This window comes from Marmota monax, unplaced genomic scaffold (genome assembly GCF_021218885.2).
Source record: "Marmota monax isolate L192 unplaced genomic scaffold, Marmota_monax_Labrador192_F-V1.1 WCK01_AAM20220418_F8-fsc00123, whole genome shotgun sequence".
Lineage (NCBI taxonomy): Eukaryota > Metazoa > Chordata > Mammalia > Rodentia > Sciuridae > Marmota > Marmota monax.
The window spans coordinates 3,575,879-3,647,967 of NW_026692159.1; positions in this window are offsets into that span (position 1 = coordinate 3,575,879).

Genomic DNA, 72,089 nt, shown 5'->3' on the forward strand with positions numbered 1-72,089 from the left:
CACTCCTGCTGTATCAATCTACACAAGTTGCTCCTCACCCCCCCCCCCCCGTTAGTTTGCTGCAGCCAGACTGTGGCGTGCAAACACACACACACACACACACACACACAAACACTTATTCAACATTGTACCCTACCAGTTAATTTAATGCCACATAATTACATGGAGTGTGTACTGCTACTTAGGATGATTTCAAAAATAAGGAAATTGAATAACTAAAATCTTAAATAATTTACTTAAGGCCATACTGGCAGAAAGTGGAATAGCAAGGATTTGAAACCATGTTTAACTAAGTCATAACTTCTATATTATTATTCACTATAGAGGTATAAAATATGGTACCTCTCTCTACATAGCTCACAATCTAGTTGGAAGAGACTAAAGCAACATGTTAAGTATGAGAGTAGAAAGAGATATACAGGATAAGGAACAATTACTTTTCACATATGACCAGGCGTTTACCAAGCACATAGGGACTCAATGGACTCAATGGACATGTCAGAAGAGAAAATACCACAACATTTGCACCACAGCTTCTCTTACAAATAGTGCAGGCAGGATCTCCAAGTGTCTCAGGCTTCTCCAAGCCTTTGGTGCTGTTGATAATTAGGTACAGATCAATTTAAATTTTGTTGGAAAAAAACAGAGTTTAAATATTATGGATAATTTTCCATGTTTTTTTTCAAAGATTTGCTTTTGGTGTGTTATAGAACATGTTTACCATGTACTGTGTTCTCCCATGAGAGAGAACAAGAAAAATCAATCTAGATTTTCCTAATTCTGCCTATGTCCCCACTTATATATGTTCTCAATATTCATTTTCTTTTGAATCATTAATCTAAAGTCTTGGTTAGCCAGCCAAGGATGTGGATAGGATCCAATGGCTATACTAGATGCAAGCACAGTATTCTTCCTCTGGTAGCCACGTTTTGGCTCTAGAAAGTTTCCTGGACCAAAAATTTTAATATCTCCCAGTCTTTTACATTTTCATATGAGGATTAAGATTATAATTATTTATTGTTATTTTCCCTAATTATCAAGATGATTTTTCTTAAAGTGTTTCATTTTTTCTTGTTTATTGGGTATATACCTAGGCATTATTTATCACATGCTATCTCTATGTTTAACCTTTTGGGGAATGGTCATACTGTTTTTACAGCCAACTATACCACTTACTATTCCTACCAGCTATGAATGAAGGGTCTAATTTCCCCCCATCCTGGCTAACACTTGTTATTTTCTTTTTAAATTTATAGCCCATGGCTATGAAGTAGAGTCCCCTTGTGGATCTGCTAATTACTAATGATGCCAACTATCTTTTCATGTGTTTACAGGTCATTTTTATATTTTCTTTGGAAAACTATCTAAAACAATATGCCAATTTTAATTGGGATGTTTGCTATGATTGGTTTATAAGTGTTCTTTATATTCTGGATATTAATTGTCATCAGATACATGATTTGAAAAATTTATGTCAACCTCCAAGTTGTCTTTTCACTTTCTTGATAGTTTTCTGGAAAATATAATTTTTAAATATTTATGACGTTGAAGGCATATGTATATGCATGCATGTGTGATTGTGTGTGTGTATTAGTTGCATGAACATTAGTTCTCATATCTATGGCACTTATGCCTAACACAAAATCATGGATACATATGCATAGGTTGTCTTACAGTTTTAGCTATTACACTTAGGTCCTTGATCCATTTGGAATTAATTTTATATATATATATTCTGTGAGATAGAGGTCCAAGTACAATTTTTTACAGCTTTTTTACAACATTTTTTTTACAGTTATACTAGCACTGTTTATTGAAAAGACAATTCTTTCCCCCTTGAATTGTCTTGGAACCCTAGTAGAAAAATCAATTGGTTATAGATATGTTGTTTAAAATCTGTATCCTAATTTGTATTTGTTTGATCTATAGATCTCCCTTTATGCCAGTACAACACTGTTTTGTTTCCTGTGGATAAGAAATAAATTTTAAAATTGAGAAGTGTAACTCCTCTAAATTTGTTCTTTTTCAAAACTCTTGGCTATTTGGGCACTGTTGAAATTCTATGTAAATTTTAACATTGGTATGTCAATTTTTTTTCCTTTTTTTAAATTTTGATGAACCTTTATTTTGTTCATTTATTTATAAGCAATGCTGAGAATCAAACCCCGTGCCTCACACATGCTAGGCAAGTGCTCTACCACTGAGCCATAACCCCAGTCTTCTGGTATGTCAATTTTTGAAAAAAAAATATGGAGTTAGGGTTTTGATAAGTACTGCAGTGAATCTGCAGATCAGTTCGGGGAACATTTTCATTATAACAATATTAAATATTCACTATATGAATATGGGATATCTTCCCATTTGTCTTTATCAAAGATGTTTTATACTTTCTGTATACAAGATTTGCACTTCTTTTGTTAAATTTGTTGCTATACATTTTTGATAATTTTGTATTTAGCATTCTTCTTGATGATTTCAAACTATCCAATTTTTTTTTGCTTTTTTTTTTCTTAGTTGTAGACAGACACAATACCCTTATTTTAGTTATGGTTATATGGTGCCAGGGATTGAACCCAGTGCCTCACACATGCTAAGCAAGTGATCTACCACTGAGCCACAACCCCAGCCCCCCAAACTATCCATTCTTAACAGAGAAATTCACTTAGTTTTTGTATGTTGATCTTGTATGCTGAAATCTTTTTGAACTTATAAGTGCTAATACCTTCTAATGTGTTGAAACCTTAGGATTTTTTTATATACAATATCATAATACTTGCACATACAGATATTGTTTCTTCTTTTTTTTCAATCTGGATGCTTCTTTTTTAGACCTAACTGTCCCAGCTAGAACCTCTAGTAAAATGTTAGGGTCTGTAAACAAGTCAGGATGGCGCCTGGCATTTTGCCAGAGGGAGTGGTTTGTGAAGTAACACCAGCGAGCCATTAAGTGTGGAGGTTCCTTATTGGTTAACTGCTGTATCTAGTTAATGTTAATTAAGATAAGCTGTGTGGAATGTATATATACCCCTCCTGTCCTACAATGAACGGCTCCCACACCTGCTGTATCAATGTACACAAGTTGCTCATCACCCCCAGGTTATTCTGCTGCAGCCAGACTGCAGATGTTACATATGTTGGAATGTTACATATTTTTTGGATACATATGCCAATATGTAACATTCCAACACATTGAAAAAAGCATCCTGGTTAATCACTGTCCCAGATGTAAGAATAGCCAAGCTGTAGCTCTGGATATCAGCTGTTATGGATTTGAGTCAAATCATCTTCTTTTTGGTCTGTAGAAATCGCTTTGGTTAGTCTCTCTGGAATCCAAATCGGCTGCTGTTCTCCCTGTGGAAACACACAACAGAACCCCGACTCCAGACAATCACTGGGTCAGGACCTTTCCATTGTCCTGTTAGGCTTATGTACATTTTTTGGATACATATGCCTTTCCGCAGCACTAAGCCCTGATGAATCCAGATTTTAAAAGTTTAGAGTAAAAAGGGTAATTTTAAGTTTATCTTTGGGGGATATATACCCCTTTCCAATTCCCTCTTTTTGTTTTAATAAGTACATTTTAATAGTTTGATGAGCTCTTTCAACTATGCCTTGTCCCTGTGGATTATATGGGATTTTTGTTATGTGAGTAATGCCAAATGATGAGCAAAATTGTTTAAAAGAGGTAGAGGTATAGCCAGGACCATTATCTGTTTTTAACTGTTTTGGAACGCCCACAGTGGCAAAATTTGTAAGCAATGAGCTATAATGTCTTTAGTTTTTTCTCCAGCACGAAGGGAGCCTATCAAAAATCCGGAAGAAGTATCAACTGTAACATGCAAATATTTTAATTTTCCAAATTTTGACAAGTGTGTGACGTCCATCTGCCAAATATGGTTATTTATCAGTCCTCTAGGATTGACTCCAAGATTAACTTGTGGTAAAGAGGTCACACAATTTTGACATTCTTTTATTATTTGTCTAGTTAGTTATTTTAAAAAGCTTTTGTAAAGTACTAGCATTGACATGGAACCTTTTATGAAAATTTATAGCTTCTTCTATTGTGGAGAAAATATGTATGTCATGTGTAGATTTATCTGCTAAATCATTGCCCAAACTAAGGGCTCCAGGCAATCCTGTATGTGCCCTGATATGTCCTATAAAGAATGGATCTTTTCTGTCCCAGATTAGACTTTGTATAGTGGAAAACAAAGAGAAAACAGTAGAGGAAGGAGAAATCCTACCAGCATCTTCAAGGGATACTATAGCATTAACTATATACTGACTATCAGAAAATAAATTAAATACAGAATCTTTAAACATCACAAAACCTTGTAAAACTGCATTAAGCTCTACCTTTTGAGCTGATTGTTTGGGTACTAAAAATGTAAAAGTTTGATCAGGGGTAACTACTGCTGCTGTACCATTATTTGACCCATCAGTGAATATATTTGGAGCATTCATGATAGGTGTTTTTCTTGTCATTTTTGGAAAAACTACAGGATGCCAGGACCAAAAAGACAACAAAGGATTATATGGTAAGTGATTATCAAATGAAACATTGGATTTACACATGATTATTGCCCAAGTATTTAACTCATTAGCTAAATCATCAATTTGATCCATAGTATATGGAGTAATAATTTTATTGGGAGAAATTCCAAATACTCCCTTTCCTGATTTTATTTCTTTGAGTATTAATTGTCCCACAGCCTCAGGATACCTAGTAAGAATAGTGTTGGGAGAATAAGATAAACGTATCCACAATAATGGATCTTCTTGCCAAAATACTCCTGTAGGAATGTGTTTTGTTGGTAGTACAATAAATAATAAAGGTAAACTTATATCAATTCTATCCAATTGCACATTTTCCATATATGTTTCAATAATTTTTAATGCCTTTCTTGCTTCAGGCGTTAACATGCGGGGTGAATTTGGATCTGATGGACCTTTTAGGACATCAAATAAAGGTCCTAGCTCTCCTGTTGGTATGCCTAGATAAGGCCTTATCCAATTTATGTCTCCCAATAACTTTTGAAAGTCGTTAAGTGATTTGAGTTGATCTACTCGTATTTGAATTTTTGGTGGACGGACCATGGTTGAGGATAATAGAACTCCTAAATAATTACTTGGAAAATTCAATTGTACTTTATCTATTGCTATCTCTAGATTATAATCTTTTAATAAGTTTGTAAGTGTGGCATAACATTCCAGCAATGTGTTTTTATGTGCTAATAATACATCATCCATATAGTGAAATATCTGTAGTTCAGGATTTTGATTTCTAAGTAGCTGGATTGCTTTGTTAACATAAATTTGACACATAGTTGGGCTGTTAGCCATCCCTTGAGGGGGTACTTTCCATTCATATCTCTGATCAGGACCTTCATGATTCAGTACAGGGATAGTAAATGCAAAACGTGGACTATACTCAGGATGAATTGGAATTGAAAAAAAAAAACAATCTTTAATATCTATAGCTAAAACATACCAGGTTTTTGGCAAAGCAGACAATTGAGGAATCCCTGATTGAGCAGGTCCCATAACAAACATCGCATTATTAATGGTTCTTAAATCTTGCAATAATCTCCATTTACCAGATTTCTTTTTGATGACAAAAATGGGAGTATTATGGGGAGATACAAAAGGTTGTATATGTCCCTCCGCTAATTGTTGTTTGACCAGGTCATGGGCTACTTGTATCATTTCTTTAGTCAGGGGCCATTGAGGAACCACACTGGTCTTTCTGATTTCCAAGTAATTTTTATTGTCTCAGTGGCCCTTTCTGAAAACCCAATCCATGTCTATTTATTCCTGGATCTATTTGAATTGGTGCTGCTATACCTTGTTCTTGTTCTCCTAATCTTTTTTCTTTCCTGAAACCTTGTCTAGCCCTAATAGTGGGCACATTTGTATTGATGTTATTTGTTAATGTCAAACGTAATTGATCTAGGACATCTCATCCCCATAAATTTATAGGAAGATGATCCAATACATATGGCTATATAGTTCCTTCACATACTTCAGGATCCTTCCAATCTAATACCATTGCACTTCTATGGGGATTAGTCACCATTCCTAGGCCTTGAAGTGTTTGAGTGGCTTGTTGTTATGGCCAATGTTTTGGCCATTCTTGACGAGATATGATGCTAAGGTCTGCACCTGTATCCATTAGCCCATTAAATTCATGTCCTTGAATATTTAGTTTTAGCATGGGGCGAGAATCTAAATTTAAAGAAAGCATAGCCCAATCCACACCTGTGGAGCCTAATCCCCTGGAACCTCTTTCTATAGTACTACTGGAAAATTTATCATGTAGGCTGGGTATTATTAATAACTGTGCTATTCTACCTCCTGGTGAAATTATTGATATACCTCTTGGAGAACTAGCTATAATTTTTATTTCACCTACATAATCAGGATCAATTACCCCAGGACTTATCATAAGTCCTTTTAGTGTAGAAGAACTGTGCCCCAATAATAAGCCTACTGTTCCTTGGGGAAGAGGTCCTTTTACTCCTGTGGGAATGATTTGAACTCCCATCTCTGGAGTTAGTACTGCTCTGGCAGAGGTGCAGATGACCAACCCTGCGCTCCCTCTGGTTTGTCTGATGAGGGATCTGATGGACAATGTGTCCTGGGCACTACCCTGATGGTGTTGCTGGGTTCCTCCAGTGCGCCGTATATTTGTGGTTGTGGGCCCCGGAGCATTAGGCCCCCCAGTCCGTTTTTTGGTAATGGAGCCCGATGCTTTTCTCCACGATATCATGGGTAAACACCTGGTCCTTGTCTGTTTTTTGATAATGGAGTACCCTCTATGGTGGTTTGAGAATGGCATTCATTAGCCCAATGTCTCCCTTTACGGCATCATGGGCAAATACCTGGTATTCTACTCCTTTGATACCTAGCTTTGTTAAACCCTCCTCCTATGGGGCAATTCCTTTTAAAATGTCCTGTTTGTTCACAACTGTAGCATGTTTTTGGCCTGGCATCTAAAGCCTGTTGTACTGTGCCACAGTCTGGCTGGGCACAAAATCACGAGCCACTCAAGCAGGAACAAACTTTATTTTTTTGAAACTGCTGCCAATGTTCTGTCTGCCCCCAGGAAGATCCGATCCACACACGCGGCGTTCTCCTGGAACCACCAGAGAGAGTTCCTCCCCCGGAACTCCCTCCTACTGTACTTCCCCAACCAATGGGAACTCTCCAGTAGTCCCTAGCAGGCCGAGGTGAACAGCAGGAGTCCAATATCCATATGAATGCAAATCTTAACATAATCATATCATCTCAATGGCTAGCTGGCGTCACCTTTCAACCAAAAATGCCATGCATCATATACTTGGCTCTTAGCATCTCCCCCCTTCTGTTTAAGCAACAAGCAATGTGGCTTAGGGACCGTGCCTGTTAGGTCTGTCCAATTCAACATATGGTTCTTACCCATCATCGGAAAACTGACCTTTAGGCCTCAGCCTCCTGTCTTAGGTTGATACCACTGCAATTGGATCATACCCGTCACTGACTACTGGTCCAGCATATAGCCATACTTGTGGATAGGCCTATGCACCAGTGGGGGGTGAGGTTCTTTGCCTCACCTCTGTTGGCCCCCAAAATTAGACCATCACTAGTAGAAGGGAGGAGGATACAGAAATGCCACGGCACCAAGTCAATTGACGGCTCCTAGGAAAGATTGCATCACTGGTGACACATCAGCAAAGATACGCTAGCACTACCATAATTCGCTGCATCAACAGATAGATCACAATGCATACAAGTGATACATAATCCAGGCAAGTTCTGTAAGCAGTTCAAAGTAGAGGAATCTATCAATATGTCCATATCCTCCCAAAATAAATCGACTCATTAATTGAGCATTACTTGTTGAGTTATTAATCATTGATGTATCAGTTTATACAGTCTGTTGTGATAACTCTCGAGGAAGTTGTAGTTTGGTTTCATCTTTGTCTTCACCGGCACTGGGATGAAAATAGGAATTCTGACAATGATGCTAAAAAAAAATATGTAACATTTCAACAGGTACTAAGAAAACAATTTTTAGAACAATTTACATTATCCTGAACAGAATTATTAAATATAATGAAAAGGAAAGGTGAAAGTAAACAAACAGATCTGTTAACCTCCTATTTGTTCATATATTAAAACAATCCTCAACAGCTGTTTACCCAAATAAATTAAACTATTAAAATCACATGAATAATAAAAAAAATTCAGATCCATAATCATGAGCGTTCCTCATATATGATATATGGACATACGCACATACAGACATACAACACAAAACAGAAGTGTGCACACGTAACATACAGGAGTACTGCAGCTGCCAAGACTTGCCCTTGTTCATTAATGTCTCTACATAATTTATTATATGTGTTTAAATCTTCATGTTTCCATGGTCTAATGACCTCTCTGCAGCAAGGATTTGCTTGCTCATAAGCCAGTTGATTTATTAATGGCATTGCTTGTTCTGTATCCCCCCAAACTCTGGCAGCTGTTTGAATAAGCCTATCTACAAATTCAGCATAAGGTTCATTAGCTCCCTGTATTACCTTAGATAATTGACCTTGTAAATCTCCATGTCCTTGTAAAGTCTTCCATGCCCTAACTGCATCTGCAGCAATTTGTGCATATATAGCAGGATCATATTCAATTTGTTGCCATTGACCCTCATAAGGTCCTTTTCCTAACAACATATCTAGATTTCTTTGAGGGTAACCAGCTGCTGCATTTTGCCTAGCTGTCTCCGTGCAAAATTCCTCATTGGCAACCTTCCATAACAAATATTGTCCTCCATTTAGCACAGATTTATACATGCTAGCCCAATCTGCTGGCATCATGTCCAAGTTGGTAATGGATTCGACCATGCTTACAGTGAAGGGTGCTTGGGGACCATAGGTTGTTACAGCCTCCTTTAACTGCTTCACTGTTTTGAAATCTAGAGCACGGTGAATTCGCTGTCCTCCTACCTGCTCAAGTACAGGGCATGCTAATCTTTGAGGTCCTGTCTCAGGATCCCATCTATCAACTACCGGGGTTGGGGGCCCCATAGGATATGTTGTCTCTATAGGTGGAGCTGTTGGTTGGACACTTACGCCCTCTGGTGATAGAAAAGTGTTAGTAGCAGCTTCCTGTTGTAACTCTTTTCCTGATAGTTCTTCCTCCTTTAAATTTTCTTCCTCTGTCTCACTAGCTTGAGAGACCTTCTCTTTTACTTGATCTAAAATGTCTTTCTCCATGGTCTGAACCTCTAACAATTTACGTAACACTGTTTCAATTTGTTTTTTACTAATTTCTAATCTACTATAAAGATAACGCTGAGAGCCATAGCCAAGTAGGAATGATGCATGGCATTTTTGGTTGAAAGGTGATGCCAGCAAGCCACTGAGATGATAATGATTATGTTAAGATGTGCATTCAATTGGAGATTAGACCCCTGCTGTCCGCCTCCCACTCCTGCTGTATCAATGTACACAAGTTGCTCCTCACCCCCAGGTTATTTTGCTGCAGTCGGACTGTGGCAGAAATGATTAATAGAAATAGTGAGGATAGCAGCTTGATCTTAGGGCAAAAATCTTTTAACCTTTCACATTTGTGTATGATGTAACTGAGCATTTTCCACAAATGCAACTTATCAGGTAGATGACGTCCCATTTTCTTCCTAAAATGTTGAATATTTAAGTACAAAAAGTTGTTGAATTTTCTCAATGTTTTTTCTGTATTAATTTAGATGATCATGTGATTGATTTTCACGTATTAAAACAAAATGCATTTCTGTGATAAATTCTGTTTGTTTATGAATAATCTGTTTTATATGTTTGTGGTATTTATATTCCTAATACTGTTTAAGGTCTTTAAGTCTTCATTGAAAAGGGACACTGAGAAGATTTTCTTTTTAAGGATGAGTAGTATTCCATTGTGTATACATAGCACATTGTCTCTCTTCATGTATCCATTGAAGAACACTTCAGTTGATTCCATATATGGGCTGTTGTGAATAGTGCTACAAAAATCTGGGCATTCAGGCATTTTTGCATATACTGATTTCATTTTCCTTATGTGTATGCCAAGAAATAGGATTTCTGGATCATGTGGTAGTTGTATCTATAATTTTTTGAGAATCCTCCATACTGTTTTCTATGACAGCCATACTAATTTACATACTAATTTACTGTACAAACGTTTTGTTTTCTCCACATGATTACCAGCAATTGGTATTTTTTCATTTTTAAATAACTCTTTGTAGTTGTAGATGGAGAGCATGCTTTTATTTTATTTGTCTTTTTTTTTTAATGTGATACTAATGATCGAATATGTGCTTGCCTCACATGTGCTAGCCTCACATGTGCTAGGCAAGTGTTCTGCCATTGAGCTATAGCCCCAGCCCACGTTTTTTTTTTTTTTTTTTTTTTTTTTTATAATAGTCATTCTAACAAGTATAAAGTGATATTTCTTTGTAGTTTTGAGTTGCATTTTTTCTGATTACTGGTGACTTTGAGTGTTATTTTTATATGCTCATGCACCAAATTTCGTGTTTTGAGAAATCTCCCAATAAGATTACTGAAGCCAGAGTTGCTAACCAGATGGGTAACAGACCTATAAATGGAATCAAGATGTTTTACATTATAATTCATCTGTTTAATAAAGCTAGAATAGTTATAATGAAATGTTTCCTAAAACCCCACAAGTATTTTAAAGCTTGATAATAGAACAAATGTAAGTTATCTTAGAGAATTCAATAACACACAAGTACACACTTCAATTTTGATACAAGAATTAATTTCAAGATTAACTGTAGAAAAAGCACTCTACTATTAATTTAACAGTGGAAAATCAATAGCTTCTATGATAAGAGTAGAAATATATGGGGCCAAGATGAAAAGCAGAAGGTCTTTTGACCTTAGGTAAGTCAAAAAAAACTTTAAAACAGGATATCTTGTGAAATAGACCTCCAATAATCTTTTCCCTCTGGTCATTATTTTTACAGAGCCACATGAATTTCAAATTAACATTTGAAGAATTAATACCTATCTTCAAACTACAATGTGGCAGCAAGTTTCTACAACTGTACCTAGCATTGTTCCTGTCTCTATGACCAATCTTGCTATATTAAATAAGTGCTTGATTTATACCATCCAAAACTTGGCCATATCACAAAGAGCACTGAACATTTCAAATTGGTTCCATTTAAATGGAGTCTTCAAGAAACTTAAGTCAGCCTGGTTCTATAGTCAACCCTGTACTGCAAATGACACTGGAACCACTGGACACATTCTGTTTAATGAATTGGGGACCACAGTGCTGGCAGAAATGCTTGTCTCAGTGGGGCAGAAGGCCAGCATGAACCTGGGCTGTGTGCCTGGAAGACTGAGCAATAAAGGCTGAACAAAGTTATTGATTCATTTTATTTTTAGACACATTTAAAAACTCACTATAGTTAATGAAGATTAATTAATAAAGATGTTATAATTAGCAAAAACTACAGTCCAATGTTTTCTTTCAGGTGTACATAGAATTTATGTAACCAAGGAGAATTAGAACCTCAGTTATAAAAATAACTTTTTAAACTGCAAAATATTTTCTAGTGGAAGTCTATCTGTAGGCTACCACTACTACTCTGATGATGTATATAATCATTAAATTATTATAATCGTACATAACATATTTCATCATTGTTACTTAGATTTCAATTTATCTACAATAAAATGTGTATTTAAAATATCAGTGTTCAGCAAAGTTTCATTTATATCTTGATTATAACACAAAATATACAAACACTATACTAACAAATACATCAACATATATAATAGGAAAACAAAGTAAGGTTGAAGACCAATCAGTGTTAAACAGATACAAAAAGGTGAGAAATATGAAATAGTCTCATTTGTTAAAGATGAATATGCCTAAAAGATTAATGTCAAAAACCTAAATTTATCCCCACAGACCACTTTTCTACATAGCTCTACTGACAGTCTTCAAAGAGCTAAATGGATCAAACAGAATATGACTAAAAGGAAATGGAATTCATTAGTTTGTTCAAAGGAAATGCAGAATAAACAATACTAAAGGCGAACATATGCATGATCAGTTTGAAAATAAAGTATCATCCAGTTATGCTGTTCAATATATGAAGGGAGACACGAGGGGAAAAACACTGTTGTGATCTGCAGCTGCTTTTCAACCACTTCCATCCTGATAATGCAGAGAAGCAGTACAGGTATTTACTAGATTCCTCAGTAATTTAGCCAGCAGCACCTTTTCCATCCCACAACTCCACATAAACTCATACACTTGACAATAAAGTACAATGAATAGAAGCATCAAGTGCTACAATGGAGGAACATAAATGGAGGTACAGAAGGCAACTATTGCACACTAGACAGCAAAATGTCCTTAGAATCCTCTTAAAGATTGCAAGAATATTTGTAAATTATTTATGGTAACATTCAAATTTTGACTGGACAAGCTGATGTACATCTTGGGGTTTGGGCCTCAGGTCTTCATTTTTTAAAAATTCAGGCCAATTCAATTAATGTCAGTGGAACTGCTCCCTCATATACACCTGCTTTGATGACAGCAAATAGGTTGGAGCTTTACTTGCAGTGATGAGCATGGTGATAAACTATCTCTGAAGGAACATAGATGAAATTGTTAATCATGTGAGTATCCAGAAGCCACCATGGCACTTTTTCAAGGGTTTCTAGTCAAGACTCCAGTGTGATGAAGGAAACAACGTAGAGATTTGCTTAGTTCCTCCTCTGTAGGTCTCAAATAGAAAAAGTTCTGTGAATGGTTATTCATATATCATTATTACTATTATCATATAATTCATTCCTTACAACCACACTAAAAGCAAATAGGTTAGCATATTTATTATTCATTCTTTATAGATAGATAAATTAATGTGGTTCAAAGAATTTAAGTCATATGTACAAAACAGTGCAGCTCTAAACAGCAAACTCTGGACCTCAGTGACCTTAAACCTCTCATTAGGGTCAACTACTTAAACTTTCCTCCATTTTCCAGTGGTGTCAAGGTAGGCCATAAACCTTCAACAATTTTTTTTAAATATTTTTTTAGTTGTTGATGTACCTTTATTTTATTTATTTGTATGTGGTGCTGAGAATCAAACCCAGTGCCTCACACATGCTAGGCAAGCGCGCTACCACTGAGCCATAACCCAATCACCTCAACAATTTCTTAATGGTTTATTTTGACTAATGGGTAGTTTTAAATTTGGTTAGGTCTTACTTATTTGTTATTCTTCTGTCATTATGGCTTATGGTAATTCAACAAATATTTTGTTGCCCAAAGTGGCAAAGAGATCTGGTAGACATTGTGAGGTATGTCCCATGTAAGACAATGCAAGCTCACACGTAAGACAATGCAAGAAGGTTCAGAGGAGAAATAATTGGGTTGTGAAAAATTTAACCCAATCAGTGATTTAATCCTCTGATAGGGATTAACTGAATGGTAATAGACATGGTAAGGTATGGATGGAGAAGGTGGAAATTAGAGCAAAGCTTTGGTATATATATATTTTCTTCCTATTGAAATGCCTTGGTGATTTGCCATTTATATTTATAGTAGCACTATCCTTAATAGCTAATAAAAGGAATCATTGATGGATAAAGAAAGTGTGGTAATATACAAGGTAATATTTCTATGTCACAATGGAGAATTAAGTATTGTCATTTGCAATAAAATGGATGGAACTGGAGTATATTATGTTAAATAAAATAAGGAAGACAAACGAAGAAAAGTAACCCATATTCTCTTTCATATGTTCAAGTTAAAAATGTCTACTTGAATGTAGAATAATGACTACTAGAGATTGGGAAGTATATAGAGGGGAAAGGGAGAAAAGGGAAGGAAGAATGGATTTGATCAGTACACACTATATGCTTGTGTTAATATATCACACTGAACCCAATTAATATGTGCAATAAATGTTAATAAAATAAATATTTAAAGAAATATAACAAGAAATAAGATAACATAATCTAATTATTAAAGAATGAAATAACTATGAAGATTAAGAATACCAGAAATGGCAAGCAATCTTTTGTTTACTAGCACTTCTCAGTGCTAGCTACTGGCCAATTTACTCAATTTGCTGAAAGAATACTAGCATTAGGTTCTCAAATTTGAACATGACATATGAAATTCATTTGGAAAAATAAGAAACCCAGAGTAGTTAAAGCAATCCTTAGCAAGGAAAGTAAAGCAGGAGGCATCACAATACCAGACCTTAAATTGTACTACAGAGCTATAGTAACAAAAACACCATGGTATTGGCACCAAAACAGACATGAAGATTAATGGAACAAAATAGAAGATGCAGAGAAAAACTCATAAAAATACCGTTATCCATTTTAACAAGTTTCATAAACATACATTGGAGAAAAGATAGCATCTTCAACAAACGGTGCTGGGAAAACTGAAAATACATACATAGTAGAATAAAATTTAACCCCTATCTCTCACCTGCATGGAATTCAACTTAAAGTAGATCAAGGACCTAGGCATTAGACCAGAGACCCTGTGTCTACTAGAAGAAAAAGTAGGCCTAACTCTCCAGCATGTTGGCTTAGGAACCGATTTCCTCACTAAGACTCCTAAAGTACAAGAAGTGAAATAAAAAAAAAAAATCAATAAGTGGGAAGGTATCAAACTAAAAAGCTGCTTCACAGCAAAGGAAACAATCAAGAACGTGAAGAGAGACCCTACAGAGTGGGAGGAATCTTTGCCACCTGCACCTCAGATAGAGCATCAATCTCCAGGATATGTAAACTTCTCAAAAAAACTTAAAATAAAAAACAAATAACACAGTCAACAAATAGGCATAGGGACTAAGCAGGTACTTCACAGAGAAATATTAATTTATGAAAAATGTTCAATATCTCTAGCAACTAGAGAAATGCAAATTAAAAATACACTGAAATTCCATCTCACTCTCATCAGAAAGGCAATTATCAAGAATATAGGTAACAATACATGTTGGCAAGGATGTGGGAAAAGTGGTACACTCATATTTTGCTAATGGGAATGCAAATTGGTGAAACCACTCTGGACAGTATTTTAGAGATTCCTTAGAAAGCTTGGAATGAAACTACCATTTGACCCAGTTATCCCACTCCTTGGCATATACCCCAAAGACTTAAAATCAGCATAGTATAGTGACACAGCCACATCAAATTTTATAGCAGCTCATTTCACATTAGAAACGCTATGGAACTAACCTAGGTGCCCTTCAACAGATGAATGGATTAAGAAAATGTGGTATTTATGCAAAATGGAATATTACTCAGCCATACAGAAAGAAATTATGACATTAGCGAATATATTGAACTTATGGCTATCATGCTAAGTGAAATACACCAGCCCCAAAAACCAAAGGCCAAATATTCTCTCTGACATGTGCATACTAACACACAATAGGATGGGTGGGGGAGACTTGAAGTTTATTGGTTAAGACAAAGGGGAATGGAGGAGAAGGGTAGAGGATGGGAATAGGTAAGGCAGTAGAATGAATTGAACATAACTTTCCTGTGTTTATATATTAATACATGACCAGTGAAACATCACATCATGTGTAACCACAAAAATGGGGTTCTACTTAGAATAATTTATATTCCATGTATGTATAATATACTCAAAATATACTCAACTGTCATGTATATCTAAAAAAGAACAAAGAAAATGCACATGACACAATACATGACATTAGAGGCTAATATTCTGTTATCAAGTTTTATTAAGCCTACAATTAGTACTAACAGAGATATGGTATAAAAAATGACATTTGAAATTGTTAGTAGGTTAGACATATAACTATATGACACATAATCAGATGGCCCCTTGTTTTTATGCAACTTGATTAAATTATATCCCTGCCTTAACTTGTGAAGGACCCAAAAGCTTTCTCTTAATGATTACAGCACCATGAGAAATCAACATGGGTGTAGCAACTACAGACAACCACAGATTTCGAAGTTTAGGAGAAGTTCATTTCATGCTTTAGTATTTGTTTTCTGAATTTTGATTTTTCAAGATATTGGCACAATGTTATCCCAAATATAATTCTCAAAATTGTACTATCAAAATAAAGAACAATTAGAAAAAGTTGTTCTTCATATCCTAATATCCTTTATAGGCAGAATAGACTGTTAGTCTATGAATAGTTAACTTGCACACAAACATAAGAATAACATGTACATGAGTTTTTATTTCATACTGGCATTTTCACAAAAATCTTGTCTCTAGATGGTATTTTACATCCTTTGTGACACCAATATAACAAATAAGTACTGTTTGAAAAACGTCTATATTGAAATAGCAGACATAACTTCCATTCACATTCCTTTGGCCACTTCAACTCATATGAGAATTCCCATGTTCAATCAGATGGGAAAGTGTAAACTTTGCATTAGGAAAGACCCCAGATTATTGTGAACAGAGACTACCACACTGACTTTTTACAATATTTAATCAAATTCAGTGTACTCTATGCTGCACAATTATTACAGCAATTCAGTATTAGGAGATTGTGTAGGATAAGTATTAAGGCTCTGGAGAATATCTGCTCAGTGTGAAATCCAGGATTTTTTAATAGGTAGGTGGTTGATTTTTGCCTAATTATCCTTTATGTACATCCAAACTGTGATTTTGCAAGGAAAGGATGACAAAAAGAGTATATACCATGTATAACTATTGTGAGGTTTTAGAGTGTGTGTCTGATAAATTTAGAAATAAATATGTCAAAGATATAGTAAATGCATAATTTATTACTATTATTGTTTTGTTATTATTACATGCAAGATTTTGGTACAACATATCTCATTTAATCCCCATGAATACTAATTTTTTGAAAGAGATATTTATTTCCTAATTACAGTTACAGTTGAAGTGGCAAATATTCAAGCCAATAAACTGATGTATATAAAGTAGTATGGCTTATGTTATGGCTTAGATGTAGTGTCCGCCAAAAGCTCATGTGTGAAACAATGCAAGAAGGTTCAGAGAAGAAATGATTGGGTTGAGACATTTAACCCAATCAGTGATTTAATCCTCTTATAAGGATTAAATGAGTGGTAACTGAAGTGATAGGGTGTGGTTGGAGGAGGTGGGGATTAGTTGCTTTGGTGTATATATTTGTATCTGAAGAGTGAAGTCTCTCTCTGCTTCCTGCTCACTGTGATGTGAGCTGCTTATCTCTGCCATACTCTTCTATCATGATGTTCAGCCTCACTTTAAGCCTTGTGGAATAGAGCCTACCTTCTATGGAGTAAGACCTCTGAAACTGAGCCCTCAAATAAACCTTTCTTCCTCTACAATTTTTCTGGTCAGATTCTTTAGTCACAGAAGTGAAGAAGATTAATAAAACAGCTTACATTTGACAAAGCTGCAATGTGAATATGGACCTACCTGACTACAAACCTTTTCCTTGTTTCCATAGCCATTTCCATTTACTGATACTCTGCTGTTTAATAATTATGTGTGGAATGTATTTTAATTTAATATTGATGATTTCCTTAGCTATAATATAGGATCTATCAAGTTATAAAAAATATGCTTAATTGCCAATATGTATAAGCCCTCCATTTCATAGTTGTCATTTGCAAAGTTTGGTCATAAGCACACAGGACAGATTTTCTTGCCTCCAAAGAATGCTAGAGCTCTGATCCTGCAGGGATGGTACCTGAAAAAATTTCTCTCCATCTCTTCATAATTTTTCCCCTGGTGTTCCAACAGCTTAAATGTCTGTTTAATTTTATTTTTCTAAAATGATGTCTTATATTCAATAAAATCCATGTTAATAAAGGCCTCCTTTGTGGAGAAGTAAGGATTTATGAACATTTATTTCCCCTGCTTATATCACCAATATTCAGTCTTATACAAAGCATATATTATATTTCAAATATGGCATATATATATATATATATATCACATATAAATGTTATACATCACAAATAACATATCGATTTCAAAATCAACTTAAATTCACTGTTGTTTTGATTGTTGTCATGTAGTAGTTATTAATATCATTCATAAATTTATTCATTCAACAAATAAAATACCTATTCTGACCTTTTTCTTTTAATGTGGTACTGAGGACTAAACCCAAGGGCACACATATATATGGAATCTACATATTACAAAGATCCCTCAAGTGATGTTTGTATGGAATAAAATGAAAAACCTATGGGTTTTTGTCCAATTTGCAAGATATTAGAGCATTTCTTTTAGTCCCCTTTTTAGCTGCTGTGACCAAAAGAGCTGATGAGAACAATTTTAGAAGAGAAAAAGTTTATTTTGTAACTCACAGTTTCAGATATTGTGGTACATAAAGAGCCGACTCCATTCATCAGGCCTACAGGTGAAGCTGAATATCATAGTGGAAGAGTGGGGTGGAAGAGAGCAGCTCAAGACATGATAAGGAAGCAGAAAGAGAAAATCTACTTTCTAAAATATATACCCCAAAGGCATGCCATGAAGGCCCCCGCTCCTCCAGCTACATCAGTTTACCACTCAATCACTCTCAAGGGATTAATTTATTGATTGTGTTATGAGAGCCTTAACAGAACCATTCCATCTTTAAATCTTCATGCATTTTCTTACACATGATTTTTTTAGGGGACAACTAATATTTAAAACATAATCTTCCACCTCTGGTTCCCAAAAGCTCATGCTCATCTAACAATGCAAAAGACATTTTAGACCATTTACAAGAGTCCCCACAGTCTCAACAGTTCAAAAATTTCCCAAAACTTCAAGTCTAGTCTCCCTTGAGACTCAAGTATAATTTACATCATGAGCTCCTATAAAATTCCAGCAAGTATTCAATATATAAATATACATAGTAAACATTTCTATTCAGAAAAACGGGGGCATAGAAAGAAAGGATGGGAACAAAGCAAGATCAAAATCCAGCTGGGCAAACAAGTCCTGTAGTTCTGTGACCAGAATCTGGAGTACATGGCATCATAATGATCTCTGTAAAAGGCTTGTGCAGCTCCACCACTGTGACTTTGCTAGTTGTATCCCACATGGCCACTCTGTTGGCTTGTTTGTGTTCAACTCCAGGAGCTTTTCTCAGCAGATGTTCTACAGTACTGGCATTTCTTAATATTGGGAGTCTCTACTGCAGCTTCAGCTTCTCTACACATCTCAATATTTTGCCTTCTGAAGGCCTGCGCACAGGAACTCTGACCTGGTTTCCAAGGCCTTCCTTTGAAATCTTGGTGGAAGTCTCTATGATCACCTAACTCCAGCATCCTGCATTTCTGCAGAACCAGAACCACATGGTTGTTAGCAGTGGCTTCCACCATTTAGGCAGTAAGTAAGCCTATAGGGACACTGGCTGCAGCAACCTTTGAGTGCCTGGATGTCTGAGCATGGTAAAACCATTTCCTAGGATGCCCTGTGCAAACAGAGTGCCCCACTGGTCTCTTCTCAAAAGTATTTTTACTTTTATTTCCTTGAGTTGGAGATGGGTATGGTCTTGCCAATTCCTCAAGCTATTTTTTTCTAATGTCTCTGAAGAAAACCTTTAGCATTTCTTGAGTGCCTGTAATGTATTTACAGCTGCAAATTCCTTGGCCTCAGTTTTACTTCCATCTTTGTAGTCCAAGTTTTTCAAATATTTCTGCCCTGCTTTCTGCTCCTGAATATCATAATAAACTTAGTTAAAAGCTGCCAGCAATATCGAAGCCACTTCCTGAATGCTGTGCTGCCTAGATTAAGAAGTCTATCACCTTTCAATTTAGGCTCTTAGAAAGTCTCAGGACATGGGCAAAATGTAGTCAACTTCTTACCCAGAAAATAACACATATTGCCTTCAGTTCAAGATCCAATACAGTCCTCCTTCCCCTCTGAAACCTCTTGAGCACCGTCTTTTCTGTCCACAGTCCTATGAGCTGCATTCTGACTTCTAAGCTTCCATCAGATTTGCCCACTAAATTCTACTTACAACAATCAAAGGCTTTTCCATTATTAAACTTTTCAAAATTCCCCCTATATATTCCAAAATGCTCCAAAATTTCTGAATCACCGTTTCTTGATACTAATTTCTTTTTTAGTTAGTTTTTTAGCTTTTATGACAAAAAGACCTGACAAGAACAATTTTAGAGGAGAAAAAAGTTATCTGGGGGTTCACAGTTTCAGAGGTCTCAGTCCATAGACACCTGACTCCATTACTTAGGGCTCAAGGTGTGGCTGACCATCATGGAGGAAGAGTGTGGTGGAGGGAAGCAGCTCTCACACGACAATCAGGAAGCAGAAAGACTCCACTTGCCAGATCCACAATATATGCCCAAATGTTTGCCCCTTGAAAATGCCCTCTTCCAGCCACACCCTACTGGCCTGCAGTTGCCAATAAGTTAATCCCTGTTAGATAGATGATTAATTTACTGATTATGTTAAGTCTCTCATAACCCACTCATTTTGTCTCTAAACTTTCTTGCATTTTCTCACACATGAAATTTTGGTGGATATCTAATAACTATAGCAGCATATATAAAGTTATATTTGCATTCGTCTAGTATATCATTTGACTTCATTTTTCACTTTATAAAGCTGTCCTGTGAAAATCCTATAGGCATATCTATCATTGAAAACTGATATTCTCATCATCTTAGTTTGGTTAATATAATTTATTATCCAACATTGTACAATTGTTAGAAGAAAAGTTGAACAATTATCAATAATTACAATAGGACAACCTGAAAATTTTCTGGGCAAATAAAGTCCTGGAGTCAACTTACCTGTTCCCATCATCACCATGAAGTGTAACCTACTATGATATATTTTCCATTTTTTAAGAATTAATTTCATATTTCCATGCATAATGACTTACAAATCCAACCATTGGAATCTCCTGTCCACTAGAACTCAGGGGAAACATTTTCTCCTCAAACAAAGGAAATATGTGTTTTTTACCTTTTCCTTTTACATTAGGGGTCCATAGTAGAGTACAGGTGTTAAAATGTAGGGTTACAGATATATCATGTGCCAGATGTATGATCACAGCAAAACTTCTTAATCTTTTTCTATCCCAGTTTCCTCACTTGCAAAATGAATGATCTGAGTGTTGAATTTATACAATTAAAGTGATCAGAAGGCTGTGCAGTGCATGGAATTCATGTAGATGTGGTCATTATTGTTGAAACTAATATAACTTGCCATAGTGATCTTTTGTAAACCATTTTGGACAGTAGATATATGTAGGAAGACTAATTAGACCATCAGGTACTTTAGAAAAAAGGCTGTTTTTTGTACCTATTCAGTGGTTGGAAACAGGCCAATCAAAATTTGAATTATTATTCAGCTAACAATTACCTATATATCTTTGGCAAGTAATTCACAGTTCTAAAACCTCACTTCTCTCTATAAAATAAGAATAATACTAATAATTGCATTATAGTCACATTGTGATGTTTAAAATCAACACAAGTAATTTCCACATAAACTTAAAAAGCAGGAACCCAATAAATATGAGATCCCATTATTACTTATATTGTTTTTATTAGTAGAAATCATCAATTTTATGATTTTATTAGCTTAAAACAGAAAGGAAATTGAAAAGACATATGTTTGTTAAATACCCTTGTATCAAAACTCAACTCAGGGTGCACACCTGTAATAACAGTGGCTTGAGAGGTTTAGACAAGAGAATCATTAACTCAAAGCCAGCCTCAGAAACTACAAGGCCCTAAGCAACTCAGTGAAACCCTGTCTCTAAATAAGATACAAAATAGTGCTGGGGATGTGGCTCAGTGGTTGATTGCCCCTGTATTTAAACTCTCATACCAAAGAAACCCCACTCCCCCAAAAAAAGACCAAAAAAAAAAAAAAAAAAAAACTCAGACTGACAGATTTTATAGCCCATAGTTTTTTGTACTGCTATATTTTTATAAATATAACTTTAAACTTTCCCATTTCAATGATTTTTTTTTCCTCACAAAATTTGAGATTAGAATGGTGGATACAAGAAGCTTGGAAGAGTACTGGGGAAAAAGTAATTGGGTAAATGTGATTAATAGGTACTAAGTTATAGATAGATAAAAGAAAGAAGTGCCATTGTGCTATTCCACAGTACAGTAACTGTAGATAATGAAATTTTGCTGGGTAATTTTTTTAAATGCTAGAAAATGGATTTGGATGTTTTACCATAAGAAATAATAAGTGTTTCAGAAGTTAGATATGTTTACTCTTATTTGAACATTTCACAATGTATATATGTATTGAATCATTATGTGGCCCCCATTAATATGTACAAGTTTATAAATCATTTAAATTTTAAAAATTAAAAATAGTTAAGTAAGTGAAATTAGACAAGTACAAAAGTTTAGTCTTTATAGTAAAATTACTCAAAATAAGATAAACAACCAAATATTTACTCTCATATGAGCAATGATGCATCGTTCTCTTCTTTTTAAAGTTGATCCATAATGTAAAATTATTTTTAGAAATATAAATATTAATGTATGTTACTCTGAAAACCACTAATCTTTTTATAACACAGGATATCAGAATAGTTCATTTGCACCCAAATATCTACCCTCTGAATAGTTTAGCAACACTATCAAGATAATAAGATCTTAACTTGGAATTATAAATTTTTGAATGGTGCATTTAAAAAATTTTAACTACAACTCAACATCAATGAATAAGATCATTAACAAAGTCTTATTACTTTTCAGTGACCTCTAATAGTGTTCATTTTAAGTTTGCCTTTGGGGATTTTAATTGTTCTTATGAATATCTTATATGTCATCATAAACATTAAAAAATCATTTAGAGGAATATTTAAACAGTGACATTAAAATAAGACCTAACCTTCAAATGTTATATCACACATTTGAGTACCTTGGAATTGCATATTGCTTGCAATAGAGGGTATTCTTATATGCAGGTATATATGAAGGCAAGTGTGTGTCCAATTTCATACTATATGTAAAATAAATTTTTAGTTTGAATATTGAAAAAGCAGATATATTTTTATAAGTATATTAATAATTATCAGCTTTCTATAAGAAAAATCATCGCTTATATATTTTAGTAATATATGGGCTCAGAGTTGCTTCTCCAACCATGTAGAAGAGCTTGCGCTATCTAATCCAGTGGTTCTGCTAGGAAGAAAATATTTTTGCAAGATATCTGGCTTAGAATAGAAGTCCTGACCATTTACTAGGCCAATGTAAGGTTAAATGCCCCATATGAAAATTTAATCAACCATCATATTTAAACCCAGGTTTTAGTCTTCATTAGTCATAATTCTTACAGATAATATTATAACATTTTTGAATAATACTATGTTTTGGGATTCATTATGAGTATCTCTTTCCTATACTTTTATTCCTAAGTTTAGGTATTAATTAAATTATAATCATTAATAATCAGATCCCATATATTGGTATTACCTTAATGATTATTTCAATATTTTAAGCAAACTTATAACAATATCAAGTTTAAATATTGGATAAATTACTTTCTTAAAAAGTATCCAAATTTTTATGCCATTTTAACCAAGGAAATACATGCTCTAGTCATGCTATATAAGAATTGCAAGTCCTTGTCATGATTGCTTTGCTTAGAAAGACACTAGAGATATTGATGAATATTTCATTGTTGCTCAGAATCTTAGAATTTCTAATTGCAAACATAATCACCTGAAAGTAAAAGTACAAAAGTGATACATTAGAGGTATAGGGCCTAAAAGGTTGCTACAGAAAATAGGTGCTATTAATGTCTTATAGCCTTGGACTATAAATAGGAGTAAATAAGATTTCCATTCATTCAAATAATTCTTTAAAATCCATTGTTTTAGTCAGAGTTTCTGATGCTGGGATTGAATGACCTGACAGAAACAATTTTAGAGGAGGGAAAATTTATTTGGGGGCTCACAATTTCAGAGGTCTCAGTCCATAGACAGCTAACTTCATTCCTCGAGGCTCAAAGTGAGTCAGAATATCACAGTGGAAAAGTGTGGTTGAGTGAAGAGGCTCAGGATATGTCACCAAGAAGCAAAGAGAGACTCCACTCTCTAGGGACAAAATATATATCCCAAAGGCACACCCACAGGAACCCTCCTCTTCTAGCCACACCCTACCTGTCTCAAGTTATCACCCAGTAAATTCCATCAGGGCATCAATTCACTGATTAGTTTAAGACTCTTACAACCCAATAATTTCACTTCTAAACCTTCTTGTATTGTCTTACACATGAGCTTTAGAGGGATGCTTCATACCTAAACCAAAACATAATATATGCCAGATAGTATTCTAGGGATGAGGACAGAAGGAGAAATCAGACATAAGCACAACTTTTGAAACTAGAATAAGAATACCATAGTTTATATTTCATCATTTTAAATTATTTTATGTCTCTTATTGTAAACAATCTTTATCAAATCATGTGATTATTCAATAGTTATACTTTGTCTCTATTGGGGATAAAATTTTTCCTTAAATGTTAGATAAATTACTCCCAAGGCAATGAATCTGTAACCATATGGCAAATTTTTTTTCAATAGTTAAGTTTTAGAAATAGATGAATTCAAAATTGCATTTCTTCAACTGGCTCTTGTTCTATGTTCTTATATCTTGCCCTTATTGCAAAAAGTGTCTGGTTCTACTCTTTCCCTTACCAATAATAATGCAAGCCTGGCCCGCAGCCAAATAGTTTTGGCATATTTCACTTGTTCTTTAGAGTAACAATTTGACCAAAGTTTTTCTTAGCTTGTCTTTTGGACTCTGGGATAGAATTTAATCCAGACCTTACACTAAGTGTTTCACCCAGAAAAATGTGCTAATGCCCAACTCAAAGTGCTGCAAAGTGAGAAAGAGAAGGGACACAAAAATATATTGGTAAATTCCCTCCTTCTGTTGCAAAACTTATTTTGTTCTTTAATTTGTGTGGAATAATTAAAATATTAATGTTATATTAAGTGCTTAATACATTTCATTATAGTCTCATAGATCTATAGATATTAGAAACTACTAAATAGGTTATGATAAATATCAAGATATATAAAAGTTATAATGTCAATCACATTTAAAGTCTGCCTATATTTATCAAAACAAATATTATAAATATTTAAACATGTGAAGAAAAATAAAATAAATGTAATGACAACACAGAATGTATTTAGTTGCTAAAAATATTTGGTCTAGAAAATAATGCCTGCCTTATAAGCAGTGGCATTTATTGCAGAAAGATTATTATAAGCATATACCAAAGAGGGGGAAGACCTGTACACTGAAAACTATAAAGCATTGACAAAAGAAACAAAAAGACACAAATAAATTGGAAGACACACTGTGTTCATAGATGGGAAGAATATTGTTAAAATTTCCATAGTACCCAAATGATTTCTACATTAAATGTAATTTCTATCTACATTCCAAAGACATTGTCATAGAAACAGAAATAAAGAACAATGCTAAAATTCATATGAAATTTCAAAAGACCCTGGATAGTCAAAGCAATCTTGAGCAAAACGAGCAAAGCTAGATGCAACACATTATCTGAATTCAAAATATACCACAAAGATATTATAATAAAGACAGCATAGTAGTGTCATAAAAACAGACACACAGATAAACAGGACAAAACAGAAAGCTCACATATCCGAGTTAGAGGGAATGAGATTGGGGGAATGTAGATCAAAGGATACAAAATCCCCATTGGATAAAAGGAATAAGATAAGGAGACCTATTTTTCAATATGGTAACTATACTTAATAATATGGCACTGTATTCTTGAATATTGATAAAATTAGGTTTAACTATTTTACTAGAAAAGTTCACAAGATAATGCACATATTTAGCAACTGAGTCTAACCATTCCATAATATGTACGTATGTGAAGATATCATATTCTTTGGGATAAATTTATGTATTCATTTTAGTTAATTAAAATGAATAAATAAAAACAACATGAAGAGAAGGTATAAATAGGTGCAGTGAGATATTGCCCTTACTACGATAAATTAAATTGCTCATGAATACATAATAAGTTTTGAATTATGAAATACCACTCAGAATATTTTGCTTCTACATTAAACAAAGCTGTGCTTATATAGAACAGGAAAAGATTGTCAAAGATTCTGTAAACTCACATATAAACAGGGGATGCTTTAAATTACCAGTTGAGAAAGGTCAAAGAAACTGATAAAACTAAAGTAAATATGTTGAGGAATGTTTGTAAATTTATAAAAACTTTCTGGAAGACAATTTTCAATGTTCAAATGATTCAAAATCTGCATATTCTTAGACTCTGCAACTAATTTTCAGGATTTTGTCTAAATAATATAGGTACTTAAATGTAGGTCTCTGTCTACCCAGGGGAATATTCTAGAATACCTACTTTAGTTACTAGCTCCTTTGCTCTGTGCACAGGGGAAATATGACTTGAGAGAAACGACAAAAAGGTATGGACATATTGCAAGCTATGTCTTACTTCTAAGCTCTGCAGAAGTCCTTGACCTAGGCACAGAATTTATTTTGTTGCCAGTATTGTCAGTGAAAGTTTGTGTACAATGAAATGAATTAATCCTGGCCTATTTGATTCTTTCTCCAAAAACCAATCTTGAGTCAGTTAATGGAAAAACATTCAGATCATTCTGGTCCAACCTTCTCTCTTAATAGATAGTAGAAATCATGCCCCAAGAAGGAAATGCTTATTCAAGAACACAGAATAAATTAATAATTGACTTGAGAATTGAATATATGTTTGTTCGAACTTTAATCAAGTATATATCTCCCTACTATGCTACATTACCTGTATTTCTTGCTAAACTAATATATGCACCAGCAGTATATACCATAAGGGAAGGCCATTATTTTTAATAATTTCAAAGATCTATATATTATGGTATAGTATGCATCAAAAAAAGGTGTTAGCTAATTGTTTTTTTTTTTTTTTAACAAAATAAAGGAGTTGCCAACCAGAGCAGTGGATACTGAAAGAGAAGATGCATAGAAAATCTGAGTTTGAACTGGAACTCAGCCCAAGAAAGAAGAACTAATGAAGAAATGGACCCAGCAATAGAAAATATCTTTCATATTCCCAAGGAAATCAAGTTAGGAACTTGAGTGACTCCTTATTTATATAGCCCAAGAGAGCTGGGACCCTATTAACTTTTTCTGCAACATCATCATATTTGACTCAGATAACTCTAAGCCTCTCAGCCTAGATCATAGCCAATTCATATTTGAAGGAAAACTTTTTTTTCATATTGGTAAATATTTTTCACCTATTTAATGACTATCCTAGCAAAAATGTAAGTTGCAAAGATTTTTTTTTCAATGTAAGCAACTCAGGAACTTTCCACCATACTGGCAACACCATGAACAAGCAGATTAGTTTAGTAAGCATTTCTTGATGCTGATGAGAAAGGTTGTCAGAGAATACTGTGCTCTCAAGCAGACATTACATGAATAAGTCTCAGGCTGGTAATAATCAAGATACCTGTGGCCAGAAAAATATATTAGTTAACAGAATCCTCACCAAATCTCTGAAGGGCCACATCAAGTGGATTCTTTTGTATCGAATTTGGCCTTGGCCTTAATTAGAATATACTACCCATAGATTAAGTAGTCATGCTGATATCCTTGCTGATAATAAAACAAGGAGGACTCATGTGAGTATATTATTTCAACATACAGTAATTAAGCTCCTAATGATGAAGACATGGGAGTAATAATTTCTAGATTCCAGGCATTTCCCTCTACGTAGAAAAAAGAGTATTTATAAGAAAGCTTCAGTTGTAAATAATATTATATTGTTGATCTATGTAATGTAGAACAACTAACCTGTATCTTTTCTCCTTATCCTGGATTACTGGTGGCACGTTTTAAGTGTAAGAACACATGATATTAATAAATTGAAGAGAGCAGTAAAACCTATAAGCTACATTTACAAGCCTAAAACAAAGTGCATTAAATTTGAGAATACCTGCTTCAAAGAGATATCCAATGTGAGGAAAGTGTATCTTTTTCACTAATTTCATTTAAAAACTTTTTAAAGAAACCATTTCATTAACACAAAAAAGAGACCAACTTATTTAATAGATATGGTATTACTTGGATAGAGACTGACATAGTTACATAAACTAATTAAATTTCCATTGACATGCAATCTGATAGAATGGTGAAATAGTGCTTGCAGCAAACATTCCACAAGGATATGGGTCAATTGCATATCATTTGACACTTTGATAATAAATTCCTTGTTAAGTTGAAAGTGATAAATTTAGTTTATAGCAATTAAACATAAACCATAAAATTAAAATATAATACATTCCAACACTTAAACATGGGTTCTATTTGGCATGTAACATTGTAGCAACTTGAAGACAACATACTATAAACTTACTTTAATCTTTTTGCAAAAATTCTAATGAAAGGGAGAACATGGTTGTAAAACTAAAATATCTCAGTAATGTAACAGAAATCTCAAATGACTGAATGAAAAAAGGACAGATAAACAACTTTATAATGCCACAACATACCACATTCTGACCTTACTTACTTATATATTACATAGAGGGAAGAACTGCATCCACTCTAATTCTTTAAAATAGTAGTTAATACAAAAATAATTTGCACTGATGTTCTTAAAATCCATAACTTTTCAAATTAACTGTTGAGCCTTATCTAAAAAAAGATCTTTAGAAAATGTATCAATTTAATTTAATAAGAATTTATTGAGGGGCTGGGGTTGTGGCTCAGTGGTAGAGTACTTGCCTAGCATGTGCAAGGCCCTTGATTCAATCCTTAGCACCACATAAAAAATAAATAAAATAAAGATATTAAAATTTTTTAAAAAATAATTTATTGAATGAGTACCAGGAGCTATGTAGCATCTGGAGGTGTAAAGAACAGAAAGACCAAGGTTTCTTACCTTCAGAATGGTAGTTTCCAAGGAAAGCCAGATATCTTAAGAGAAAATGTAATAACTGCCATACTTTACATATGCACACAGTGTTACAAGGGTACAGATGTGGAAGTTATTCAACATGGTTTGAGTGGCTCATGGGAAACTACAAAGATAAAATTCCTGAAATAATTATTCTAGAAATGATGGTGAAGATGCATGAGAAGGACATTCTAGGAGTAAGACATCACAATCAATGACAATAGCAGGACTTAGTGTGCCTGGAGAAGAGCTTGGTTGAAACTTAGGACAGATTTTCAAAATGGAAGCAGAAAATCAGCATCTCTCCTATGGGTTTAAATGACACTAAATTTTTTTAGGTCCTACTTCTAAAGATTGTGTATCATTAGGATTAGGGTACGGCTCAAGCTTCTCTTTGAAATCTCCTGAACTGATTTTGATGCCCAGTATATTCGATTCAGTTGACCTAGACAGACAGCACTTTAAAGAGGCATTTTACTTTATTCTGATGTAAGTTATCCCTGGACAATACTGCAGAAAAAATGGCTTTTAGGGTTTTGAAAAGTTAGAATATGAGATTAGAGCAGCCTACTTTTTGATAGAAGTAGTTTACAAGTCATATTGTAAAGGATCATGGCCATCATTGCCTACCAATTCACCATAAAAATCAATGCAAGTCTTTTTCTAGTTCATTTTCATTTTCATAAGTTTAAAGCATCTAGCAAACTCTTAGGCACAAGTTACAAATTCAATATATAGCTGCTACTTTTTTCTATTGCTTTACAGGATAGAGATGTTAGCTAAAAGTATGTCAGAAAGATTTCAAAGACAGTGCAGTTAAAAATTTATTAGAAGTAGTGTAGGTTGGAGATTATTATGGTTTGGATCTGGACTGGCCCCCAAAGTCTCATGTTTGGAGGCTTTGTTCCCATCATAGTAATGTGCAGAGGTAGGGCTTTTAGGAAATCATTGAATCATGAAAGCTGTTAATCTCATCAGTGGAATAATTCATCTGATGGATTAATAACTTGAATGAATTACTGGGTGGTAACTACAGGGAGATAGGGCATGGCTGGAGGAAGTATGTCACAGATGACCTACCCTTGAGGACTATCTCATTCCTGTCCCCTTCTCCATCCCCCTGAATTCTGGCTGCCATTAGCTGAGAAGATTTCTTCTTTCATGCCCTTCTGCCTTGATGTTTTTGCCTTGAAACCAGTTGACCAGGGACTGAAACCTCTAAAAACAGGAGTCAAATATAAATCTTTCCTCCTTTAAATTGTTTTTGTCAGGTATTTGTCACAGCAATGGAAAGTTAACTAGCAAAGAAAAAAATAATAATTTTAGTTAGCAATGAGTCACCTTAAAAAGAATATAGACTGAGGCAACATCAATGGAAAAAAGACAGTTAAAATATTTTGTAAGGATATTAAATTAGTATAATAGGTTGAGAATATGATCTTTGGATGCAGGCAGATCTAAGTTCAAATTCTTGCCTATCTGCATGATAATCATTCCACCGTGATCAAATCATTTATATAACCTTCAATTTTTTGTTTAAACAATAAAAATAAGAGTAGTGCCTTCTTTTCTTAAGTAGTTGTCTGTGAAAATAGACTAATTATAAAATCTGGGTAATTATCATGATTAAAATAAATTCTAAATGTAAGAATGTGGACATAGTAAGTGTGCATAAATGTGTCAGATACTAAGTGAGAGTTATTATTATTAAAGCGTAAGATTGGAATTAGGACACATCAAAGTATCATCTCCTAGTCATAAAGATGAGTCATGGGCATCTTTTTTAGTTGCATAATGGATTATATGGCACAGCCATTTATTGAGATTAAGGGAACAGGCATAGTGAAGAGGGGCAAATGTCAGTTGTTTGGATTTTAAAGGTGCTACTGAGACACCAAAGTGGAATATTTGAAGCTCCATAGGAAACAGAGGTGAAAGGAAATAACCATTCCTTAATAAAAAAAAAATAGAGAGAGAGAGGTAAAGAGAGAGGTAAAGAGAGAGGGAGAGAGAGGGAGAGGGAGGGAGGGAGGGAGGGAGGGAGAGAGAGAGAGAGAGAGAGAGAGAGAGAGAGAGAGAGAGAGAACTTTAATATTTATTATTATTTTTTTTAGTTTTCAGCGGACACAACATCTTTGTTTGTATGTGGTGCTGAGGATCGAGCCCGGGCCGCACGCATGGCAAGCGAGCGCGCTACTGCTTGAGCTACATCCCCAGACCCATAATAGATAATTGTCAGAGCAATAGAAGTAAATAAAATATATCCTAGGGAAAACATACACAGTAGTACTGATATTAAAAAAAAATAAGCAATGTACCTTTCTGACTTAAATACTTATTTCTTCCTACTTATTGCTTTCTTGTACTTGTTTCACCTTTTCACACACACAAATAGAAGTACCTTGCCTTCCTATGACAGTTCTCTGATTATCTGTATCACCTAAAAACAAGTTTTGCTGAGGCACTGTGTGCAGTGGTGGGCAGCAGGAACAGATTATATTTTGCATTGTTTTTTTTTTGTGTGTTTGTTTTTGTTTTTTGTTTTTTTTTAGTTTTAGATGGACACACAATATCTTTGTTCATTAATTTATTTTTCTATGTGGTGCTGAGGCTCAAATCCAGTGCCTCACTCATACAAGACAAGCACTATACCACTGAACTACAGCCTCAGCCCAAACTTTGCATTACTTTTGGATTTGATTATACTAGAGAACATTTAAATATACAGTCATATGTCACATAGTGAGAATATGTTCTGAGAAATGAATTTTTAGTTTATTTTATCTTTGCATGAACATCATAGAGTCTTCTTATACAATTTACAGCAGCTATGTCATTAGGCAACATGGAACCATTATCATATGTGCAGTCTGTTATTGAACAAAATATTGCTACATGATGATTGTATATATTAATGTTAATATTTAAATGTATTGTTTAAAAGTTGTATTAAATTCTATTTATGTTGAATTATATATTGTGTTAAATTTATATTTTATTATACATATATGTGCATGAATAAAGTTATAAAGTTCAAGTCTGATAGTTTATGACTGAAAAATATTTACACAGAACATGTGAATTCATATACAAAATGAAAAAAAATTACTAGTAGTAAGATTGATAAGCTCCTTTATATCCTAAATGAAAAACTACATATATAATTCCTTATTATAAACATATCGGTGGGGGGGTAGGGGCTGGGGTTGTGGCTCAGAGGTAGAGCACTCGCCTAGCACGTGCGAGGCCCTGGGTTCAATCCTCAGCACCACATAAAAATAAAGATATTGTGTTCAGTTACAACCAAAAAATAAATATTTAAAAAAATATATATCACTGTGGTCATCTGAAATCTTGATATAAAAAGTTATATTTCTGAAATGTTTATTTTGTGCTTTAAAATGACATTTTTTACTTAAACAGAGGATTTTAAACTTGAACTAAATCTCTGCACCTAACTCAGTTTTTTATTAATGGAGTTCTTTGTTCAACATGTCTATAAGATTAGGGAATCTGGCATTTTGAAGAGGGGCAACTGTAAATGCCGTGTGGCTCCCTCTTCTTTTCCTTCCATAGCTTGCAGTGAAGGGCAATAACTACACAAAGATTTGAATTCTCAAAGTATTTTTATTCACAGGATTGTTTTATTTCAAGTTTTCTCTCATTTCTTTTTAATTTTTCCAAGGTTAAATTAAGATGTTTTCTTTTTAAGGTTAATGTTTTATATTTCTGACTAGAAAAGTTTAGGATATTAATTTATAAGATAATATTTCTCCTTACATTTAATTTAAATAGATAATATAATCTGTACATTATATTCTTCAAAAATGTGCATATATCTGTAGAAAGCAGATGTAGGTTGTAGGAATCTTCATGTTAGAGGAAATATATAGTGGTTTTGAGAAAGAAACAGGAAATGGCTTTTCCATGTTTAGAAAGATTTATGGCCCTGCAGGATACAGAATGGAGAAAAATCCACAGGACAATTAGTAAAGAAGTGTGCTCTTTAAACCCATGGAAACTCAGAAATGTAGCAGGGCCTCAATACTATGGGTTTAAGGATACAGGGTCTCAATCCTATGCCTGGGCCTTCAAAAACACAGCAGGAATATAGCAGAGAGCCCTAGACTACATGGGATTTCTGTGGAATTAAAACAGGGCTAGACCTCTGTGAGAGCAGACATTAAAGCCCTTTCATCCATTTTGTCATTACTATGTATTTCTCCTGGACTCTGGCACATATGAGGGATGATGACAGAATCCCATCAATGATAATTGTAGATTATCACACCAAATAGTTGGAATGAAAATTTAGCATTAAATCCACATTGATTAAAGGGAAAGACAGTGATATTTCTGGTACACTCAAGTTGATAAACAGACTCATAACCACAAATGAGCTTTAACTGAAGAAGTTTATATAAGGAAAGTAGTGTTTTAAGTTTTACAAAAAAAAATGTATGCAATTATTGAATAAACATTCACAAACTATGCATGCTACTAATCATTGGTCCTGAGATTCTGTCACCCCTCCTCATATCCCAACTCTTTACTGTTTAGCAAAACCTAATACAGAACTTACAGAAACATTTAAAAGTTCAGGTTGTAAGTAGAGGACACATAGTTTGCAAGAGACTGACTAGTTAGAGAGATGAAAACAGTTAGAGAATTAGCTATTGCTGCCTACTTCTGCTTAAGTATTTCAAAAGGCAGGAAAATTACTTAAGTTCCTGGCAACTGAAGGGCATAAGAAAGTACTAGAGAGAAGAGATGGTGAGACAACTGGACACACAGTTTTATTCACTTGTTTTGTAAGCAAAGGGGTGTGCTGTTTAGTTGAGGGGGAAAGCTATCATGCTAACCACTTAGGTCCTGGGATGAAAGATGGGGCTGCTCCCTGAAAGAGGTAAAAGATATATTCATAGTGAAGACTAGAGGTTCAAAGGGACAGATCTTCCCCTCTTAAAATCCTCCAGGAATGATCTGGGGCAAAGGCGAATGCTGCTCCACAAAACCCTATGTATGATCAACATAGCGAACACGTTATTTACAGAAATAATTACTGATTAAAGGTGAATGTGGATCAAATATATGTTTTATTGTTCTGTCTTGCTGCCATCAGAGGTACATACAAGTTAACTCTAGATAATGGTTGCCTCAGAGTCTAGTCAGATTTAGAATCCTAGCACTAGCATCAGGAAAAAGACCAAAATGATTAAATAAAAACACCTGTGCTCCCACAAGTTTTATAAACATTAAATTTCACTATACAGTTTTGTGCTGTTTTTCCTTTTTATTTTGTGAGAGTTTTTTTTTTCCTTTTTTTCCTCATAGCTTCATTGAGGTAAAACTGAAGTACAATAAACTGTACATATTTGAAGTATGCAATTCGATCAGTTGACATGTATGTAACCAATACAAGCAACATAAAAAGCATTTCCATTATGTTTTTTAAAAAATGAAATTATGCATACTGTGTTTGCTGCATGATTGATTGCGTTAGAAATCAGTTACCTTACGATATATAGAACCCCACCCCCCACACATCAACTATTTCAAAATTAAATGGCACACTTATGAATATCTCAGATGTCAAGGAAGAAAGCACAAGAATAGTAAATAAAAAAGTGCTTTGAACTAAGTGATAAGAGAAGCTTAAAATATCAGAGTCTCTGGAATGAAACATTACTCACATGAACATTTATAACTAAAGTACTTGTATCAGAAAGAAGCTAGAATAACAATCTAATTATTTTCAAATTATGCAGTAGAAAGAAAAACAGTAGGAGCAAAAATATATGAAATAGAGACGAAATAATACAGCTAAAATTTTATAAAAAAACAAGTCTAATCAAGAAAAAAGAATACATAAATTAATATCAATGGAAAGTGAGCTAGCAAAATAACCATATAGATGCTAAATATATATTAAGGTAATATTTCAATTGTATGCCAACATATGTGATAGCTTACATAACATGGTCAATATTAGAGAATGACCCCTGTGCTGCTGAGAAAAAAGTGTATTCAGTCATTGATGGATGAAATATTCTATATGTCTGATAAGTATAAATTATCAATTGTATTTTTTACTTCTATAAGCTTCTTTAGTTTTCATTTGGAGGATTTATCTACTGGTGACAGAGGCATGTTAAAGTTACCTAGTATTATTGTGTTGTGTTCTATTTGATTCTTCAGATTGACAAGGATTTTTTTGATGTACGTAGATGCTTCATTTTGGGGGGAATAAATATTTATGATTGTTATGTCTTGCTGATGTTTAATCCTTAAAGCAGAATGAAATGGCCTTATTTGTGTCTTCTGATTACTGTTGGCTTAACATTCACTTTATCTGGTAGGATAGAAACCCCTGCTTCTTTACATGATCCATATGAGTGATATGTTTTTTCTCATTCTTTCTGTGGATGTCTTTGTCTATCAGGTGAGTCTCTTGGAGACAGCATGTTGTTGAGTCTTGTTTTAAAATCCAATCTGCCAGTCTGTCTTTGATGAGGGTAGGCCTTTAATATTCAAGGTTATTATTGAGATATGATTTGTATTCCCAGTCATTTGGGCTTATTTCTCATTTTTAATTTAGATTATTTTCTCCTTTGATTGACTATTACTTTATTGTAGTTCCTCCCTTTCTTGCTTTTCACTTTTTTTTTCATTTCATCTTCAGGAACTTTTTTTGATAATATTCTGTATGCAGGCTTTCTAGATGCAAATTCTTTTAACTTTTGTTTATCATGGAAGATTTTTATTTCATCTTCAAACATGAAGCTTAATTTTGATGGATATAAGATTCTTTGTTGGCATCCATTTTCTTTCACAGATTCATGTATGTTATTCCAGAACATCCTAGCTTTCAGGGCCTGGTTTGAGAAATCAGGTGAGATCCAAATTGTTTCCCCCTATATGTAATCTGATATTTTTCTCTTGCAGTGTTTTAAATTCTATCCTTATTCTGTATATTATATCCTTATTCATTATAATGTACCTTGGTGTGGGTCCATTACAATTTTATGCATTTGGTGTCCTGTAAGCATCTTGTATTTGATTTCCATTTCATTCTTTAGGTCTGGGAAATTTTCTGATATTATTTCAGAGAAAATATTGTCCATTCCTCTGGTTTGTATCTCCGTGCCTTCATCTATCCCAATAAATTTTTCTTTTGGATTTCATGTTATCCCATAGTTCTTGAAAGTTATGTTCATGGTTTCTTAACATCTTCTCTCCATGGCCAACTCGACTTTCAAGAGCATATTTTGCCAGGTGTAGTAGTGCATGCCTGTAATCCCAGCACCTTCGGAGGCTGAGGCAGGAGGATCTCAAGCTCAAAGCCAGTCTTAGCAATGGTGAGGCACTAAGCAACTCAGTGAGACCCTGTCTCTAAATACAATACAAAATAGGGCTGGGATATGGTTCAGTAGTCAACTGCCCATAAATTCAATCCCTGGTACCAAAATATACACACCCACCCCCATACACACACCCACACACCCATACCCACACACAAACACACACACATCCATACCCACACCCCCTCACACACACATCCATACCCATACCCCCCCACACACACATCCATACCCACACCCCCCCACACACCCATACAACACATCCCCCCACACACACCCATACAACACATCCCCCCACACACACCCATACCCGCACCCACACACACACACACCCATACCCGCACCCACACCCACACCCATACCCGCACCCCTCCACACAGACACCCATACCCACACACACACCCATACCCGCACCCCTCCACACATACACCCATACCCGCACGCCACCACACAGACACCCATACCCACACACACACGCATACCCACACCCATACCCACACACACACCTATACCCACACCCATACCCACACCCACACACACCCATACCCACAACCACACACACAAATACCCACACCAACACCCACACACAACCATACCTACACACACCCATACCCAAAACCATACCCACACCTATACCCACACACCCATACCCATACCCACACACCCATACCCATACCCACAGCCATACCCATACCCACACCCATACCCATACACACACCCACACCCACACCCACACCCAAACACCCACACCCATACCCACACACCCACACCCATACCCACACCCACACCCACACACCCACACCCACACACCCACACCCACACACATACCCACACACACACACCCAGACCCAGACCCCCCCCAAACACAGACCCACCCATACCCCCCCACAAACACAGACCCACCCATACCCCCCCACACACACCCACACCCATACCCCCACACCCCCACCCATACCCACACACCCCACACCCCCACCCATACCCACACACCCCCACAACCCCACCCATACCCACACACCCCCACACCCCCACCCATACCACACACCCCCACACCAACACCCATACCCACACACACCCACACCCACACCCATACACCCACACCCATACACACACACACCCACACCAATACACCCACACACCCACCCCCCCACCCCCCCCCACACACACACCCATACCCACACACACTCATATGCACACACACCCATACCCATACCCATACCCACACTCCCCCATACCCATACCCATACCCACACACCCCCATACTCATACCCATACACACACACCCCAATACCCATACCCACACACCCCCATATCCCCATAACCATACCCCCCCACACACACACCCATACCCCCCACACACCCATACCCATACCCATACCCACACACACCCATACCCACACACACACCCATACCCATACCCACACACACACCCATACCCATACCCACACACACACCCATACCCATACACACACCCATACCCACACACACACCCACACCCATACCCACACCCACACACCCACACCCACACACCCACACCCACACACCCACACCCATACCCACACACATCCACACACACACACACCCAGACCCAGACCCCCCCACACACAGACCCACCCATACTCCCCCCCCCACACAGACCCACCCATACCCCCCCATACACAGACCCACCCATACCACACACCCCCACACCAACACCCATACCCACACACACCCACACCAACACCCATACCCACACACACCCACACCCACACCCATACACCCACACCCATACACACACACACCCACACACCCATACCCACACACACCCATACCCATACCCATACCCACACACCCCCATACCCATACCAATACACACACACCCCCATACCCATACCCATACCCACACCCATACCCACACACACACCCATACCCACACACACACCCATACCCATACCCATACCCATACCCACACACCCATACCCATACCCATACCCACACACCCATACCCATACCCACACACACACCCATACCCATACTCATACCCATACCTACACCCATACCCATACCCACACACACACCCATACCCACACACACACCCATACCCATACCCATACCCACACACACACCAATACCCATGCCCACACACCCATACCCATACCCACACACCCATACCCATACCCATATCCACACACACACACACACACCCATACCCCCACACACACACACACACCCATACCCCCCACACACACCCATACCCACACACACACACACACCCATACCCACACACACACACACACACACCCATACCCACACACATACACCCATACCCACATACATACACACCCACACCCATACCCATACCCACACACATACCCATACCCACACTCACACCCATACCCACACCCACACCCATACCCACACACACACCCACACCCACACACCCACACCCACACATCCACACACCCACACCCATACCCACACACATCCACACACACACACCCAGACCCAGACCCCCCCCACACACACAGACCCACCCATACACCCCCACACACACAGACCCACCCATACCCACACACACACAGACCCACCCATACCCCCCCACACACAGACCCACCCTTACCCCCCACACACACACGCCCACCCATACCCCCATACCCCCACCCATACCCACACACCCCCACACCCCCACCCATACCACACACCCCCACACCAACACCCATACCCACACACCCCCACACCAACACCCATACCCACACACACCCACACCCATACACACACACACACCCATACCCACACACACCCATATGCACACACACCCATACCCATACCCATACCCACACTCCCCCATACCCATACCCATACCCACACACCCCCATACCCATACCCATACCCACACACCCCCATACCCATACACACACACCCCCATACCCATACCCATACCCACACCCATACCCACACACACACCCATACCCACACACACACCCATACCCATACCCATACCCACACACCCATACCCATACCCATACCCACACACCCATACCCATACCCATACCCACACACACCCATACCCATACCCATACCCATACCCACACCCATACCCATACCCACACACACACCCATACCTACACACCCATACCCATACCCATACCCACACACACACACCCATACCCACACACACACACACACCCATACACACACACACACCCATACCCACACACACACACACCCATACACACACACACACCCATACACACACACACACACCCATACCCACACACATACACCCATACCCAAACACATACACACCCACACCCATACCCATACCCACACCCATACCCATACCCACACCCACACCCATACCCACACCCATACCCCCACACACACCCACACCCCCCCAACACACACCCATACCCACACACACAAACACACCCATACCCACACACACACACACACACCCATACCCACACACACACACACACCCATACCCCCCCTCACACACACCCATACCCATACCCACACACACACGCATACCCATATCCCCCCACACACACACGCATACCCATACCCCCCCACACACACCCATACCCATACTCCCCCACACACACCCATACCCATACTCCCCCCCACATACCCATACCCATACTCCCCCCCACACACCCATACCAATACTCCCCCCACACACACACGCATACCCATACTCCCCCCCACACACACCCATCCATACCCCCCCACACGCACCTATCCATACCCCCACACGCACCCATCCATACCCCCCCACACGCACCTATCCATACCCCCACACACACCCATCCATACCCCCACACACACCCATCCATACCCCCACACACCCATCCATACCCCCCCCACACACCCATCCATACCCCCCACACACACCCATCCATACCCCCCCACACACCCATCCATACCCCCCCACACCCATCCATATCCCCCACACACACCCATACCCCCCACACACCCATAACCCCCCCACACACATGCATACCCACACACACCCACCACACACACCCACACACCACACACCACACACACACACACACCCACACACACACACACCCACACACACACACACACCCCACACACACATCCCCCACCCCACCTATTAAAACTTACTGATAAGTTGCTTTGCTGATTTGTTTTCCTGTCAAATGTGTAAGAGATTATAACTTTTATAACTTTCTGGTACCTTCACCATGAGTGGATATCATCAGATGCATACTGGTGTATAATAAATTCCCAGAAAAATAATGACTTAAAGTAACACATACTATTATCTCAGTTTCTCCTTGTCAGGAGTCTTGGCATGTTACAGCTATGTTTTCTGTTTCAGGGTTTTAATAAACTGCAATAAAGATGTCAGATGAGCTGTATTCTTATCTGAAGGTAAAATTGAAGAATCATTTTCATCTAAGTTCACTCTGATTATTGGCAGAGCTCATTTTTTCCCATAGCTAAAGCACTCAGAGCTTCCTTTTTAATTTTTTCAGCTAGTAGACTCATTTAGAAACATCCTTCAGCCCTGCCATGTGCCCTTCTGTATAAATGGTTCACAAGATCACAACTTATTATCTTAAGGCCAACACAAGTTTAAGGTACAGGTGATTTATAACATCATGTTGTCATAAAAATGACTATACATGATTTTTTATGTAATATATTAGTTAGAAGCCTGTCACATGTCAATCTCAAACTCTCATGGAGGGGTTTGTAGAGGGGCATAGTCACTTGGAGACAGGAGTTTAGAGGACAACTTAGGACCTGTCAACCACACTAAATATCAATATTTGTTGTATGTTTCACAAATTTAACACATTAACACTCTATTAATTTCACTTTATTTTACCCTTACATTGCCTTAATAATTTAAATTATTTTTTAAATGTGGTGAATAATATTAAATGCTATTTAACCAAAAAATAGCAACAAAAAATTCACAAATTACTGAAATTAACGATAAATTACCTAGACTATTTTTATAGTGACTTTGAAACTTTCCAAGCATCAAAATAATTCCAAGAAAAGTATTTTCTCAATGTTTACCAGAATGTTTCCTAGAGACAGAAGGCCTGAGTTAAATATGTGTTCTGCTGTTTATGAGCTAAGTGACCTTGGGTAGCTACTTACTCTCTTCGGGTCTCAGAGTTCTTATTTTTGAAATTTGGATGCTATTAGCCATTGCTTAAACTTACTGAGAATTTTCTATTTTCCAGACTATTTCTAAGAATTTAGCCTGAACTAATCCCTTTAATTGTATATACCCTAGGGCATGGTAAGGATTAAATGATGAGGATGAAATAAGATAATTTATAGTACAGTACCTGGTACATCATAAACACTGATTAAATATTAGTCACTATCACTCTAATTGTATACATGGTATTTATTCATGACCAGTGCTCTGGATGATGTGAAAAATCTAACACATCTTTAACTCCAAAAAATCAGAGAAAATAACTCTTACAAAGGGAAAAAAAGTGATGTCAGGGTTACAGACACTTCATTATGCAGCTTATGGTTAAGTGACTTATGTGATGGCCAAGGTTGAAAAATCTAGGAACTTTTCTTAGAAGAGGCCACCTACAAACTGTTTTAAAGAATGGGCATAATTTGGTTTCAGAGAAAAGTGTAGGATGGAAAATTGTAAATGATTGGCACAGTGGGTCCAAAAGCCATGAAAAAGTAACAGCCAAGGTTAGTCTTTTTCTATGAATTAATCAATGTATCTAGGGAGGAAAGATAGGTATTCAGATAGGACACATAAGTTCATACTGTAATAGTATTGTCCTTGATGAATTATATTAATTCATAAATATCTTTTCATGTAGGCATCTGTCTTGTTATTAATTGAGCAAAGAAAGATGATTTGTCATAATGAGCACTGTATATAAATAACATCAAACTCAATGCTAAATTGCACACTTTTCTTTCATACAAGGAAGGAAATGACTGAATGTCCCCCAGGCTTCATTGCCTCTCATTCACCATGAATCCATTCTTCAAGTTCCCCCTAATGCACTATGCCACTTCATACATTGACAAAGTCCTAGAATTGTCTGCTGTCATTTATCAGAGGAAGATAAAGTAACTTGCATACTTAGGTAAATATCAAGTTTGTAAATCATAGTTTTCAATTAGATGGTGACTTCCTGTTTGTGGAGGAATCCCAGTTTACAGCAGAAAAAAAAAAGCTACCCTTTATTAGTATTGCATGCATTTCTGGAATTATACTAAATATATTAACACATATTTGTGCATTAAACCATCACCAGCATCATTCAATAGAAACTTGACTAACTCTAGAGTCAAGTAATTCTCCTATGCTAACTACAACTGTTTTTGCTGATAAAATGTACACATTGTTTTTGTTGATTTACCTAAAATTATGACAAAAGTGAAAAGAACTAGGACCTTATAAGTTACAGCTTTTTGTACCACATGAACATTGACAATAGAAACAATGATTCTGTAACCGCAAGAGATTTGAAATGAGATATGTGGTAGATATGATAGAAATTTCAATACGAAAGAATAGACACTATCCTAAAGTCAGGAAGCGTAAACCTCTATCCACGTTCTAAGACTTTTCTTGGTGGTTACATATGCCAAACAAGAGCAAACAGTGTGTTCAGGAACATTTCTTAGAGCCAGACACTATTTTGGTACATTTATTAATTCATTTAAAACTCACAACAACTATCCAAAGTAGGTACTATCATCAGCTTCATTGTGTACATAAGAAAACTTGTTTGGGCTGGGGATGTGGCTCAAGTGGTAGCGCGCTCGCCTGGCATGCATGCGGCCCGGGTTCAATCCTCAGTACCACATACAAAGTTGTTGTGTCCGCTGAAAACTAAAAAATAAATATTAAAAATTATTTTCTCTCTCTCTCTTAAAAAAAAATAAGAAAAAGAAACTTGTCCTAGGTGACAGGTAAAAAGTCCCACATTAGGCAATCTGTTTGCTTACTTGTCAATTATTTTATGTTATCATTTTTTCTTGTTCATCTGCAGCCCTTTGGGTACTGAGAATCAAAATTCTGAAAGAAGTGCTTTCTTTTATCCACACTTTCTTATGTATCATAAACTCGCTGATCTTCTGCTTATCAATACTATTCAAATAGTATAGATAGAAACTAGTTTCAGCATACTACAGGGACACAGCCACATCATAGTTTATAGCAGTATCATTCACAATAGCTAAACTGTGGAACCAACCTAAGTGCCCTTCAGTGGATGAATGGATTAAAAACTGTGGTATATATAAACAATGGAATTTTACTCAGCAATTAAAGAAAATAAAATCATGGCATTTGCAGGTAAATGGATGGAGTTGGATAAGATAATGCTAAGTGAAGTTAGCCAATCCGAAAAAACCAAATGCGGAATGTTTTCTCTCATATAAGGAGGCTTATTCATAGTTGGGTAGGGAGGGGGAGCATGGGAGGAATAGATGAACTATAGATAGGGCAGAGGAGTAGGAGGAGGCATGAGTAATAAATGATGGTGGAATGAGACAGACATCATTACCCTGAGCACATGTATGAAGACAAAAACTGATGTGAATATACTTTGTATACAACCAGAGATATGAAAAATTGTGCTCTATATGTGTAATAAGAATTGCAATGCATTCTGCTATCATATTAAAAAATTAATAAAATTAATTTAAAAAAACATCAGGGATAAAACTTAACTCTGCAGTTCAACTTATAAACCTAGAAAATATCAATGTGATTCTATTTTCTTTTTATAGAGAAATTATTATTCTAAAGTTGAATTAGAACTATAAAATTTTCTAAGACATTTAAGATGCTCTACATGGGCAAAAATTAAGTAATATACTTGCTAAATGGAAGAACTTATTTCTCTTGGGGATTTTAATTTTTTTTTCCCTTATGATCTATGTTTATTTCAAAAAAAGAGAAAAAAAAAACACTCCATATTCCTTTGCTCTTCTACTCCCACTATATCAGAGGAAACTTTTTCTATCTACCTTTTCCTGGGCCTTACTACTTCTCTGGTCCTTGATGACAATTAGTTCAAGTGAAGATAAATTGTTCTTGGAAGTATTCATATTCATTAAAACAGGGAGCTACAGAAAATATGGGAAGACAAGGGGAGTGTAGGAGTTTAAAAAGTGCAAATTAATGTTTGCACTGCAGCATAGCAGGGAGGAAAAATTTAAGTAGTCATGGAGCGGAGTTGAATAGTAAGTGTACCACGGCAGACCCTCTTGCCACTTGGAGTTACTAAGGATTCTTAGCAACAGCAATGAAAGAGAAGCAGATTTGGCTTAACACAGAGTAAAATATTCAGTTTAGTAATGTGGAACATTAATCCCAGAGGTGAATGTACACATTGGTGATGCTGTAAATTAAGAAAATTGTTTTTAACACAGACAACTGCACTTCTCTTTCTAAATCCTCAAGCTATAATTAGGCATAACAGACAAAACACTTGCATAGAATGTTGAAAAATAATGACTTAAGATGTTCATAAAGTTATTATTTAATATTTTGATTGGCCTCCCATATTAAAGCATTAAGTTGTCAGGATGCCAACTATCTCCCTTTGTAGCTTATGTATATATTATTAGAAATATTTTCTTAAAAATAACACTGAAATGAGCATAAGCCTGGAGTTTGAAAAAGAACTGAGCCCTTCATCATGCTTTTCTTCCTCAGATACAGCTGTACTGAAATATACACAGTTTGCTTAGAGATTTTATGATTTAAATACATGAATAATTTCATATTGTTCCTAAAATACATGTAACAGTTTCATCTCAGGAGTTAAGTGGCTTAAGTGGGTTGAAACCTTGCTCAAGATTTGAAGTTTAATATAATGATGCCCATTTTACAGATGATCAAAATGGAGATTCAGGTTGCTCAACAACATTCCCTAACTTTATATAGTTCATTCAGTTCTCTAGTCCACCTCTCTTTTAAAAGATGGAAAATTTCTCAAGCAAAGCAATAAAAGGAACCATGTGTAATGAAATAGTGAAGACAATCAGAAATCAAAACTATGAAAAATTAACATAGAACAAATAACCAACATTTGTACAAATTCTCAGTAGGTAAAACAGATAAGATAGATTGAACTTATTTTTATTTAAGATATATAGTATGAAACAAGCATTAGTGAAATTATTTTTTCTGCTAAATGTCATCAAATTAGGAAAGATCCATTTAGACATGCTCATTTCTATAAACCTTCTTCTCCCTTGCCTCTCAACCTAAATTATCAGAGATGAATGGCATAGTGACTTAATGAACCAAAATTTCTCTCACATATAGGTCACAAGAATTGAAAGAAATCAAAACTATTTCATTACACAAAAGTATCATCATCTTCAATAGCACCATTTTAATGGTATTTTCCCCTAGTCAACTCCATCAGATTAGTTGTAACCTGATTTATTTCACTCTTTATTCAGTTCACTTAATCTCTTGACATGATTTCTGTGCTTTTCAAATTTCAGAGCTCATTTTCCAAACTAGACTACCCATCTGCTCTAAGATTTCTCTTTCCCATAAAGTTAGTACAACTAATGAACATTTTCATAGGCTATAGAATATGGGAGACAACAATTGTAGAAGAGCTAAATATATCAAATATAGAAGAGCTAAAAAACCAAATAAAATTAAAATAGTGGTAACACTCATGTTTCATAATGCAAATGTATTTGGAAAAGAATCAAAAGAATGGGGAAATATAGTATAAGGGCTTTGAGGACATAAGATTAGTTCAGTTAATGTACTCACAGTGGCTCTCCCCATTCCCATTTCAGTATATGATGGACTAGGCAATAGTATACACACATAAAAGAAGCCTGTCAGGAAATGGACAATTCTTGCTTGGTAGAATTCAGATGGGATCATTTTAAAGGCAGGACTGACAATATTCCAATAAACACAGAATATATAAATGCAAACATAAAGGAAAACAAATAGGTGATATGTTGGGATTTTAAACATGGTTTGGACTACATGGAAATGATATGAAGTGTGAAAAGAAAGGGACCTAGGAATAAGTTTTGAAGAAATTCAATATAAAAGGTATATACAAACAATGCTACATGAAATAAAGAGATTATTATAGCACTTAAGAAGAGAAATAAGAACATAATTGTGAAAGATATTAAACACATTACAAGAAACAAGACCACGTGTTAGTCACTAGTCATACCATTAATAAAATTAAAAAAAAAAACTCTATAGGAAACTTAAATACCAGAATATAATCTTACAATTTATGGGAATTAATAAAGAACAAAGCATTTATCTTGGAAACAGAATCCACCATAGAGCAATCTGTGAGATGTTTCTCAACTCGTACTTCTGTAAAAGATACCAGAAAAAAACATAACCAAACTAATATGTAAAGCTACATTAGAAAACGAGTAATGTGAGGTCCAGGATGGTTATCACAGTAGGCAAAGGCACAAGGATATGATGGTTATTATCTCAGCAGCATATATGTTGTTAGTGATTGTCCACATTCTTCTAATTCTTATAGTTTTAGCAAGCTCACAGGTCTTTATTAGGCTACTCATAAATGTATATACACATTTGTGCCAGAGAGGAGAACTTTTCATGAACAAAGTAATATGATTTATTTAGCATTGTGTACATGTAAACAAAAATAATCATTATTTTAAAAAGTAGGAAAACAGTAGTGTGAGGAGGACCTTCAAAGCCTCCTATGTGCACTAGAAGATCATATTTCCTTCAATTATTGTCCTGAATTTTGTGTTAATCACACAATGACTTTTCTTCTGTTTGCTTTCCTTAATAGTTCATTCTCTCTCTCATATATATATATATATATATATATATATATATATATATATATATATATATATATAATATATATTGAACTATATCACGTAGCTTCATTTATGACTTTTATAGAAATAAAATCTTAATATATGCTTGTATGACTTCCTTTTCTCAATGTCATTTTTAACATACTCATGTTAATTCATAAAATTGTGGTTGTTTTCTATTTTGTAACAATCATATGAATATAATATATGTCTATCAATTCAAATATTAGTAGTCATGTGACTTCTTTCTTGTTTGAGTCTTTTATATATAGCATCTTGTTTCATGCATCTCTACACATCTCTGGCTGTATTTGTACAAGAGTTTCTGTAGGGAAAATATACATAAGTATGAACACACATACATATCAATATGTGCTTGTTTATGAAATTGATAGTATGCGGTTTATTCATGTACTTGATGGGCATTTGTACGTCTTCTTTTGAGAATATCTATATAGATCCAATGGTCATTTTTAATTGAGTTGTTTTATTGTTATTGAAATATGAGAATCCAAAAATTTTATATTTTGGATATCAACCCCTCATCTGAAGAATAGAGTTCAAATAATTTTTCTCATTCTGTATATTGTGTGTGCACTCCACTGAGTATTTCCTTTGATGTATAGAAGATTTTTAGTTTGATATAATAACATTTGTCTATTTTGCTTTTGTTTTCTGTGCTTTTGGGGGTCTTGTCCAACAGACCCTTGTATATTCCTATATCCTGAAACATTTACCCTATGACTCATTTCTCAGAATCTATTCCTGTCATTAAATACTGCATGAGTCTATATCATTATCTTGACAAATACAAAAGGGGTATTTTATAACATTTGTCACCCATTCTAGATTCCATACTTTTAAGAAAATAGTAAAATAGGATGAGCAAATATCCCTAAACTCAACAAAAGTAATATTCAACTTAAACAATATATTAAACAATGCTATAGTGTTTATGTATGTATTAAAATCTTAAAAGTATTATTGAAAAATGTTGCAATGGCATTCAATGATATTGAATTTGAGAAAAATCTCATAAATGCAAACACACCCTTAAATGGAAACACTAAGCAAAGAGCTTGTGAACATTTCTCCTGACTAATGCTGCAAATACTGAATATAAAGATCTGTGGATAACTGAAAATTATTCTTATTTCATTAGGTATAGCTATCTTTTTTCTGATACTCTCAGTATTAGCTATGTACTACTTAATGGGAAATTGGGAGCCAAGAGATGCTGCACTGAGACATGCAATATGTTAGATTTCTGAATCCCTGGGCAAATTAATCTGGAAGCTAAAGTATGAATGTGCATTTGTTGGAAATTTCCAATCAATCGACATACATCTTAACTTATACAGTAGGATACTAATGTCAGGAGCTGGTGGATTAAGTCAATAAAGGACTATGATCAAAATATTTGGAAATGGATGTGTATTAAATGCACTTTCTTGGGTATTTAAAATGTGCATTAGATAATTAGGGCCTCTGTGAATTTTAGCATTAAAGAAAACTTCTTGGGTTAGGGCAAGGGTCTAAAAAGACAAGATTGTCTTACAGTTTGCAGGCTATAGGTTGCATGTAGTCATTTCTGCATTTGTTGCAGAAAGCAGTTAATAGAAATACATGAACAAAGAGGCAAGCTGTATTACAATAAAACCTTATTTGCAAAGGCAAGCAGAGTTCTCGATTTGACTAGTGTGCTAGAGGTTAGAGTAATTGACCATTTTGTACACCCTCTTGAATACAACTTTTCAAACATCCTGATTAATAATACATGCTTTAAAATTAAAAAAAAAGTTTAAATGATACATAAATCCTACCAGCTAAGCAAATAAAATTCTTTTTAAATGTATATATATTTAGGTTCACATACGACTTAGAGATACTTATTACATATTATACAAAAAGATGAAGCTAGTAAAAAAAAGTATATATTTTAAATTTTTTTTTCTAGTTGTACATGACAGTAGAATGCATTTTGACACATCATACATAAATGGAGTATAACTTCTCATACTTCTGATTATACATGATGCAGAATCACACAAGTTGTGTAATCATATATGTACATAGGGTCATAATGTCCAATTCAGTTTTTTTAATCTGTTGTATTTCATTAAAATGCACTTTAATATTTATTCTAATTGAACTTGCCTATTAACATATTTGCCTTGTGATTATGATACAGAAAATCAATTTGAAGGCATGGTGTCCAGAATTGGGACTAACAGAAAATATTAGAACTGTATTTATTAATTAAACTAATATATTAAATTGTTTATATTTTATAGCCAGACACAGTGGGATATGCCTGTAATCCCAGCAACTCAGGAGGCTGAGGCAGGAGGATCATGAGTTCAAAGCTAGCCTCAGCAATGGTGAAGTGCTAAGCAACTCATCAAGACCCTGTATCTAATACAAAAAAGGGAGGCTGGGAATGTAGCTCTGTGGTAGAGTGCCCCCCTCCAAAAAGAGAAAAGAATTGTATATATTTTATGATTTTTATCCTATCTTAAACTATCAGTGAACTAACATGCAAAAAGAGCTAAAAAGCCTATTCTGTGACAGATACAATTAGGCATGCAGCATCCTGCTTTCCATTCCTCATAGTTGCCTTGAGTTTAGAACATTATACTTGGTGTCTTCATATCATTAAGCAAGTCAATCAATGAAAGCAAAAAGAATTCCTGTAAATAATTATATATATTTCTCTTGCTACTTCCCCAATTTAATATTTGTTCATCCTTATCCTAGAATAATATGTCTGAACTGCATATTTTCCTTTGTTTTTTAACATTAACAGTATCTAAATGCAAGGCATTCTTAACAATTTTAAGGAAAAAAATATTTATATTGAAGAAATTTAGGTTCACTTTTGGTTTAATTACTGTGTAAGACTGAAAAAAATGCTTTTTTCTTCAACCATCAGTTTCATCACTGAAAAAATGGAATAATTAAACACTTTTCAACAGATTATTATAATTGCATGATATCATATATGTGGAAATCTGAGTTGAGTTCCTGGATCTTAGAAAATGCTTTAGAAAGGATAATTGCATTAGGAGGAAAAGCAGTTCACTATTTCATTAATTTTACTTACTATGTCTTATTTATAGTATACATATGTCTAAGAGGCAGTTTTTGTCCTTTACAAAGCTGAAAGGAATCAAAATATATTCAAGCACATTTCACAAGATATTGTGAGGATTCTTCACGTGATTTAGAGGCAGGTTTCACCCTGAGTAATGTGGTGATACAATCCTAAATGCCATAGTAATTGCAAAGTGTTATTATGTTTTCATAATTCCAGAGCAAGGGCCTGGTGAAGGCTGTCATTGCATCACTAATAGTTGTAAGAATTTGTCTTCTTAAAATATTTGATCAGTAAATCCCCCATTCCCACTAATGATTTTCAATTGCAAACCCCTCTCAGAAGATTGTAATGCATTTTTCATTATGATATGCTACCCAACCTGGCTTGCAGCTCAACAAACCCCTACAGTTTTAAGACAGATTAGAAACATATTACTTATATTTTGCTGACAGAGCTCAGAAAACATACCCACTTGCACATAGAATGGTAAATAGTGACCTAACACAATTTAAAGTCTATGTACCACTAAAAACTTGTTTGGAGCAAACTTACTTTTAAAATAGCTGTTATAATGTTTTTCTGAGACTATTCAGTCTTATTTACATCTTTTAAAGAGCTAAAACCTCTGAATTAGATCCCCAGTTGGTTTTTGTCAATCATTGCCTTGTATAAGCAAAGCTATTTGAACATCTCCATTGAGGAATCTGGTTTGCTGCCTGTAGACCTCTATACATAGAAGTTTCAATTAGAGAACCTGGCCTATGCCTTAAGTGCCCCCACAGGACTGATCTAATTCTAAGCTCCCATATTCATTAGCACACCATTGTTTCAACCCTTCATCTTCTGCCTAATTTAATTCTCTTCATCTACTCTTCTAGTCTGACCTCTGTAAAACTACATTTAAGGATTTTTTAAAAAAAAATTTTAGTTGTACTTGGACATACTACCTTTATTTTATTTATTTTTATGTGGTGTTGAGGATCGAACCCAATGCCTCGCACATGCAAGGTAAACGCTCTACTGCTGAGCCCCCAGTGCCAGCCCCAAGGATTTTTTTTTGCACTGTTATAAATACCTTGTCTAAGAGAAGTATCATCTAGGATTGCAGGCAGAGGACAAGGTTGCTGAAGTATTAGCTACTTCACAAAGAATTCACAGACTTCCAAGCTTGTGGTCTTTGGGTCATTGTTTCTTTACTAGGATCATCCTTTTTTTTTTCCTTTCCCTTGAAAATTTATATTTATTTCACCACTTGAAGCCATCTCTGTCTTTCCCACAATTGCTTTTGTAAGTTACTTTATCCCTCACTAGACCACACATTCTCCCAGGGCAGAAACATATCATTTTTTACTATAATTTGCACATTAGAAATTCAGAATCTGCTGTGCTACACAAGGATTTGTTTAAATTAAAATATTGTAAATCATAACATGATTTTGATAAATATCCACACTTGATTGGGATCCCCAAACCCAATATCTTTCACTATCCTAAGTTGCCTTCATATTTTTTCTCTCTCCCCTTCCCCTAGCTCTCTATTTCTCTTACTTTTTTAGGTTTAGGAATTGGGTACAAATTCACCTTATATGTTATGTATCCAGTCTTTTGATGTTTTTATTTTGAGACAGGGTCTCACTAAATCACTAAGGTTCATACCAAGTTGCTCAGACTAGCCTTTACCTTGTGATCCTCCTGCCTCAGCCTCCCCAGTCATTGAGATTATAGGTATATGCCACCAGGCCTGACTACATTGCCTTTATTATCCATTTTTACATATAATATTAAGTACTTCCATAATGTCTGTACCACTTGTTCTTTAATTCTTGATCGTATGTTCCCCTAATCTTCTTTATTTAACTGTTCTTCTCCCTTTACTCTTGGCAATCTCATTGATGTTGCTGTGTTTTGAGTGAGGTGTGACTTCAGAGTTCAGAGAGTAAGTGGGTTGCCTATTTTCTCACTAATCATTAAAGTATGTTTCTTTGCCTACCTAACACCCCATGTGTAGTTTTTTTTTTTTTTTTTTTTTAAGCATGGATATATTTGATTCTTCCAAACAGTATAATGTCTGAAACAGTTAATCAGTCAGTAAAGTTTGACTGCATAAGTGAATCCCCTCAGGATAGTCTAAGGGATGAATTCATTTATTCATTCATTTATTCACCATCTTTTGTCTGAGGGCATTTTACATTTACTTCTATTATAGTGTTTGAAGTGAAGCAGTCCTCCTATCAAATTCAAGCATTGCCAATTACTACCTGTGAAATTCCATATTGAAGTTTTGGGGTTTTTTGGTGTGTGCTTTATATGTCCAAATTTCCCCCTTGATGGTAAACTCCTTAAGGACAGAAAGTATATATTATTCACTTTTAAGTTATTCTCCTTTAAATGTTATCAGTCAAAATCTGAGTCCCCAAAAAAGATTACTTAATGGAAAACTAGTACAAAAATACAGTAATTGGTGAAAAGTGCTTTATACAGACAAGGTTTCTATGATTACTATGCTGGTGTCCCTCATTATAAACCTTCCTGTGGCAGCACTTCCATGAAGTAGTCTTTATAAAAAAGAATATCACTTTAATTTCCCACTCTGTTGCTTTTTACATGTGTCACTTTCAGCAAATCACTGACAATCACTGTTAATTTCAGATTATGGTTAATGCAATTAAGACTTTGACACATGGGAGATGCTCAATGTTTATTGTATTTCTTCTCCTTTTTGGTTCTTCATAAGAGTATTAAAAATTGTCCCATCTTTACTAAAACCTGTTTTCCCTGCAGAGATCTCTTTTCAAAAATTTAACTCTTAATGGATAGTCTGTAGTTCTTCTAGTATAAATTCTCTAAGGAAAATAATTTAGGGGAAATTGAGAAATAAATAACTGACCACTGCCTAATACACTGTGTCTAAGTCAACTTTTATCAGGTAGTTGATAACATTAATAATAGTGAACATTTCTGAATGTTCACTATGTATCAGATATTGGGCCAAACATGCCATTGCATTTAATTCTGACAAGATAGCATATACAGTTTGTATATACCATTTTATCTTTTAAAAATGCCAGGGAGGGCCAGTTATGGTGGTGCATACCTGTAAACCCAGAGGCTCAGGAGGCTGAGGCCAGAGAATACTAAATTCAAAGCCAGTCTCAGTAACTTAATGAGGCCCTAAGTGACTCAGCAAAATCCTGTCTCTAAATAAAATATTTTTAAAAAGGGCTGGGGATGTGGCTCAGTGATTAAGCACCCTTGGGTTCAATCCTCAGTAACCAAAAAAAAAAAAAAAGAAAGAAAAAAGAAATACTATAGAGCTTAAGAAACTTGTTGAAGGGGATATAGTTGATCTCTAACCAAAATATATCTGTAGTATCTTTAAGATACTGGGTACCTGCTTAAAAAATATATATCAAAGTTTTGAGCCTAATTAAGATTGCAGTTGAGCAATAAAGTATCTGCATCTTTGAAATTACATAAAAGTAGTATACAGTAATTCCTTAAAATGTCTCAATTCCAGTAATACCAGGATAGTTGGTCACCTTAGTATAAAAGAAATACTACATTATATTCTGATAGTAGGAGGTAAGGCTTACAAAGTATCTACTGCAGTATCTATCACATGGTATATCTCTATTCCAGATTATTTGTTTGATCTCCAACCACATCAATTAAACTGTACTGGGGACTTTATTTATATTTTAAAATCTCCTCAAATACAACAGTGAACCTGAAACCATAAAATCCCCCCATTCTCTTTACCCATGTCACAGTAGTGACAGAATATAACTTAATGATAAATTAGAATGACTTTACAAATAATCTGGTTAGAGTTCTATAAAACAATAAGGGCTGGGCACGGTGGTGCACGCCTGTATTCCCAGTGCCTCAGGAGGCTGAGGAAGTAGGATCACGAGTTCAAAGCCAGACTCAGCAATTTAGTGAGGCCCTAAGCAACTTATTGAGATCCTATCTCTAAATAAAATATTAAAAATAGGGCTGGGGATGAGTCTCAGATTTTAAGCACCCCTAGGTTCAATCCCCAGTACCCCCACCTGAAAAAAAAAAAAAAAAACTAAAAAAATAAGGGATCGTAAAACATCCAAGAATAACAACAGAGCCAACATATTGCCATTCTTAATATTGAAGGGGAGAGAAGAAAAAGTCAATAATTGGAATCTTGGGAGAACTTTGGCTTTGGAGCAAATTACCCTAAAATAATAGTGACTTAATTACAGGAATGAAGCCACAAACTATAGACAAGCAAGAAGGAACAGGGAAATTATGTACCAATCTCTCCAATCTTTCTCTTTATTACTTCTTCCCTCTCTCATGTTCATATTCTCTCCCCCACCCCAATGATCTGTTAGAGCTTCTCATTGCCCACATAAAATCAGATGCCAGAGGGCAAGGGAGCTAAGTTGATATAGGCTATAAAATCAGCCATTCATGGAAGAAATTGGTAAAGAAAAGTAAATAGTCAGGAAAAGTAAATGGAAAGTATATAGCTTATCTACTAAACTCAGATTTCTTCTAGTGCATCCTTTCTCAGTGATTAACATTAATAGCCATCCAGTTGCATAAGTCATGTTCCTGGAACTTATCTGAAATACTTGCTTCTCTACCATTCCCCATATAGATTTTAGTAGAAAATTAGTTTTACTTTCTAAATCACTCTTTAATCATCCCATTTTTCTCCATCTTCACCACCATCTTTGTCCAAGCTACCTTCATATATCAATGACTTTGAGCCTCATAACCAATCTACAAGTTCCCATTCTGTACTCCTTTTGATATTTTCCCAGAGAATGAAGAGTACTGAGAAAGTTGAAGAGGTATTTCTTAAGGAACATTTTACATAAAGTATTCTTTCAGTAATCTGGTAATGAAGATGAATACCCAGTCTATGTTACTGACAGAGAACAATCAGAGATATATCACCTTGTATCAACCACAGAACTTGGTTACTGAGCCTGAATAAATGTTCAATGAGAAAGGAGTGATCCTGGGTTTCTGGCCTAAGCAACTGAAAAATTAGAGATTTTTTCATTGAAAAGAAAGATGTATAAGTTTAGGAAAGATACTTGAAAATGGCATTGAAGACAGTGAAAATCATAGACTGCTCTTTATCTGGTTAGGCACACTTTCCTTGACATTGGAATAGACCTTATGGATCAGCCACTTCAGTCCAGAATTAGCTCAGAGAACTTTCAAGTTATATCTTATGTTTCCATTAATTATTAGTGATAATTTTAATCTTTATAACTGTTGGGATTCAATCATAGAAAATAATTAAAGCTGTGTCATGTAAAAAATTGACCTCAGCATTTTAGAAGATGACATTCTTCCCAATTAATTTGAAAAAAATTCTCTAGAAACAAGTTAGTTTTTAAAATTTTTTAAACAGTTCCCTTTGTTCTCAAGATCAAATCCAAAGTATTTAGAATGGTTTATAAGTCTTCATATGGTAAGGCCTCTTCTATCTTTGATATCATCATCTAGAAGCCTTTGTCCTATCCATTTTGAAGTTCTTTCAGATCCTAAACTGACCTTGTTTTCATTTATTTCTGGACCTTTCTTTGCACATAATTCTCATTCTCCCTATAACACCACAGTTATTGGTCTAATTCCCTCTTCATATTATAATGCCCATTGTAGATATTTAGGGAAGACTTGCTAAATCCCCAAAGAGTTAAGTGCCAGGCATGGTGATGCATACCTTTAATCCCAGTGGCTCAAGAGGCTGAGGCAGAAGGATCAGAAGTTCAAAGTCAGCCTCAGCAATGGAGAGGCACTAAGCAACTCAGTGAGACTTTGTCTCCAAATAAAACACAAAATAGGGCTGGAGATGTGGCTCAATGGTCAAGTGCCCCTGAGTTCAATTCCTAGTTCCCCACCCCCACAAAAAAAAGAGTTAAGTAACCTGTTACTGTTCCCCATAGCTTACTACTTATACCCCGTGCTTACTACTACTCATTTTAGCACCAATCACATTATTTTGAATTTGACTATTGTATTAGTTCATTTTCCATTACTATCATGAGGTATCTGAAGCTGCCTACTTTTAAAACATAAATGTTCATTGAGTTCACAATTGTGCATGTTAAAGGGCATGGCACCAGCATCAGCTTAGCTCTGATGAGGACCTAGGCTCAGTGGTCACTATGGCAGGAGTTATGTTCAATACTGTGATCACATCACCAGATCTGAAGCCAGAGAGGCTGGGATGTGGCTAGGCTTATTTTTGTTTTTTATAACAACCCTCTTAAGACAATTAAGAATTCCATGAGAACTACCTTAATCTTTCCTAAGAACAATGCTCCCCATAACCTAAAGTCATCATTCTAGGATTCTTCAGTCTCTTAACATTGCTACACTGAGAACTGATCTGCTAACACATGGATTTATTGGCAGAAAACCACATCTAAATTACTTATTGTTTTTTTCCATTGGACTTTAAGGATCTTGAGGGCAGTGACCATTTCTTTCATCATATTCTCAGTACCTAGCCTAGGACCTGATATATATTAGTTCAATATCTATTAAATAAATGTGCACTGTTGGCTATTTTTTTTTTTTTCATTTAAAGCACCACAATAAGGACTTAAGGGCTTTTCTCACTGGTCCTTATAGCAACTATGCTCACCATCTCTGGGAATCCAACTTGCAGGAGATTTGAGGTTAAGTCTAAATGTCTTATAATGAGGTTCAGAATTCAAGATAGAAAGAAATCTGTCCTTTGGGAGCTTGTCTCATTTTCTACTTTACTTCATATGCATGCATGCCTGTGTGTGTGTGTGTGTGTGTGTGTGAGAGAGAGAGAGAGAGAGAGAGAGAGAGAGAGAGAGAGAGAGAGAGAGATATGAATTGAGAATCTAGAAGGACGAGGAGGAAAAAATGGTGGTGAATGAATACTAAGAGGAAAGGAGCCACAAACATTCACTGGGTATTTTTACATACCTGACTAAATCAAAGCACTTTGAATACATGATCTGTTATGATCCTCATAACCATCCTACATGAGGTTATGAGGAATTAAAGCTATCCTTCTGAAGCCAGATTTAAAGTTAGGTAGTCAGTGTAGTTAGGTAAATCGGGTCTAATATCATATCGAGTGAAATCTAAAATGGAGGCCATGCTGACAATGATTCCCGAAATGCAGGACAACTCATGGAATGTTAATGAAGTCCCAAAAAGGCCCTAGGCCAAAGTCCACCCCAAAGAAATGTTAATGCAACCCAGGAAACAGTCCCCAACAGATTTGGAGATAGCCCATCCCAAGAAGTGATAATGAAGTCCTTCCTGCCCAGATTACCTGTGTCCCACCCCTAGGGCCTTCCAACCTACATTCCATCACCAAAACTATAAAAAGGGGAGACAACTACACTTCCCCAGATTCCACCTCTTGGGTCCCCTTCTTCCTCCGGGAGAAGTCTTTTCTGCTGTCCTTTAATAAACTTCTAATTTCTACTCTGACCTTGCCTCTGCGTGCTTCTTTGGTGTTATTCTTCAACATTGGGGAAGCAAGGACTCATCACCGGTCAACAGCGGTAACACTTCTCTTAACCTACACGAGGTTAAGTGATTTACCCCATATTGCATAGTGAATAAAAGGCAGAATGAGAATTTATATCTAGTTTTGACTTCAGATCATATTTTCTTTTATCGGTAACAAGGGTTATAAAACATTCTGTGTAAATGGAGAGCTGGTAAATACCTCCAGCTTTATTGGTTATATGGTGTCTTCACAACTACTTACCTCTGACAGTGTAGCATGAAATAAGACATTAGGTGATTTACAAAAGAATGAGCACAAACATATTCTAATACAACTTTGTATAAAAGTGGGTGGTGTGTCAGCTGTAACCCTTGGAAAATAGTGTGGTGACACCTTTACTATGAGAGTGTTTTTCAACTCTACAAAAAAACAAAAAATCACCTGAGGAGTTTTAAGGATGCAGATGTCTACATTATATCCCCAAACAGTTGACAGCTGAAAGGCTTTGAGACAAACAGTTTGTCATTGAAAGTTGCTTTATTGTTCTAAAGCTACAGACCAGGAAATAGGTTCAAGGACTTTAAGTAAATTAGTCTAGGCTACAGTTGTTAAGCGAAAATGGCAATGGACATACAGCTGCCTGTCTTCAAATTCTCACGTTCTATTCTCATGTGTTGTTCTGATGAAGGAAGGCAGAGGTCAGCTGTAGAAGGTTTATTACCTTGTTGGTTAGATTGATTACTAATGTGCCTTTAGCCAGTTAAATTCCTGTTATTTCTCCTTTCCTAGTGGAGAGGACAAATGTTTAAAGAGTGGTGGGGAAATGCTGCTGTTAACAGAGATGATTTCATTTCAGTAATCCATTATATCTGACATGTCGAGTATTGTATTACATTATTATAAGAGTCAAATTTATTATTCCAAATTAACATTTTCTTTTAAAATGCTGGAACTGAAAAGATCTTACCTCAAAAGCTTGAAACAAAAATAACATTTTTTTGCAAGAATTAAAGCTATCCTTCACCTCTCCAATAGAAAACCATTTGTTTTTCACACAAAAAAACTAGTGGCAGGGATGATAAAGATAATTGTTTTATGTGAGATATCAAGACCTCTGGGTCAGTAAATTTGTAAAGAATGCCATAGTCACAGAAGATTATTGTGAATTAACATTAATGGAAAACTGCTATTAAAATAAAACACTTTAGGGCCCTATTTAAATGTTAGAGTGTGCTCACCAGATTTAAATTCACAGTATGGAGAAACTGACAGGGTGAAGCTTTCTAAAACCCACAATAGTTACATAATTCTTACAGGCATTCCCTTATACCTCAAATTCCATCTCAAGATAAAAATTATTACTTTATAACTTCAGTTTACATATAAAGTACAAAAATAATTCTCATGATGAATACTGTTTTACAATATCAGTATAATCTGAAATATTCTCCAATAGTGTTAATTTTGGTAAGATACAAGTATGCTCATTTTTTTAATCTTAGTGATTTTAACCCCTTTTAATCTTTAAAGAACAGAATTATATTTATCAAGTGAAATGATTCTGCAATAATTTTCAAACTGAAAACACAGAGTATTCATTAAATGGAGTCTTTGGATATATAGTCTATGATCATACAAAACCAAACAGGATTTAACAAGGAAAGAAAAGCAATTAGAAGATAGGACTTTGCCAATACACAAATAAGTCCTTTGGCTAGTCAATCAGAGGGTATGACATACTCTTTTTCCAGCTCAAAGTTCCCCTTACCTACTGCAGCTCTGGCAAACAAGAGGCTGTTTGCTTAGCAGTTCTGTGCAACTGGTGCTTTCAATCAAGTAATTAGAGAGAGCAGGGGAATTGGCACATTTGAAGAATCAATCAGACTTATGGGGAGTCACAATCGGCACTCCTGTAATGGACCAAATCTGTCTGGAGTCAAGGGCAGCGGGTATAAAAGTACCCAAAAGTCAGGTTACTGCCAAACTATCTTTACTCATTTCCATTTACAAGTCTTACCTCCTGAATTGTAAGCAGCACCACAGAAGAACATCATATTATTCAACCTTATGCATTGCTGAGAGTACATGTAAACAGTATAAATCTTCACCTCCTAAGTCCTATTTAAATATGCAAAACAAATTGACTTTTTAAAGGAACCCTAGAGACTTCTTGTTTAAAAAGAAAACCTCTAAAAAGAAATCATTTGCCAGTGAAAGAAATGCATCCTCTGACTTGGTCATTCTTTAACTTTCAGGGTCATCTTATCACTTGAAAAGTATATTGAAAATCATGGCCATTCTTTCAAGGAAATAAACAACACATGAACAAAATTTTGCACATAACTTTAGGAAATTCCAAGATCACTCTGCAAAATCTCACAATTTGTAAAGAATATCTGCTCTAACTCATCGCTTCTGAGAGTATATTAAAACATAAGGCAGTGAATGCTTAGGAAAAGTATTAGTGTATTGTACTTTATATCAGGTGAAAAGTATCTACAAATTTGTTGTCTATACCAATTAATTGAAAAAATATTCCATTTATTTATTCAATAATATGCAGCACTTCTATGTACCTGTTTTATTGCTAGGGAGCAATGAACAAGATAGAGACCCAGCACCCTTGAAGGTTATATACTGAAATGCTACTTAAACTGCCTATATATGCAGAAAGAAGGAAAAAAAAAACCTGAGGCAACACCAGAATTCATTTTAAACAATGTCTCTCAACCCTGGCTGCTTATTAGAATTATCTGAGAAAATTTAAACATTTTCAGTGCCCCAACCACATTATTGCAATGTCACTTTCTTCCTTCCTCTTCTGTTTCACAAAATTTCCTTAGAAAAATTCATTATGTATTGTTTGTATTTCATGTACATGTCGGGTGGGGGGTATTTGAGCACTGAGGAGAGGGAAAGTTCTGAATTATATGTAAATATATATCTATTGCAGAGGCTAGCCAGCATATGCAGGGTGGGGAGATGATCCATGAATAAGGCAATTTAGCAGAGAAATGATCTCAGAGCCAGAAATGACCATAAGAACCTGAGGTTCCCTAGGGAAAAATGTGAATTTCTTCCAGAGGCCACTGAACTTTCAAAAAGTCTGTATCTTAAAGTTAGGGAACTCCAAAAAGGCATCTGGGTCACACTTTAAGTTATATGTGTGCTATCTGTATGAGTGATGTTATAAATAATAGTACATTTAATTTGGTTTGAGTACAGCTAAACAAAAAGAGTAAGTGGCTGCACCTTTGAGATAATCCCAAAAGAAAGTTAACACTCATTAAAAGAGACAAATGATATCATGTTCAATTTCTTTTACTCCACTTTCTCTCTCTCCCTTTTTCCCTTCCTCACTCCCTTTTTTCTTTCCTCCTTGTTTTAGTCAGCACTCTCGCTGATGTGACTTAAAGACCCAACCAGCACAATGGCAGAGAAGGAAGCTTTATTTGTGGGCTCACAGTTTCAGAGGTTTCAGGCCATAGACAGCAGGCTCCATTCCTTGGGGCTTCAGGTGAGGCAGGACATCCTGGCTGAAGAGTGTGGCAGAGGGAAGCAGCTCATATAATGATCAGAAAGCAGAGAGAGACTCCATTTCCCAGATACAAAATATATACCCAAAAGCTGCACCCCCAATGCCCCACCACCTCCTCCAGCCACACCCTACCACTTGTTACCAATCAGTTAATGCCTATCAGGGAATTAATTCAGTGATTGGGTTATGACTCTCACAACTCAATCATTTCTCCTCCTCTGAACCTTGGATTTTCTCACATGTGAGCTTCAGGGGTCTCCTCACATCCAAACCATAATATTCCTTTGCAATCATCTCTATTTTTTTAGTAGAGGAGGGAATTAATACTTCACATACCCAAATTAGTATAATCAAAAATAAACCTGGGCAAGGGTGCTACAATTCTGGAAGTGTATAAAAGTAAAATTGATTTCCACAATAGTTTTTGGCTTTGGATAGAATCCATTCTGGAAAATGATGTTTTCAACCTGATTATAAGTATGACTCAAAAGTAATTGACTCATTCATTGAAACTAAGTAGTTATTTTACTTTCTGTAGTTGTAAGTTTAGTTTGAAGAATTACAGTATCCAAAAGTACTACTCAAAAAAATGGTGCTGAAAGAAATGGTTAGATTTTGTGAGCCTTATTTGCTATTGCTTATCTTTTAGAAGTTGTGAATTTTTATTACAAAGAAAATAAGATATAATATAGCAAGGTCTTTTTTGCCGCTCACTCTTTTGTGGTATCCAATATTTCTTAACCAAGTACTAATTTCTCATTAATTTCATAATTTGTATGTGTTTATTAAGTCACTGTATACCAACCTAAACCTCAGCACTATTGGCATCTTTTGCTGGAGTATTCCTTGTTGTGGGGGTCTGTTCTTGTCAATTAAAGGATGTTTAGCAGCACACCAGACCCCTACACACTAGATGTCACTAGTTCTGACAACCAAAAACATCCCTATACCTTGCCAAAAGTCCCCTAGGTGGAAAATAAAGTTGAGAAGCACAGGTATATACCATTTCATAAGTAACATATACAGTAGTATTAAAAAAGTATAAATAATGATTGAGCACGGCTATAAAGGAATACACACACACACTCACACACAAATCTAAGAAGAAGAATAGAGGCATATAGATCATAAAGACTAGAAGATCTGATGTTGATAAGTACCAAACATTTTTTCCTGAGCTCCTTGATGATTAAAGGAAAGAGATGGGGAAGAAGAGAGAGAGAGAAACTGACCAAAATTTTTAAATTGAACCTTTTATATGTTGTGCAGACTTGTTTCCTCATAAACATACAAAACACACATGTCAACAGACTCACATGCACACAGGTTTTCCATTGAGTAATAACCCCACCATCTATACTTATCCATTTCTTCAATAGTTTGAATCTTAGAGATTATCCTGGTACCTCTCTTTCCTCTTACACACTCACCCCTACATTCAACATTTTCTTAACTAAATCCTATCAACTTTATCAACAAATAGACCTAAAATGCATCTACTTTACTCCATCTCCTCTGTCTTCACCCTAATAAACACCTTTGATCATCTCCTGCCTTATCTATAAAAAGAGCCTCCTAATTTTTCATCCTATTTATTTGGTACTCCTTTCCTTTTTTCTCAGAGTAATCTCTTTGAATGTAAATCAAATCATTTTACACTTACTCACACTCCATAATGGTTTGTCATTACACTCAGAATTAAATCTAAATTCCAATATTCAGACTTGGCATGTTTCTCCAAATACTTTCCTACCTCTCTTCTGTCACTATGAGTTGATTAGAATGATCTTCCTTAAGTTCTGCCTCCACATGGGTTACTGAAATACTATTAACAATATATCAAAATAGACATAAGTTTTGACTTTCAGTTTCAAAAGTAGTACATAAACATATGTAATGTTAATATGACTTGTTACACTAATTTTATCATAGGCAACTGGGGAAGCAGAGTAAGTCATCTTTTTAAAGGTGTATTCTTCAAGTCTAATATTGGAACTTGATGATTATAGGGAAGACAATCACAAAGGAAAAATGGTTGTAAAGTGGGGAACAACAAATACAAGCTTGAAAGTAAAATGAGCAGCTGCCCTTGATCATAGATATGAAATCATGAGGATGGACTGGAATTATGTCAAATTCTCATTGCCTCCAAATTTTTAAAGTGAATGTTCTGAAAAAGAAAAGAGAAAAGAAAACAAAAAATCTTGGCACCATTTTTTCATGAAGTTTAACACTCACTGGGTTTATAAATAAAAGAAACTGAAACAGGATCTAGGGGAAGATGGAGCAGTTGCAGGCCTGGCTGCTGTCGTATACTAATAAGATGAATCATCAGATAACCATCAAAGTATATGAGCTACATATTTCTCATGAGTGAGAAAAATCATGGTTGCTTCCCTTGACCCACCAAATCTCATGTAAAAATGTCACTTCTAGCCCAACTAAGCAGAAACATAAAAGGAAAGGAATTCTGTATGAAATAATTCAGTCTTCAGCTACACTGTCATATTACAGAGCCACCACAAATTCTCAATTAATTTCATGCTGGTATAGAATATAACAATTGATTTTGAACAAAATGCAGCCAGATACAAGACTTGTGTAGGAAAAAAAAAAAAACCTTAAATAACATAGGACACTTAAGTTGATTTATCAGTAGCTTTTCAAAGATTCAAACACTTTAAAACTAGATTGATTATGGGCATCAAGCATGTATAAAATATACTCAGTTTTTGTTGTTAATATTATGTAATGCCAGTTTTTTTGCAAAATGTTATAAACTAGATATTTTGCACCTGTGTAATGATATTCTTTTTTAAATTTTGGAAACCATACTTTCCATGTGAATTGATAAAATATTGCTATTTTGAGGATGTCATTAACAATTCTGTATGTAATACCAATTCAAAGCATATATGTGCCCTATATCCTTCTTTTATTTTCAGTAGGAATAATGTTTTTTCTGTTTGTATTATCTCTACAAAAAAATGTTTTCACATTTGAATTTTAAATTTGCAATATATTCACAATCATGTCAGACATAATAAATTTGACAGAACGATCTTACATGGCCTTACTCTGATGCCATAGATTTGATGTTTTAATTCAAATTTATTTTTAACTAAAACAAAAATATAAAAGTTGTACATATTTATGAGTTACCATATGATATTTCTATACATGTAAATGTTATGTAAGTTTTAAATAAGTTTATACATATTTATATCCTCAGTTATCATTTCTTCATGTGAAAACATTCAAAATCCTTTCCTCTAGCTTTTTAAAATGTATAGCACATTAGTGTTATGCATAATAACCCTACTGTGCCATAGCACACCACAACTTCTTGCTTCTATCCCACTGTAGCTTAGTATCATTGATTCACGATTCACGATTCTCTCTCTCTCTCTCTCTCTCTCTCTCTCTCTCTCTCTCTCTCTCTTTCTTTTTTTTTCTTTTTTGGTACCAGAGATTCAACTCAGGGGCACTCAACCACTGAGCCACATCCCCAGCCCTATTTTGTATTTCATTTAGAGACAGGGTCGAGTTGCTTAGTGCCTTGCTTTTGCTGAGGCTAGTTTTGAACTTGCCATACTCCTGCCTCAGCCTCTCAAGCCATTGGGATTTAAAAACAGTAAAACATACGTACTGTTTTACATAATGGCCATATTAATTTATATCACCCCCCCAATAGCATGCAAGGCCTTTATTTTCTGTACATGCTCACCAGCACTTGTCTTTTTGATATCACTAACTTTTACTGGAGTGATATATCACTGTAGTTTTTGATTTGTATTTTTCTGATGATTATTGATGTTGAGCATTTTTCATATATCTGTTTAATATGCTTGTCTTCTTTTGAGGTTATCTATTAAGATCTATTATCCACTTTTAATTTCGCAATTTTTGGTACTGAGTATTTTTTTATTCCTTACATATCTGTATATTAACTTCTTTTATGATCTGCAGTTTGCAAATATTTTCTCCCATTCTACAGATTATCTCTGCACTTTTTGATTATTTTCTTGGATCTGGATAATACTTTTAGTTTGGTACATTTCCATTTGTATATTTTTGTTTTCATTTCCTGTGCTTTTGAGGTCCTGTCCCAAAATATTCTCACCTATTCCAGTGTCCTGGAAAATTTCCCTATATTTTATTCTAGTTGTTTCCTAGTTTCAGGTATTACCATTAAGTCTTTTATCCATGTTTTTAAAATACTTATTTTTTAGTTGTAGTTGTCACCTTTATTTTATTTGTTTATTTTTATGTGGTGCTGAGGATTGAACCCAGGGTCTCACAAGTGGTAGGCAAGCACTCTACCAATGAGCCACAAGCCCAGCCCCTCTTTATCCATTTTTATTTGACCTTTGTAACTGGTGTGAGATAGTGGTCTAGTTTCTTTTTATTTATTTTTTTTCTTTTTGGCATGTGGATATCCAGTTTTCCCAGCACCATTTATTGAAAAGACTGTCCTTTCTACAATGGCTGTTCTTAGTATATATTATCAAAATTTCTTATAGTCTGTATATTCTATTCCATTGGTCTATGTGTCTGTATGCCTATTTTTATGCCAACATCATGCTGTTTTGATGACTGCAGTGTTGTAGTTTGTTTTGTAGTCAGGTAGTGATTATTGTTTTGTTTTTGTGTGTTTTTAAATTTTTCTTTGATCAGTATATTTGGGGCTATTCACAAATTTTTGCATTTACATACAAATTTTAGGATCATTTTCTTCAAAAAAGGTACTACTGGTGGTATGAATTCACATTTAATCTGAATATTTAATACTGATAAAAAGTTGAATTCTTTCAACTCTCTTTAAAAGATTATCTCCTGCTAATAAAGCATACACATTCTGTTATCTTTTTACTTGGCCTGCTTGTGTAAATGTGTTGAAGAATAAAAGAATAAAAATGATTTAGAATAGTAATTTGATTAAAAAGTCACTCTTTATATTTCAACATGTAAACATACTTTTTACAACTACGTGTTGTAGGTCAAATAACGTCTTATGCCTCACAATACCAACTAACAGTTGAAGGTGGTGCTGATGCTTCTTGAACAGAATTCTGATGTTTGGTTTTCACATGAATAGAGATATCACTATAACCCCAATGTGGTTGATGGCCATGCTAAATACAAACAAACATTTTGTTCACCATCAACTTTCTTTTTGCTTTTTCTTTTTGGTACTGGAGATTGAACCCTGAGCTACTTTACCACTAAGGCACATTCCCATCCCTTTTTATTTTTTATTTTGAGACAGAGTCTTGCTAAGTTGCTGAGGCTGGCCTCAAACCTGTGATCCTCTTATCTCAGCCTGCCAGGTTGCTGGGATTACAAGTGTGAGCCACCACATCCAGCATCATCAACTTTCTTAAGAGCCAAAAATGAGTACAACTTATCATTTATTAAATACACATTCAATTTTGTGAGCTAAAAGCTACAGAAAAGTAATACTGAAAAAAAGTGATAGAGAATAAGATAAATATTTTTCAATTTGTAACATAAAACTGAGAGGCCACAATAGGAAAAGCATTCAGATTGCTCTCTAATTCTACATCATGGCTGTTCAGCCTCAAATTCCCACATATATTTCTTGGACACAACCAATAATTTTCCATGTTTCCCATTGCCCCTGAGAAGTGATATTTTAGTATTTCACACATTTTGCAGTTCTTGGCATAGAACATAGCAAAACTGGCTTATAGAGAGCAGAATCAATTCCTTTTCCCATAACCATCTAAGACTAGACGTAGTCATCCTCAGCACCTTTTGTCAGATATTTCATTTTACCTGCAAACTACTTGCATGATGTCTTTGAAAATGAAGAATATAGAGAGGAAAAACAAGTTAGCACTGTTCATTGTACAATCATCTTGTATACTCCTAGATAAGACAAGTTCAGAAAAGGGAAGTATAAAATATAGATCTTCCCAAGAACATCTGACATATTTTAATGCAAGTACTATTGAAAATATTGTATTTAAAGTGAAATACACAGAAATACATTTCTGGATTTCCAGAGAAATATATGGGGGCTGGACCCAGCAAACAGGGACTTAATGTTACTCTACATTTTGGTCTTTTCATTTGTTCTTCTCTCAACTCCTCCAACTCATGAGAGCTAGAGGTGGCCAGCCTTTAAAATGACATCAAATTATTATTTTTCTCTGTTATTAACACATTATAGTATACATACTAGTGTGGTTAATTCTGACATAATCATTCATGCATGGTGTCACAGTTTAGATATAAGGTGTCCCCTAAAAGCTTCTGTGTAATATAGGAACATTCAGAGGTAAAATGATTAGATTATGGGAATTGTAATCTAATCAGCAGATTAATCTATTTGCTGGATTAATAATTTTAAATAACTGTTGTAGTGAGTGGTAACTGATGATGATCGGGGCAAAAGTAAAATATGTGGATCACTGGAGTCATAATCTTAGGGATTAGATCTTGTCCCCTTGGTGCCTCCGTCTCTCTTTGTGTTTCCAAGCCACTATGAGGTGAGAAGCTCTCCACTGCTGCCCTTGGGCAATGATGATATTCTTTACCTCAGGCCTAGAGTAATAAAAATGACTAACCATTGACTTAGCCACTAAAATCATGAACCAAGTCACATTTTTCCTCCTCTAAGTTGTTTTGGTTGGGTGTTTTGTTTACACCACTGAAAAGCCGACTAACATATGTTGGCTGTTGTATTTATAAATCCAGGATATAAAACTTCATTAATCCATTAAGTCTCAAGTTTTCAATTATGTGAATATTTCAATTAAATGGACACAGGTGGATTAGCATAGGTTACACATCATACTTTAGAGCTTATGTCTATGCACATTATAATTGTTATATAATGTGATTTTATCCTTATCATATAATTACATATTACACAGTATATTTAAGTTTTTATAGGTTTTCCACATCTAGAATGATAGGACAGAATTTGTGAAATATGTGTCTAAATGCTAGCTTTCTGTAGGGGCCCCTTAATTTCTCTTCAGAGCACTGCTTTTTGGCCAACACATCGCAGGTTCAAAGCCAGCCTCAGCAACAGTGAGGTACTAAGCAACTCAGTGAGACCCTGTCTCTAAATAAAGTACAAATTAGGGCTGGGGATGTGGCTCAGTGGTTGAGTGCCCCTGAGTTCAATCCCTGGTTGGTACCAAAAAAAAAAAAAAAGAACAAATCTGAGATGCTTCAAGCTGAGTACTTTCTGAGGTATCCAATTGGCCCAAGGAAAATCACTATTTTTGTCATACCTAAATGTAAAATTTCAGTTTGCCCAATGGCTGTTTCCATTTGGAGTTATATCTTCCTCACAATTTTTATGTGCTTTTATAACCTCAAATGCCTAGACACTGTCCAGTTTTCCCAGACTCATTCACTACACTTTGGGCTCATGAATTGGGCATATGAACTTCTTCAGCTGAAAAAGCTTTCTTCTAGTTCATGTAATGTTAATCTCCTATTGAAGGCACACTAACCTTTTACAAGTGGATCTTATAGAACCCTCTCACAACTCAAGTTTGTTGGAAAAAATTTCAAAAGCCATTATAACTTCTATTCCTAAAAATATTCCTTCAGTGATATCCTTTAAGGTCTTGCCTTATGTAAGAGGGCTAGAGAAGCAATGTTACTGGACCAGTTTGTTAGCTTTTAGTATATCCTGCGTAGATGTATCAAGAATTACATTTTTTACCTATAAGATTATAGCCAGAATTCCTTTATAGCTGAAAAAGTATAATTTTTTATCTTGCTACACTCATTCTGGAATACAATCCCCTGCATTGCCTGGGATATGCCTGGTAGGTGCATGATTTATATATTTTTAAAAATAAATAGATCATATTATCAAGGTCTTCTAATCAAGGAGATAAATATCTTTATTCTATAATTAACTACTCATATTAGGCATAGTATTGAAGTTATAACATGACTAGTTTCTTTATTTTTCTAAGACTCAGGAATAATTTTGCAGAGTTTTTTTTTTTAAATACTGTTCTATGTTAAAAAACAGACATAACAAAGCTATTATTTCTAAAATAATCTAATTCATAATCTTCACAAGATTTGGGAATGAAATGCCTCTAGTAAACTAGATCAACCATAAAGAAAAACAAGAGAGAGAAAATCTGAAACAATGAAAATATAGAAATCGCAATTGTGAAATGAAAAGCTACAATTACTACCTAAATGAATCTGAAGAAATATTATGATGAACTACTTAGGAACATGGACCTTTTGTTTGGGATTTACCATCCATATGACCTAACAAAAATTACTTAAATTATCTGAGGATTAGTTACCTCATTTTTCAAACATAGAAATGGTAACTGAACCTCCTTCACAGGGTGTTCAGTTATTAGGAAAGGTAATTGAGAAAACGTGTGTAGAACACTTAGCAAATAGACAATATACAATAAGTGTTAGTACCTATTTCTGAAGATGTATGAGTAACAAAATACAAACTTACTTCTTCCAAACTATAAATGATAGGGATGAAAAGACAAAACTTTCTATTATAAATACATGATCAATAATGAAGACATATTCTAGAGATACAATCTATAGAATTTGCTGATCTTGAAAATGAAAATGAAAGAGAACAGAGTCAAAGATATAGAAAACTTTTCTTTTCTGGACAAAGAACTTTTTAAATTTATTTTTTTATTTATGGTGGACACAATAAATTTATTTTATTTCTATGTGGTGCTGAGGATCTAACCCTGTGACACATATGTTAGGCAAGCGCTCTACCACTGAGCCACAACCCCAGCCCTCTGGACAAAGAATTTTTATTCTTGAAAATAAATAATGCTAAAAAATGTTAAGGACAACACATAAAGCAAACTTCATACCACTCTTTTTGGTGAATTTCTTTCTTGGTAGGATTTCTATATTTTAGTAATAAAGAAAAAACTGTATAAATAAACATTAAAATTCAAAGAACAATGATCATAAGGTAAACTGGTCTACAAGAGAAATGGACTTAGTTGATAAGAGACTCCTCTGCAAAACAAAACCCTTGAAGGGGTTGGAGCCAAGAAGTAAGGAAGTTTTACTCAGAAAAATTGTGGTTCACACATGAAGACTTTGTATTCATGCTATAACTCAGGAATTCTGCCAATGTGTTACTCTTTATGAATAAAATATATGAAGCCCTTTCTAAATTAAACAACTTGAAAATGTGCTCTATGAAAGAGACAGAGACAAAAAAAGGGGGGTAGCAATGTACAGAAAATTTAAAATCTTGCTGCAAATGATAGAATACTTAAGTATGAATAACATTCATATATATCTCATATATTTGAGATATATTAAATATAAATACATATACAACTTCCTTATTGATGTATTGACAAATACTTAGGTTGTTCATATATCTTGGCTATTTTTTATAATGCTGCAATGAATTTGGTAGTGTACTCTTTAAAATAGAAATTTTACTTCCTTTTGCTTTATACCCAGAATCAGTATTGATGGATCATGTGGATGAGTGTGAAGGACATTATGGTCAGTGAAACATATGAAAACAAATACTGCATGATCTCAGCAATTTTATGTAGACTGAAATATTTAACTCACAGTAAAAGTTTGTAAGAATGATCAACAGAGTTTGCTGGGTGAGTTGTGCTTAAGAAAATGGGAAAATATTGGACAGAAAGCACAAATTTTTCTTTATAAGATGAATAAACTCTGAAGACCTAATGTACATCATGGTGAATATACTTAATAATAATGAGCTGTATACTCAAAATTTGCTGAGAGTGGGCCATATGTGTTCCCCTCAAACACACTGAAAAAAGGGTATCTATGAGGTGATGTATGTATTAATTACCTTGATTATGTAGATAGTCTCTCAATATATGCATTTCAATACATCAGGTTGAATATTTTAAATATATAATTTTCATTTGTATTTTATGTTTCAGTAAAGCTGAGAAATAAGAGCTATAATAAATGTATGAAGAACATTTTATAGGAACACAGATAAATGATCAATTGATTCTTCTTAAGAAAAATCTAAGAAATAATCAGAGGAAAAGAAATTCATCTTAGAGGAATTATAGGTAGAATTTGGCAAAAAATGAACACTCTTAGCAAAGAAGTGAATTGGTTTGTAAATACATGAATTTAAGGATTCACTTGGTATTTTCAGAGTTAAAGTGTAGAGCAATTCCACTGTCATTATCTCTGCGTTTACAAGAAGCCTAGTCTCACAATAAACCCATTTTTTTAAAAGCACATATACAAAAGAAACAATGTATGTGGATGCCAACTCACAATAAGTAAGGCTAGGGAAAAATAGAGGTTCTTTGGATTAGACAGAGGGAAATGAAGGGAGGGAAGGGAGTAAGAGAAGGGGGAAGGGGAGAAGATATTGGGTAGAAAGGATAGGAGAACAAATAGGATATTATTACCCTATGTGCATATATAATTACATGACCAGTGTGACTGTACATTATGTACAACCAGAAGAAAGAGAAGTTATACTCCATTTATGTATTATAGGTCAAAATGCATTCTACTGTTGTGTATAACTAATTAGAACAAATAAAAAAATAAATAGCAACTGCGAGCAATAAAATAATTAAGGTGATACTGGAAAAACTGAAAAAAAACAATGTTATAGTATAATGTACATTATTATAAATCTATCATCTAAATAATTGGATTCACTATAATTACCAAGTTAAATATACTTTTAATTTGAAATAATGAAATTTTATAAAGAACAAAAATTAAAGCATATTTCAGAAATGTATTTCATAGCCCCAAATTATATTTGCAAAGACACAGAAAGAAAGTAGAGGAAAAAATAAATGC